At 38.3% G+C, this 72,089-nt stretch overlaps 1 protein-coding gene and 2 pseudogenes across 3 annotated transcripts; 2 read left to right on the top strand and 1 right to left on the bottom strand.

Annotated features, from left to right (window-relative positions):
- Positions 1 to 27,695: 27,695 nt before the first annotated feature.
- LOC143613222 (protein trichome birefringence-like 14) lies at positions 27,696 to 31,445 on the top strand. 2 transcript variants are annotated; one of them, XM_077086991.1, is made up of 6 exons: positions 27,696 to 27,774; positions 28,496 to 28,713; positions 29,559 to 29,789; positions 29,901 to 30,062; positions 30,143 to 30,338; positions 30,474 to 31,445. In XM_077086991.1, exons 2-6 carry the CDS (start codon positions 28,548 to 28,550, stop codon positions 31,294 to 31,296), a joined length of 1,578 nt encoding a protein of 525 aa, XP_076943106.1. In that variant the 5' UTR covers positions 27,696 to 27,774; positions 28,496 to 28,547; the 3' UTR covers positions 31,297 to 31,445. The 2 variants fall into 2 exon arrangements, with proteins under 2 accessions (XP_076943106.1, XP_076943107.1); XM_077086992.1 differs by having other exon boundaries at positions 27,725 to 27,778.
- A 356-nt stretch (positions 31,446 to 31,801) lies between these two features.
- On the top strand, positions 31,802 to 37,037 carry LOC143613218 (uncharacterized; annotated as a pseudogene). The gene is made up of 6 exons (XR_013150074.1): positions 31,802 to 32,081; positions 33,517 to 34,101; positions 34,169 to 34,288; positions 34,614 to 34,706; positions 34,804 to 35,240; positions 35,314 to 37,037. The product of XR_013150074.1 is annotated as an uncharacterized LOC143613218 (transcript).
- Positions 37,038 to 53,307: 16,270 nt separating this feature from the next.
- LOC143613217 (ethylene-responsive transcription factor ERF017 pseudogene) lies at positions 53,308 to 66,332 on the bottom strand (annotated as a pseudogene).
- Positions 66,333 to 72,089: the final 5,757 nt, after the last annotated feature.

Here is a 72,089-nt window from a genome sequence, read left to right as displayed (position 1 = left end):
CTACCTATTACCACCTGTCATCGTCAAAACTTTCTCTCTCATGCATCAACCACCATCATCACCTACATCAACCGCTCATTTTTCATAACACAAATATTTGTGTTCATATTTGTTAAAAAAATCAACATGTTCATGTTTGTTTATGCTCGTTCGTTAAAAAACTATAAAACCTACACATCTCAATTGAAATAGCCCAAACGTTAAAAAAATATAGTGAACGTAACAAACTAATATATGTGTATTAAATCAGCACAAAAACTAAATTAACAAATAAAACAAATCATTACTAAATATAAAAGAGCAAAACGATTAAAAACAAAATTTTAAATAAACCCCTAGACACGGGGACTCAAACCAATACTTCATATTCTGATCTATAATTTCGGTTTTTTTATAATTTCAGAATATTTTATTAACATTTTAACGTTAAAATCTCAAAGTTATATTTTAATTTATTATCATTCAAATTACATAATATTAGCTTGTTTGGCGACAGTTGCAGCAAAATATATATATAATGGGTGTGCGAGTTAATACACCGTTGATATCAAAAACCACACTGTGGCAAAATTAAAATTTCTATCAATTCAGTTTTGAACCTAATTAACTACTTCATTCATGCTTTTAGCAAATCATAAATCAATACACTTTATGAATTGTTATCTAAAATCAGACATCAACTCCAAAATGTTGACCAAGTTCATAAATAAATTCAATTGATCTGTTCATAAGATGAAATCAATGATCGATTGATGATTTTATGATGATTACGAGATTATAATAAGCGATTTAAGTGTCCATAATCTTGTGAACAAAGTATTTGTTTTGAACTTCTTAGCTTTTTCTTCTAACTTTTTTTTGTTATGAACTTCTTAGATATTTTTTTTCTGAACTTCGAAGATTTTTGTTCTAAACTTCTTACATTTTTTGTTCTGAACGTGTTAAGTTTTGATTATGAACGTTTCAGTTTTGTTAAGAACGTTTAAGCATAATATTTTGAACCCTAATCAGAGCTCAGTTGAATATATTAATCTGCAATTTCATAATCGACTAATGTCAATTCGATTGATTAAATCATCAATTTGAAGATCAAGCATTTAATTTCTTTTGTTGGTAACTACTTTAATAACTGATTTAATCGGGCAAAATTAATTACTCAAATTAGTATGTTTAGGTGGAAAATTGAAGAACAAACTGCAAATGCTTGTTTAATTGTAAAAAAATTGACCGATTGTGTTTTGAGGTCTTATTCGCAGGTAACAAACATTTATAGGGTTAAATCACTCAATTTAGTTTGATATCGACCTGCAAATTAGTTTGATATGAGTTGACGGTTGAATAATATTGATATGGATTGATGCTCGATGAACCTGTTGATGAATTAGATCGTATAATTAGATTTAGGTTATTTACCATTATGACACTGCCGACATTCTAAAAGCTCGCGTATCTAATGTACGATAACTGTTATTGTACAGTAATCCACCCCTAGCTATATAATCATTATTAGTGGTACATTTGCCTTTGTGAACACTTCTCTTCAATGAATGAAATACAATTTCTTATTTTTTATTTTTTATCTAGGTTTTTACATCCATTCATGGTGTTTTTTTTTAAAAAAAAATTTCAAATTGTGAGAGTCAAGCAGAAGAAGAAAGAATTAGAACAGCAGATAGCAAAACAGTCTGCATAGAAACTAAAGATGAAGACAGGTTTAGAAAGAAAGCAGCAGAAAAGGCAAAAGGAGAACTGTATGAAGCTGTTCTAAGTCAAAACTTTCAGCACGTAGTGGGCGTTTTAAACGGAAAACTGAAATATTGAGAGACACAATAACCATTAATTGCAACACTGCACTTCACATAGCGGTAGGTACTACCAAAAATAGAGAGTTCTTAGAAGAGATATTTAACTTGGCTACACAAGATAACCGGCCACTGGATATGCGAAACTCAGAAGGAAGCACCCTACTTCATGTTGCTGCTATTGTTGGCAACATTGAAGCTGCAAAGATCTTGGTTCGAATAAACCATGATTTGATGAATGCCATGGACAATGAGGGTCAAACGCCACTAGCCAGAGCTCTTACTAACATGCATACCAAAATGTATATGTATTTGTTTTACACACCGATGTTGGATATCTAGATATTGAGATGGGTAGGAGTACTCGTTGTGAGCTTCTTGTTAATATTATTTCTTCTAAAGATTACGGTACTAACCACTATCTTAATTAAATCGACAGTTATGAATTCTCAACTTTCTTTTATCATTTTCTTTTTTATAATATGTGCAGGTTCAGCATGGTCTTTATTCTATAACTATGATGGTGACTCCATGATGTATATTGACACTACTGTGTTGATGGCTATAGCACAGAATTTCCCAAGTAAACTCAACTTTTGGGAAAGAACCATCCATAAATGTACATGTATGCAAGTTGATTCTACTAGTTATTTATTTATTTTTACAATTTCTTTTTACATTTTCAACTCTCTACGAATGATGTTAGATGTAACTCGCATAAAATCATCTTCATGGATCTAGATCATAAGATGTTTTGATAATAGTATGCTCATTTAGTATCCTTAGACCTGAGATACATATTAGAACTTTCGTTTACCGAGGAATATTCTTTGATCATGTCAACCGCTGTCGCGTAACTGCCAGTCATAAAGGCATTGGTTGAGAGTATTCTGGAGTTCAGTGGGAGTTGTATGTAGTCAAGATGGGATTCTGTACTCTTACATTAAGATGTAACAGTTAGACATAATGGCGCCCTCGTTGATTCAAACTGGTAAAGTGTGAGGCCTCACCCAAACTAACTGTGTGTTTGATTGGACCACTTTGGTTCTATTTCGAGAACTACAATAATTGAACACTATATGAGATTGATATGATCCATGTCTCATCGTTCAATTAATGCCTTATACAGAAAGGATAGATGACAACGATTACTATACATTCATTATCTTGCAATAAGGTATTCCAAGATACTTTGGTTATGGATTTAAAAATGTCATGTTCGGTTGGGGACAGCTATGTGTAGCTAGAACGCCTCTTGCTATCTACGTTGTGATACTTGACCCAATTACGTCCAAGCGGGAGACTGTTGGATTTTATGGACGTTTCGAGTCAAGTCAACGTGACCGACCCGAACGTGACCCGGACAGAGTTACACCGGGGGTAACGAGATAAAGGCCTACTTAAAGGTTAATTAGGCCCGACACAACAAAAGATTAGGTGGACTGGATATTGATTAAATGGTTTTGTTTGTTATTTGGGCTTAAGCCCAAATTGGTTTAATTATTAAACCCTAAATTAGTTTACTATAAATATATAAGTATTATACTATTTATGGCAACCCAAAATTAATAACAAACAAACCCTAATAACCATCATATACTATTCCAGCCGCCGGCGCGTTTTTCCGGCCGCCGGAAAAACGTGACCAACTCCTGCAGCCATTATTAGTCTCACAGGAGCTCACCAATACGACCGGAACATCACCACAGCTCATCTTTAGCTGCATAAGCTGTTCCCGTCTCCTATTGCTGACCGCCGGAAAACCGCAAGCCGCCGCCGTCTTCTTTCTGTCGTCGCCGGAAAAACGCCGTGGTTCCAGGAAGGTCAATTAATTGTTACAAGCTGCTACAGTCGTCATCTTGGCTGTTACACCTTCTGCCGCCGCTACAATCATTCACCGGAGCTCCGCCACCGCTTGCCGCCGCCGCCGTCGGGCTTTCTGTGGGCTGTTGGTTGTGTTACATTATCTAGCTCATCTCGTTTTACCTCGGTGTCTTCCCGGTTCTTGTTAACCGAGGTATATCGATTACCTTATCTATGGTTGTTTACGTTTTATTGTTCGTACTCGTATAAAGGTTGTAATCGGATCCGGGTTCGGGTTTTGTTTCGGTTTATGGTTCGTTTAAAGTTCGGTTTTATTAGTTTTACATCCGCTGCGTTTTAATGACTCGTTCATATACTCGTTTATTAATAATGATTAATAACTAGCGAAACGACTTAAATAACTAAAACGGGTTTAAAAGATTTATCCGTTTTCGTTCCGGACCACCGTTGAAACCCAACAGTGGTATCGGAGCCGCGGTTACAACGTACGAGTCGATACCGGTTCGTTTCCGGATCTACATCTTAAACTTTAAATCGTTTAAAGTTTATAGATCTAGATTTATTTATTTATTTTTCGGGTGATTTTGGATTGGTCAAAGTTTTGTTTATATTATTTGACCAAGTCAAAACGACCGAAATTTCATTTGTTATGAATATGTAAATCCGGCCCCGGCCTATGTGATTGTTTGGTTGTGTTTGGTGTTTGAGCTTGTTTTGGCCATATGGTTGGTTCAAAAGTTGTAAAAAGGTTATTATTTAAATTTTGGTTTTCTTTTGGCCATTAAGATGGTTCAAATTTGTAATAGGACATATTATGTTAGTTTATAAATTTGTTAATAAGAAGATGCGAAGAAAACCGAGGACGAGCTCGAGGACTATTTTGGAGTTAGTGGGAGTTCGAGCAAGATGACCGGATGCACGAAGATGTCCATCCTTGTGGTTGTTTGTGTTGTGACCCCTTGACCCGATCGGTCTCCCTAATTGGCTCTAGCGAGACCGATCAACTTTTGGCCATAAAGGATTTACATATTTTTTGTTATTTGCTATTTGTGGTTGCTTGGTTTGATTATAATAGGATTATAATATCACCAACCTAATATCAAATAAATTGGAAAATAAACATTTTGTTAACCGATTTTGTTTTACAAATTAAAAGCGTTTTGATTTCCAAAACTAATAAGTTATCGTAACTTAAAATTGGTTAGTCGTGCCGCTACCAACTTAGTTTTAATAGGTTATTTAAAACTAAGTGTCCTGAGAGATGAAAGGGTTCATCTATTCGTCGCGGTAATAAATACAGTAAAATTTGACTTTTACTCTATTTGGTAATTTTAAAATTAATCCCAATTTAAAACCAGTAGTTTATGTCAATCCTACTACAAGTCACACTTGAGGCATACTGCGAAAATTCGAGTGTTTGGAGCCACAGCACCGCACTTGTTTTCTAGCCTATCCCTTCAAGGTGAAAGCGGTTCGTTGACACATCCGGCGCTTTCACACGTCACGGTACTAGGACAACTATTACTTTACTCTCCTGTTACGTGCTAAAGCTGTCTGGAGACTTAAAGTGGGCAAAGATGAGGCTAAACGTATCTATACATACAATCGTTGTCTCTATAGGCCTCATAATCGAGAGTTGTGCTCTATTCACAATTGACAATCGTTGTCAGTCCGCCTAACCACTTATTAATGTTGTGTGCTACAGCTGCCTTTAATAACTGGAAACCGGATTCTCATACTCCTAATTAATTAATGTTATTGGGTCGTTAATAATAGGACTACAACATCGAAAATAATAATTAAATTTACTTTTGCTTAATTAATCAGATGTCGTCAAACGAAATCTCTTCTTTCGCCCTTAAGACTATCCTTGAGAATGATAAACTAAAAGGTACCAACTTCATCGAATGGCACCGCAACTTAAGTCTTGTCCTAACCATGGCAAAGCGCCTGTATGTTCTCGATGGACCTGTTCCAAACGAGCCTGAAAACAACACAGCCGCTGCACGAAAAGCTCTTGACAAGCATAAGGATGACTCGGCTGAGGTCTCCTGTATTATGCTAGCCACCATGACTTTTGAGCTTGCTAAAGGCTTGGAAGACTTTGGTGCCTATGAGATGCTTGAACAACTCAAGGGCATGTTCCAGAAACAAGCCCGTCAAGAACGTTTCGACACCATGAAACAACTCATCAGTTGCAAGATGGCAGAGGGGTCTCCCGTCAGTGCTCATGTTCTTAAGATGAAGGGGCACATCGATCAGCTCAAGAAACTTGATTATCCCATGCCCGATGAGATGGCATCGGATTTCATTCTCAACTCTCTCCCCAACTCATACGACCAGTTCGTAATGAATTTCAACATGAATGGTTGGGTGAAGACAGTGCCGGAGCTTCATAACATGCTCAAGACGGCTGAGATGAACATTCCTTCAAGGACCAATCAAGTTTTGACCATTCGATCTGCTGGTGTCAAAAGGCCTAATCCCAAGAACCGGGGTTATAAAGGTAAAGGCAAGAAGAACGTTACCATTGCTGCCCCTCATGCCACCAATGCTAACAAAGGGGTTCCAAAGATACCACCGCCGCCCCCTGAGGAGCGCAAGTGCTACCGATGCAACCAAATGGGACACTGGATGCGAAACTGTCCCGAATACCTAGCTGAGATCAAGATAAAGAGAGTCAATAGTGAAGGCTCTTCTCAAGGTATTTCCATATACGTTATTAAAACTTTTCACTGTCTCTAGCAACACATGGGTATTTGATACCGGATGTGGTTTCCACATCGTGAATGTCTTGCAGGAGCCTGAGAAGTGGAGGAAACTGAATAAAGGCAACATAGAATTCATCATTGGAGATGAGAAGAAAGTACCAGTTCTGGCAACTGGAGTATTTCATTCTACTTGTCCATCTAGCCTAGTTTTTCTTTTGAATAATTATTTGTATGCTCCTGGTTGGACCAGCAACATCGTTTCAGTTTCTTTACTGTTTGAACAAGCTTTTAAGTGCGTTTTCAATGGCATGGCTATTTCTACTTACTTAAATGATATCTTTTATTTTGACGCTAAACCTTGAAATGATATATATGAGATTGATGTTCAAACTAATAATAACGTATATAATCTTTCAAAACGTATCAAATCTGTCATCAACGATACATTTCTGGCATTGCCGACTTGGCCACATAATCAAAGCAAGAGTCAAAGACTCCAATCCGAATGGATTATTGAATCCACAGGACCGGACTCTTTTGACGATTGTGAATCTTGATTAGCTGGCAACTCGCCAAAAACTCCTTCACTCATGAAAGAGAACGAGCAAGAGACATGTTAGGACTCATACATACTGATGTATGTGGACCTTTCAAAATCATGTCTAGAAACCATGAAAGATAGTTCGTTTCTTTTATCGACGATTATAGTCGATATGCTTATGTGTATCTTATGAAACACAAGCATGAAACTTTTGAAAGATTCAAAGAGTTTCAAAAACGAAGTGGAAAACCAACTTGGTAAAACCATTAAGATACTTCGATCAGATCGAGGTGGAGAGTATCTCAGCTTAGAGTTCTTCAATCATCTAAAATAGTGTGGAATTATTTCACAGCTCACTCCACCTCGCACACCCCAACATAATGGCGTGAGCGAGAGGAGAAATCGAACTTTGCTAAACATGGTTCGATCAATGATGTGTAGAACTAACTTGCCTCACTCCTTTTTGGAGTTTCGCCCTTATGACCGTTTCCCGCATTCGCCATATACTACTACCAAAGCGGTTATTACTTATTTCATCCTGATACAAATATGATCTCTATCAAGAGGAAAGGCCACTTCCTTGAGAAAGAATTTCTTAATCGAGGAACTGGAGATAACATTGTCAATCTTGAAGAAATTCAAGAACCACAATTAACCGGTGAGGAAGTTGGAATGTCTCATCAACAAGTTGTTGCTGACACATCAGACATGAACACAAGCGTTCGCAGAAGTACTAAGACTCTCGCACCCAATCCTAGATACTTATGGCATCTGGATGGTCCGTAAGTCTTATTAGTAGCCGAGTCTGGCGACGAAGCTACTAACTACATATCTGCAATCTTGGATCCGGAATCCGAGAAACGGCCATGAACGCCGAGATGCAATCTATTCTTAAAAATCAAGTCTAGAACTTGATTGAGCTACCCCCCGAAGGTCGGGCAATAGGGAGCAAGTGAATTTGAAGCAAGCATCTCGAAGCTGAAATCTTCACTTGATGAGAAAATCAAAGAGTTAGGTTTTATCAAAAGTGAAGATGAGCCTTGTGTTTACATAAAGGCTAGTGGGAGCACTGTATCATTCCTCATCTTGTATGTGGATGATATACTGATCATTGGAAACAACATTCCTATGCCTAAGAGAGTTAAGCACTGGTTGGAATCTTGTTTTGCAATGAAAGATCTTGGAAAAGACACATATATTCTGGGAATAGAAGATCTATCGAGATAGATCTAAGTGACTTCTAGGGCTAAGTCATAGTACATACATAAGTAAAAGTCATGACACGCTTCTCAATGGACAACTCTAAGATAAGAGCTGTTTCATTGCTAAAAGAACCGTTCTAGCAAATCGCAACCTCCGGCAACGGACATACAAGCAATTCCATATGCTTTTGCGATTGGCTCTGTCATGCGTGCTATATTATGAACTATACCTGACGTCTCGTAAGCGTGTTTGGAGGAATGGAAAAGAAGCTCACTGTAAGATGTTACACTGACGCTAACTTCCAGAATGACCGAGATGCTTCTCGTTCATAATCTGCTTGGATGAAGAAATTCATAGCCAAGCTCGATCTAATTCCAAGTTTAGGAAAAAGATCGACGTAATATGTGATAACACAGGTGTTATTGCTCAAGCCAAATAGCATAATTATCATCACATGGCCAAGCACATATTTAGTTCCACTATGTACGAGAAATAATGGAACAAGATGACAACGTAATAAGCAAAGTAGACACATATCAAAAACTAGCCGACTTGTTCTCTAAGCCGATGACTCCGGACGAGCATATAGATGCTATCGGGCTTAGACTTGCTAGTATTTTATTTTGATTTAGTATTTGGATGTATGAACGTTTAATCAGTTGTACTTCTCTGTTCACTTTTGATTTAATGGTTAAATGCAAACGTTGAATAATACAACTATGTTCATTTTAATACGTTTAATCCATGAATATTGTATTCTAAATTATCCGTAGTCGGTCAGACTCGTGGGAGCGATTCTGAATTAAGACTATTCTGACTTTGGACTCAAGAAGTTGACTTCCAAACTCACAGACCTCATTACGAATGATGTTAGATGTAACTCGCATAAAATCATCTTCATGGATCTAGATCATAAGATGTTTTGATAATAGTATGCTCATTTAGTATCCTTAGACCTGAGATACATATTAGAACTTTCGTTTACCGAGGAATATTCTTTGATCATGTCAACCGCTGTCGCGTAACTGCCAGTCATAAAGGCATTGGTTGGGAGTATTCTGGAGTTCAGTGGGAGTTGTATGTCGTCAAGATGGGATTCTGTACTCTTACATTTAGATGTAACAGTTAGACATAATGGCGCCCTCGTTGATTCAAACTGGTAAAGTGTGAGGCCTCACCCAAACTAACTGTGTGTTTGATTGGACCACTTTGGTTCTATATCGAGAACTACAATAATTGAACACTATATGAGATTGATATGATCCATGTCTCATCGTTCAATTAATGTCTTATACAGAAAGGATAGATGACAACGATTACTATACATTCATTATCTTGCAATAAGGTATTCCAAGATACTTTGGTTATGGATTTAAAAATGTCATGTTCGGTTGGGGACAGCTATGTGTAGCTAGCACGCCTCTTGCTATCTACGTTGTGATACTTGACCCAAATACTTCCAAGTGGGAGACTGTTGGATTTTATGGACGTTTCGGGTCAAGTCAACGTGACCGACCCGAACGTGACCGGGACAGAGTTACACCGGGGTAACGAGATAAAGGCCTACTTAAAAGTTAATTAGGCCCGACACAACAAAAGATTAGGTGGACTGGATATTGATTAAAAGGCTTTTTTTGTTATTTGGGCTTAAGCCCAAATTGGTTTAATTATTAAACCCTAAATTAATTTACTATAAATATATAAGTATTATACTATTTATGCCAACCAAAAATTAATAACAAACAAACCCTAATGTCCATCATATACTATTCCAGCCGCCGGCGCGTTTTTTCGGCCGCCGGAAAAACGTGACCAACTCCTGCAGCCATTATTAGTCTCACAGGAGCTCACCAATACGACCGGAACATCACCACAGCTCATCTTTAGCTGCATAAGCTGTTCCCGTCTCCTATTGCTGACCGCCGGAAAACTGCAAGCGGCCGCCGTCTTCTTTCTGCCGTCGCCGGAAAAACGCCGTGGTTCCAGGAAGGTCAATTAATTGTTACAAGCTGCTACAGTCGTCATCTTGGCTGTTACACCTTCTGCCGCCGCTACAATCATTCACCGGAGCTCCGCCACCGCTTGCCGCCGCCGCCGTCGGGCTTTCTGTGGGCTGTTGGTTGTGTTACATTATCTAGCTCATCTCATTTTACCTCGGTGTCTTCCCGGTTCTTGTTAACCGAGGTATATCGATTACCTTATCTATGGTTGTTTACGTTTTATTGTTCGTACTCGTATAAAGGTTGTAATCGGATCCGGGTTCGGGTTTTGTTTCGGTTTATGGTTCGTTTAAAGTTCGGTTTTATTAGTTTTACATCCGCTGCGTTTTAATGACTCGTTCATATACTCGTTTATTAATAATGATTAATAACTATCGAAACGACTTAAATAACTAAAACGGGTTTAAAAGATTTATCCGTTTTCGTTCCGGACCACCGTTGAAACCCAACAACTTTGCAAATACAACACGAACTACAATGGTTCAAGGTAGGATTTAAAGTTTAAATTAATATTATTCATGTATGTATGTAGCTTAGTCATGATATATAATATCTTACAGGAAGTTGAAAAATTTGTATGCCCTCTAAACCTTATGCAAAAAAATTGGTTTGGACTAACACCTCAAATGGTATTTACAAGAGAGCATAAGGAGTTGGTCACTGAGGGAGGAAAATGGATGAAAGATACCGCACAATCATACACAATTACAGCCGCGTTAATCATCACCATTGTGTATGCAGCAGCTATTACAGTGCCAGGGGGAAACATACAAGACAATGGGATCCCCGTGTTTACTAACAAAACTGCCTTTACAGTATTTGCAGTTGCGGATGCCATATCATTGTTCACATCTGTTACATCCTTGTTAATGTTTTTGTCAATCCTCACAGCGCGTTTTAATGAACAAGACTTTCTCTTCAAGTTGCCTACAAAGTTAATAATAGGTCTCACTGCCTTGTTCATCTCGACAGCGCGTTTTATCAGTATTATTTTAATTATTGCTTTGTTGGATGTGCAATTTGATTAAAACAACACTTTGATCGCATAAATTTCCACATCATTTTTGTTCTTCCCCCGGATTTCAGAAGTGCTTTTAAATTTTAATTGTCTACTAAAGGTAGTCTTCAGTTAAATGTTAGTAACAATAAAACATCACCAAGATTCAGAAGATCAGCACAACCTCTAGCAATAAATATACAATAAACCTACGTAATAGAAAACAAATTTAGTCAAAAACGCCGTTTTAACAAGTCAGTAATTTTTGTTATCACGTCTTCTTAGATCTCAAAAGAGGATTTCGTTAAATTATAGTTAATCGTGTACTTACGAGTTATGTCTATTCCTTATATTTACAAGTCAGATTACATGTTTTTCCTATCCGTAACGCACCATCATTTACTCATCCGGGTCAAGCCAATTAAAAAGTCTTCATGAGTTACTACAGCAAGAATAAGCAAGGATCTCAGGTGCAATTAGCCATTATAAATGTATAAGAAACTTCGTAGTCCTTGTTATGAAAAAACTATAACCATAATCAACCAGCAAGCCTTGTCCCTTGATACACTTCATTGATCTAAAATATATAACATCAATATATCAAAATATGAGGCTAGACTAGACAGTTTTGTGTAAGGTGACTAAGGTGGGAGTGGATTAAATGATGGTGGATATGTGCAACCCACAGAACATTGGCCGTCTGGAAAGTTAAATGGGAACTTTAATGGACAGTTTGATATCGGTAGGTGAAGTTGGCCAACATTAATCACTTTGCAGGCTTCATTAACCCGCGTATTAAATTATAAATGTTATATTGATGTCTCGTACATTGTACGTGTTCGTTTATGGTTTAGTAAATAATTATTATAATTGATTTGACTTATATATTAAAATAATCCTTGTTATTATTTTCTATTATCGAACTTTGCTCACCTCAAAAGACTGTACAAGTTTATGTGTTAGAAAAAAATTGGGCCCTAAAATCAAGGTTGTTACGGTCAGAAAACGGTGTTTGTGTGCCTTCGAGCTCCTCGGGCTTAGAATTTTCTAATGGTTAACCCCATTGAAGGATCGGGCCGACATATGTTGGCTTTGGAGTTTGGAGTACCGGGCCATCCTTATGCATCAACTAATGATCCCTTCGTTTCTAGCGGACGAGCCTTGCCCAGTTTGCCGCAAGGAGTTACTTGGATTTAAGTACATGCATGATTTGGTGAGGGATGTTTATGTGATGTTCTTAAACAAGCAGGGATTTATGCTAATAAAGAGACCCAAGTGAACTTTCTGACGGATCCATTTAAGGGAAGATCTACTTTATAACCAGTCGATATACTAATTTTTAGATGGATATGAGGGATACATGTGTGTAGTAAAAAAGGTTGTCAATGAGAAAAAAAGTTAGAAAATTTGGTAGCCATAGAATAAAAAATAAAAGTAAGATATATACTATCTATCAACTTCTTCTGTACATATATTCATCTAAAGTTGAAAATGAACTTTATTAACTGCCAACGAAAAGTTTTATTTAAATCAACAAAAATCGAGTTAGATTAACAAGAACATAATCCCGGCAACAAAACACAATTCGCTTAACCCCCATACATGTTTTAGTTGAGCTCACCTAGATCACAAATATACATTGCATCCGAAAATTAAAATTATGCTACCCACAATAATTAAGTTCGATTTTATTTAACCACTGATCTCTCTACCAAACTTTTTTAATATATATTTATTATTCACTTATTTAATGAAGTTGAATATGAACACATGAAAATTACATGTGTACATATAAAATATTAGGGGTGTGCAAATTAACCGTCATAACCATTAACTGAACCATAACCGATAAAACTGAACCGATTTTAACCGATAACCGACATAACCAGCGGGTCGGTTTAATGAATTTTTGAAAACCGCCAAATACGGGTCAATTTTGGTTAAAGATAATTTCAAACCCGCCAAAACCAAACTGCCACATTTACAATTTGGAGAAATTTAAAGAAGGTAATAAACTAATAACCAATGTTTTCAGACCCGGCCCGGACGTCGACCCGGACGTCTTACCGGGTCAAAGGTCGGACCGACCCGAGAGGGCGGACCGGTGTTTGACCCGGATGACGTCATATATAATATAAATAAATATTTATTTATATATAAAAAAATTACTAATTTTTATGAAGCTTCAACAGACATAATCCAAACCATACATCACAAAATTATATGCGAGTGAAGATGCATGTATTCATACGTCCATACTTATTAAAATAAGAAGGAAATTTGTATAAATGGTGTGGTGAACCACTGTAGTTTTGTTTGGTAAAATAGATGATTTTTAACCAAAAACTATTATATTATTATAATAGGTGGACTTCAAATAAGTAGTAAATTGGATTGAATTTTAACAAACTAACATTATTACATTATCTAAATACTACTATTTCCAATACATATCTTATCAAAAAATAACCCCTGCAACCTCTTTCACCTACCTTATCATAACCCACCATTTTTATCAACATTCAAATCAGCAACACAATCCATATGTGATTAACATTATTGAAGAAACACTAAGTGAACCCACAGACAGATTATAGATAATCTGGGGGTTAAGTAATGTTTCCCACGAGGATGAGGTCCAGCAGAGAAGGTTGTTCTTCTGGAGACCTGCAAAACAGACACCGTAAGCTCGTCACTGAGAAGGGGGGGGGTTCCTCCTTGTGACCACCCTCCGGCGTGAGAATCAGACTAGATTGCTCTGAATATAAGTGTATATTAAGATATTGCTAGATAAGATTGAGATATCAGATGATGTCCTTACCATTCCAAGGTGTTGGAGTATTTATAGCCGAAGGTAGGTTTCCTAAAAGGTACAGCCGGCTGAATAGTATTCCTGTTCCACCAACAGTGGACTACGCACAGGCTATGCTGGTTGGTGGGTAGGCTACGGCCAACAGTAAAGGTTGGCTGTATACTGTTCATTTACTGCCGGCTACGCACTGTTCCACCAACTGTAGGCTGCGCACGTCCCATCGTGAGGGTTGGTGAGTAGGCAGCGGCTAATAGTGACAAACAGTACTAGAGGGTGCTCCTCCTCGTATTGTTGTCGGTGAGCTGTCACCCTGTGATTGGTTCATGGGCTGCTCTGGTCAAATTGTCTGTTCCGCCCATACCTTAGTAGGTATAGTACGAAAGACCTTCCAGAAGCATACGGACTGGCTCATTTAGGCGGGAGTATTCCCGCCTTGCTCATTCCTTCATGTGACTACTGAAGTGGCTAATGCCTTGTGCGTGTAGCCTTGCTGTTAGTGCGGGTAGCCTTCCCTGATGGCTTGTATCCGCAGCTGCGGGAACAGGCGGGGTACTTCACCATTGGGAGGCTTTCCCTGCGGGTACAGCTGGCGTACTGCGCGTAAGGTTCTTTGAGCATGGTGGGTCCTGCTGGAGCAGTTGGTCATTGCGCAGACGTCCCTGTTCAAGGTGAATCTTGCGGGTCCAACTGGGCTCTGCTGGGACCTACCTCTTCAAGTCCCCCCAGTCCAATGTTCTTCTCATGAATTATTAATAAGTGAGGTGAACTTTTGGACTTAGCAAGGGGTTTTGAAAAGGGTTTAGTTTTTAGGTTTTCCGTGGTGATTCTTCCCGCGGTTTTCCTGATGTCACGCAGAAATTCCCGACTTTTCTGCTTGATCTTTGGGTGTGAAGCGGGTAGGTTTGTAACCTCCTCGCACGTCAGGAGCGTTGAGTCCCACTTGTGTGGATTCTCCATGGGTTCTTGGTAGTTTTCAACATAGTGATCAATTATGCTAAAACCACCAATTCCATCTAGGAGTTTCAAACAATATAGTTCTCGACGTTCCCGTCGTGCGGGGATGTTATTCCCGTTTTCGCAAGCATGGCCCAGAAGATCCTTCTTGGTTTGAATTCCCTGCAGAGTGCTAAGTATGTGAAGGGTTTTGCCTTGACACTGTACCCGCACTCGTCTTACGGTTACTTTACTTCCAAGGTATTCCTGGCGTCAATTCCCTGCGGGTGCTAAGTATGTGAAGGGTTTTGCCTTGACACTGTACCCGCACTCGTCTTACGGTTACTTTACTTCCAAGGTATTCCTGGTGTCAATTCCCTGCGGGTGCAAAGTATGTGAAGGGTTTTGCCTTGACACTGTACCCGCACTCGTCTTACGGTTACTTGGTTGCCAAGGTAAGGGGAATTTTCCCGCTTACTTTTGAATCTTTTTGAATTTTGAATTTTGAAATTCGAAGGGTTGGTGGAAGGATAAGAACAGTCCAAACCTCTGAAACGTCGTGCGACGGTTTCTTCTGACTGTGTCAGGACGTGCAGGAAGTTATGGTGACGTGACAGTACATGGTCATTCCAGACGCTTTTTCAGGCGCGTGGGCGCGATTTTTCGGGCGCGTGGCCGAGAAATTAATGGTATGCGTCCTGTCAACAGCTGTTGCCAGCTTGCTTTTTGCCACGTGTCATAGTTTCATTGCACCTTCGTTTTCTCTCTCTTCCGCATTAATTTCATCGCATTAATTGCGATTAGTATATAAAGGGGGAGAGGGTTCTTTGTAATCCACACTTTCACTCTTCTCTTCATCTTCTTTGCGATTTCCGGCGAATACTCACCTTTTCAGGCAAGCATTCTCCCGAAATCGTTTTCTTCTTCTTTTACAAGATGTCTCGTGATCTCGAATCTACAGCTGACGACAAGAGTACTGCTGGCGAGTGCCAGTGTGCTCTGCCTGGCGATCTGTATCGGTACGTCGTCAGGAAGTTCATGCTCGAGTCTCTCGAGCCTGAGTTTCCTGAACCCCACCAGACGGTGTACGATGCCCCCAGAGGCAAGATCGGGGTTTATGCTGCATTCTTTGTTTATGGGAATCTTAGGTTCCCATTGACAAAGTTTGTTTACCGTGTCCTTGAGAGGCACGGTGTTCATTTGACCGAGTTGCACCCCATGGCGATCGCCAAGATTCGCCACTTCGAGTGGGTGTGCCGGATTTTGGGCATTGAGCCCTATGTTGACCGCCTGATGACCTTCTACACTTGGAGGTGCATCCAGGGGTGGTACACGTTGATAACCCGGATCAAGGGTTTGAAGATTTGCGCAACCGAGCGCAGTCTTCGCGCGTGGAAGCGGGAGTTCTTCTACATCTCCGCTCGCGCCATCCCCCTTGCCATGAAATTCAAGAACGGGCAAGCCCTTCCTAGCCTTCACGCCTCCAACTACGAGGAGGCGGAATGGTTTTCGAAGATTTCCCGGGTCCAATCTCCGGTTTACCGGTTTGCGGAGTCCGGGATGGTGAAGCTGGGGATGAGCCGGGTGTGGAAGGAGGCTGATGCGCGAAAGATTCCGATCGTCCTCGAATACGGTTCGAACTCTGTTCCTTACGGTATGCTTTGTTTCTTTTTGTTGATTTTGAATTTCTTCTAACTTCTTTCCTGTTTATTTCAGAGGGGAACGACTTGCAGTCGCTCCTGAACCCGCTGGAGGCTGACGGTCCCGCACGGATGGGTACTCGCGCTCTAGATGAGAACGAGTTGCCCATCCTAGAACAAACGACAGATCGGTTCGTGGAGGTCTATCCGCTAGGCCATGAGATCCTTAGCGCCCGTCGGCCAGGTAAGGCGTTATTCGACCCTCGACCCCTCAATGTTGAAACCTCTGCTGGAATTCCTTTAATCGTATGCTCTGATGAGGAATCCGCAGATGGTCCTCCGTTGGTGCGGAAGAAGAAGGCTGCCGGCGGGAAGGGGAAGGAGAAGGCCTCCACTGCCGATCCAGCGCCTCGGTTTGATTCGGAGACCGAGAGCGAATAGGTGGCGGGGAATCCCGGTGGTGATAAGACCACCGCTCCGGAGGTTGCGACTGTCACCTCCGGAGAGCCAAAGAAGACGACGGTGACCGGCGCAAAGAGGCCGGCTCCATCGGGTTCGTCCCCGCCTCTCCGTACCTTTAGGCTCAAGAAAACCCGTAAGTACAAACTTCCTCTATCTTTATCTTCATAGCTTATCATTTAACACTTATCTTCTTTGTGCAGGCGTGGATGTTGACGCATTCCAGGGTGGAGCGCAGAGGAGTACCTCCCCGCCAATGACGGTAGGCCCGGTCAGCCTACCTGAGGCGACGACCCAGGCGCCTGCGCCTGCTTCCGCTGGTTCAGTTGCTCACTCCTTTGAGCCGACTGTTCCAGCTGAGAAGATGTCACCGCCGGCTGTGAGTGCTATTTTTACAGCATCTTTCACCGAGCCGGCGGTTACTATTGCTGCGGATTCCGCGGCGGCGACCGCGGCGGCTGCCACCATTCCCCCGCCATCGGCAACGACGGCCGATCCATCAGGTACGCATGGGGCTTCTCGCCAATCTCTGCCACCTTCCCATCTGCCTGACCTCTTGGATGGATTTCCCTTGGGTTCAGGTGATGGGTTCGGCGGCTATCGGCCTGTTATTGACCCTACAGGTGCGTAGGGTTCTTTTGGCCTATTTTATATATATATATATATATATATATATTTATATCATCTTTTCCTAACTGTTTTATGTTTTTTTGCAGTGTCGGATTCCAATGAAGTGTATGTTCCACGATGGAACATTCGCCGAGGAACAACCCTTCGCACCCCTGTGGAGTGCGTGGAGTGGGCTCTTCACGCTGCTCCTAGTGGTGCGTTGGGGGAAGCCATGGCTAGATACCAGGAGGGTAGGCTAAGCAATGAGCTTCGGGTTCTCCTGGCCCGGATGCAGCCGCGCGTCGAGCTGCTTTGTCGTGAAAACGACAAGTTGAAAGCAGCTCGCGTTAAAGAAGTAGCTCAGGCGCGGGCTGTCCGGGAGGAGAACCAAAAACTTACCGCAGTGGCTGCGGAGAAGGAGAAGGCCTTCAAGGCCCTCGAGGTTGAAGTTCAGGCCCGGCTCGAGGCCCGTTCCAAGGCTGCCCAAGCTGTTAATGAACAGCTTCGGCTGGCTAAGGAAATTGCAAGGAACGCAACCGAGAGGGCCACCAAGGCTGAAGCTGTTGCTGAGCTTCTACGCGTGGAGAATGAGGAGCTTAAAGCCAAATTAGAGGCTCTCCAGCAGGCTCATGATGCCTTGGCGATGGAAGACGCCAAAAAGCTCCAAGAAATCCTGGACCAGAGGGGGGTGCTTGACCATGCTGAGCGTAAGCTGAAGGGCGTCGAAGAGGCTGCGGCTAAAGAAGTGTTGCTTGCCAACCTCAACAAGAGTGAAGCCGATCGCGCCCGTAACGAAGCTCAAGCTGCCCTCCAAGAAGCCCTGGTTGCCAAGGAATGGCTTCTTCGAGAAGCGTTGTCTCAGGTAAGCTTTTCTTGTCTTTACGCTTTTCTTTGTAAATAGAAAAGGTTTTGACACTTGTATATTTTCTTTTGTAGGTTGTGCATCGGGTCTTTGCTGAGACCTCTTATGATGATGCTATGAGCGCAGCCCTCAACGCTTCTCACGAGGATGGGGAAAAGGTCGGCTTCCTGCTTGGTCTAGGGTTCGTTGAGAAAGGCATCCCGCCTTCCAACTTCCCTTTGTACAATGTTGATACTGAAGCTGTTTATGACCAAGCAGTGAACCAGTATGCCGCCTTCCCGCATCCTGTGGTGGAGAAGGTGAACGAAGTCGCTGCTGCTGATGATGGGCTAGCTATTCTTAAAGCCTTCCTTGAACCACCACGCTCTACTGATGGAGCGGGTCCAAGTGGAAGTGGTCCTGAAGCCTGATTCTGAAGATCCCTTTCCACCATTAGCGTAGATTTTTGCTTTTGTATAGCTATCTTTGTAATATTTGAATTTGATGAAATAAAGATTGTGTTTGTTCTTTGCCTTGTTTATTTTACGCATGTTTTGATCTAACTTAGTAATTTCTTTAGTACTTAGATAAGTTAACTTTTTAACGTAGTAAATTATAAGTTTGTTTTGCTTCCTCTTTCATGATTGTGCGGGTATGACCGTCACTTACACTTAGTAGGATGGCTTAACTTTACTTATATCTGACCTGCGTGGAAGTTTTCCTCATCTTTTCCTTTGAAATTTTCTAAGTGTTCAGAATAAGTTAACCTTTGAACGTGGTAGATGATAGGTTGAAGTTTTGCTTCCTTGTTCGTGATTGTGCGGGTAAGACCGTCACTTGCACTTACAAGGATGGCTAAACTTTACTTACATCTGACCTGCGTGTAGGTTTTCCTTATTTTTAGCGTTGTGTTTATGCGGGTTTTGCCGCCTTCCACACGTAACAACTTACTTCTTCCCCCATTTATGCGGTGAATACCGGCACCAGTGTGGGAAGTTCATAAGTATAAAGGTAAGGCTATCAACACATTGTGAAAGGAGAATCATTTCCATTAGAAGTGGCTCTAGGCCTTTTCTTTACAAGTTTGGAATTGATCTACATATAACATTTGCGTAATTGAGCTCCATTCCATGTTCTTGGGATGGGAGTGCCATCGAGCCTTTCGAGCCGGTATGCGCCCTTTCCCAGGACTTCTTTGATAATGTATGGCCCTTCCCAGACCGGGGCCAGCTTTCCTGGGCGTTCTTGGTTCGAAGCCTCGTTGTTACGCAGTATGTAGTCTCCTACATTGAAGTTGCAGAGTTTTACCCGCGTGTTGTAGTACTTTTGCATTTGTCACTTGTAGTTCTCTTCACGCACTGCGGCTAAGTCTCTGCGTTCCTCGGTTAGCATAAGATCCAACCGTCTTTCCGCATCATTGTCTTCTGGCTGAATCAAGACCCTTGGTGAGGGTAAACCAATTTCGACCGGGACCATGGCTTCCGTGCCATAAGTGAGGCTGAACGGGGTTTCTCCCGTACTGGCCTTCTTCAGCGTTCTGTTTGCCCAAAGGACGTGCGGAAGCTCGTCCACCCAGCCGGATCTGTGTTCCAAGAGTCTTTTCTTGATGCCTTCGACGATGCTCTTCTTTGCTCTTTCCACCTCACCATTACCTTGTGGGTGTGCCACTGAGGTAAAGGTGTGGGTGATTTGAAGTTCTTTCAGCCACAGTTGTAGCTTCTTGTCAGCAAAGTTGGTGCCGTTATCGCTCATCAAATTCTGTGGAAGTCCAAAACGACAAATAATAAATTCCCAAATAATTTTTTTGATATGTTTTGCGGTTGTTTGGGCTAAGGGTTTTGCTTCTATCCACTTGGTGAAGTAGTCGATGGCTACCACTAGGAACTGAACATTTCCTGCTGCTGTAGGAAATGGGCCTGTCACATCGATGGCCCACTTCTGGATTGGCCATGAAGAAGTGACTGGAACAAGTTCATTCTTCGGGCGGTGCGTGTTGGGTGCGTACAGCTGGCAAGACCTGCATTTTCTGATGTATGCCAGTGCATCCGTATGCATCCCCGGCCAAAAGTATCCCGCGTTGTTTAGCTTAGCTACAACAGCGCGGGGACCTGCGTGTACTCCACAGATGCCTTCGTGTACTTCTCTTAGGAGGTAGTCAGCATCTTGGTTGTCTACGCATCTTAAGAGTGGGCCAAGAAAGTTACGTCTGTAAAGGATGTCATCGTTGAGTTGATAATTCAGTGCTTTACAGCGTAGTTTTCTTGCCTGTGTTTTGGATTCTGGTAGTGTACCTGCCGCAAGGTATTTTATTATTGGTGTCATCCACGTTTCCGTGCCGGTTTGGATGACACAAATTTCCTTGTGCGGGACCGAAGGTGTCTCGAGGAGTTCAATGCGGATATCCTTTCCTAAGTGGGTGAAGGCTAATGATGCAAGCTTGCTTAACGCATCCGCAGATTTGTTTTCACTTCGTTTGACGTGTATGACTTTGCAGTCATTGAAATCGCGCATAAGGGATTTTACTTGTGCGAGGTACAGGGCCATTGTGTCGTTCACGGCCGTGTACGTCCCGTTGATTTGATTGGCTACTAACATGGAATCCACGTGGGCTTCCAAGTTTTTCACTCCCATCTTACGCGCAATTCTCAGCCCAGCCAAGAATGCCTCATACTCGGCTTCGTTATTCGTACTTGGAAAATCCAGTCGAATAGCGTAAGTGTATTCTTGGCCCGCTGGGTTGGTTAGTTTCAGCCCTGCGCCTGAACCCTCGTTATTGGCTGCCCCATCAGTGTAGAGTCGCCAGACATCATTGATGTCTTGTGCTGGAGAGGGTTGAGCCTCTTCCTGGCACTCTTTTTCCCGCGATGCAGGCACTTCTGCAATAAAGTCGGCCAGAACCTGGCCTTTTATGGCTGGTCTTGGCTTATACTTTATCGCATATTCTCCCAACTCAATTGCCCATTTGGCTAGGCGTCCCGATAACTCGGGTTTGCCTAGAACGTTTGCAAGTTTGAAGTTGGAGAGAATGGTGATTGGGTGACCCTGGAAATATCGTCTTAACCTGCGTGAAGCGTGTATAAGTGCTAAGACTAATTTTTCGAGGGTAGAGTACCGGGTTTCTACGTCTGTTAGGATACGGCTGACATAATAGATTGGCATCTGGATGCCTTTTCGCTCTACTAGCAGGACTGACACGGTTGCTCTATCTGTTGCGGAAAGGTATAGGATTAACTCCTCTCCCGCTTCTGGTGCTGTGAGTGTTGGGAGTTCGATCAAGCGTGACCGAATCTCCTGAAAAGCTGCTTCCGCTTCTGGTGTCCAGCGGAAGTGCGTTTTCTTTAAACAGTTTCTCAACGTTGACACGAAGGGAAACGACTTATCCGCGTGGTTTGCCAAAAAGCGATTAAGTGCCACTAGTCGTCCATTCAGTGTCTGAGCCTCTTTGATGGTAGTAGGTGATTCCATTTTGATAATGGCTTCGACCTTTTCAGGGTTCGCTCTGAAGCCATCTTTAGTGACGATGACCCCCAAGAACTTCCCTTCTTCCATTCCAAAGGCACATTTGCTCGGGTTGAGCTTCATGTTTATCTTCCTGAGCGTGTTGAAAGTCTCTTCGATGTCTTTCAACATCGCTTCTGGGTCAGGGCTTTTGATGACCAAGTCATCCATGTAGACTTCCAAGTTCCTCCCAATTTTGGGCATGAAACTGGTTGTCCATCAAGCGTTGGTATGTGGACCCGGCATTCTTAAGTCCGAATGGCATCATTTGGTAACAAAATGTGCCATCGGGCGTCCGAAAAGCGGTTTTGTCCTGATCATCAACGGCCATGTGTATTTGATGGTACCCCTTATACGCGTCCAGGAAGCATTTAAGGCGGAATGGTGCCAACGAGTCCACCTTAAGATCAATTTCGGGTAACGGATAACAATCTTTGGGGCATGCTTTGTTCAAGTCCTTGAAATCTATGCACATGCGCCATTGTTTGTTATTCTTCGGTACCATAACGGGATTTGCAACCCAAGTTTGATATCTACTAACGCGTACGATGCCTGCGTCAAGGAGTTCCTTGACTTGGGTTCTACACGCGTTAGTTTGTTCTGGCCCCATTACTCTGCGCTTTTGTACGATCGGCGTAACAGCCGGATCGCATTTGAGCTTATGCTCTGCCTTACTTCGGGGTACACCAGTCATGTCAGCTGGTGTCCACGCGAAGATGTCAGCGTTTTTTTGTAATAAGCGCTTGAGTAAGGTGCGTGTAGGATCAACAATTGTTGGGCCAATGGAGACGGCCTGGTCAGGGTACTTGCCGTTGAAGGCCCATCTTTCTGGTTCGGTGATGGTTGGTTTAGCCATCTTTGGTTTGGGTTTAGATGAGACAGATGCGATGCATACCTGGGGAATGCCGGTGATCATCGCTACACCCTCAGCTGTTGGCCATCCCATCATGCCGTGGACTGAGGATACCACGGCGTTGAATCTTGCCATCCCGTCTCTCCCGAAGAGAATGTCGTATGTGTGGTGTGGCTTCCTCATCACGACAAAGTCCACATCTTCTGTGCGGGAGTGTTTCCCATCCGTAAGAGTAACGGGGAAAGATAGGATACCCAGGGGGGTGTTTGTGCTGCCATCAAACCCTTCCATCGAGGCGCAGATCGTTTCCAGGCGTTCCTTGTCTTCGTCATCTAGCTTGTCGAAGAACTGCCTGTACATCACCGTTGACGAGGCGCCGTTGTCAGCAAGAGTGCGAGAAGTGATGTAGTGCCCCAGCTGGCTTTTGATGACGATAGGGCCTTCTTTGCTGGGTCCTCCTGGCACTCGCGGGAAGCGCACCTCAGCTTCCTTCCAAGCACATGGTTCTGGCGTTCGCCTTTTTCTTCCTCTGATGTTACCATGAACCATGTTGATGCTGATGTCCACGGGCTTTCGTCCGTTGCCTCGGTACCGGTTGTCGTTCCTTCCTCCCTTCTTGATTGATGCCACCAGGTGTGCCAGTCTTCCATCCTAGACGAATGCTTCAACAATATCCTTCAAGGATGTACACTCTTCTGTACCATGACCTTTTGTCCCGTGGAAGTCACAGGATTTGCTCTGATCCGCATTAGGTCGCTGTCGGATCATTGGAGGTTTTGGCCATGGTAGCTTTTCAGTGGCAAATATCTCCGTGACGCTTTTGGTGAGTGGCGTCCACCGGTGTTTTTGGCTTGAAGGGTGTGTGTGATTTCTTCCGCCAACAAGAGGGTGAGAGCTGGATGAGGTGTCAAAGTTTACCCTTGACTGCCAGATACCTAGCTTCCTCTTTTTGTTCTGCCGGGCGATCCGAACATTGTTCTCTCTTGTCCTCTGCGTGTAGAGGTGTGTACTCTGGGGAAGATCCCTTCCCAGTTGCTTATCCGTCTCGGCAAAGCGCTTGGCCGCCGTCATGATGGCATCCCATGTTGATGGCATGCCATCCTTACCCGTCAATGTGCGGATAAGCTCTGGGTATTCGGCGCCTTGGATGAAAGCGGCGCGAACCAGATCTTCACTTATGTTGCCGAGACTTAGCTTTTTGGAGTTGAAGCGGGTGATGAAGTCTAGTAAAGATTCATCCTCCTCTCTAACGCAGTTGAGGATCGTCCACTGTTCTTCAGTATATTTCCTCTGTTGGCTGAAGTGCTGGCTGAACTTGTTCTGAAAGTCCGCCCAGTCATATATGTGGTGGACCGGTAAACGATCGAACCATGCCCTGGCCGCTCCAACCAGAGTCATCTGGAACATATAACACCACGTAGGTTCCGTCCAGTTACTGACGGTTGCCCCCGCAATGAATCTGTTCAAGTGGTCGTCTGGGTCGGATAGACCATCATAAGTGCCAATGTTGGACATTTGTTTGGCACTTCTCGGGGCGATTGCTTCCGCAATGTCCCTTGCGAACTTTGACTTTCCTGCATTTGTAGCAGTTGGCCTAAAGGTTTTGGAGAAGTCACGCGGGTTTCTCTCCGCATTCGTTGGTTTAAAAGCTTCCCCAAAATTCCTTTTCGGCTGGGAGTCCGTTTCCTTACGCTTCCCTTTCGCCTTATGGCGAGGGTTTGCGTTGGTATCGGATTCTTCCATCTCGTCGTCTGAGTACTCGCCCTCGCTGTTCATATTGAGATGTTGGCGAGTACTGCCGAATTCGTCAGCCTGTTGAACTGAACGCAAGCGTTCATCCAATTCAGCTTGGAATTCTCTCTGACGTGCTTCGGCCCACGCCTTCACTTGATCCAGTGTTTGGCGAGGGACCCTCGTTCGTTTTTCCAACTGGGCATCGGTGAACCCCAGTGGAATATTTACTGCACTTGCCCCGGCTTGGGTAGTCGGGGTAGTGTTCGTAAGATTTGTATAACCGCCGGTGTTCCCCCCAGTTGCTGGGGTTGTGGTTACCGGGGTTTCTTGGTCGGTTACTGGCCTTAGGACCGGAGTAACGTTAACCATTTCTTCAGAAATTTTGAAAAAACTAAATTAGTTCTAGCTTTTATGCACGGATGGCGCCAATGAAGAAACACTAAGTGAACCCACGGACAGATTATAGATAATCTGGGGGTTAAGTAATGTTTCCCACGAGGATGAGGTTCAGCAGAGAAGGTTGTTCTTCTGGAGACCTGCAAAACAGACACCGTAAGCTCGTCACTGAGAAGGGGGGGGGGGTTCCTCCTTGTGACCACCCTCCGGCGTGAGAATCAGACTAGATTGCTCTGAATATAAGTGTATATTAAGAGATTGCTAGATAAGATTGAGATATCAGATGTTGTCCTTACCATTCCAAGGTGTTGGAGTATTTATAGCCGAAAGTAGGTTTCCTAGAAGGTACAGCCGGCTGAATAGTATTCCTGTTCCACCAACAGTGGACTACGCACAGGCCATGCTGGTTGGTGGGTAGGCTACGGCCAACAGTAAAGGTCGGCTGTATATTGTTTATTTACTGCCGGCTACGCACTGTTCCACCAACTGTAGGCTGCGCACGTCCCATCGTGAGGGTTGGTGAGTAGGCAGCGGCTAATAGTGACAAACAGTACTAGAGGGTGCTCCTCCTCGTATTGTTGTCGGTGAGCTGTCACCCTGTGATTGGTTCATGGGCTGCTCTGGTCAAATTGTCTGTTCCGCCCATACCTTAGTAGGTATAGTACGAAAGACCTTCCAGAAGCATACGGACTGGCTCATTTAGGCGGGAGTATTCCCGCCTTGCTCATTCCTTCATGTGACTACTGAAGTGGCTAATGCCTTGTGCGTGTAGCCTTGCTGTTAGTGCGGGTAGCCTTCCCTGATGGCTTGTATCCGCAGCTGCGGGAACAGGCGGGGTACTTCACCATTGGGAGGCTTTCCCTGCGGGTACAGCTGGCGTACTGCGCGTAAGGTTCTTTGAGCATGGTGGGTCCTGCTGGAGCAGTTGGTCATTGCGCAGACGTCCCTGTTCAAGGTGAGTCTTGCGGGTCCAACTGGGCTCTGCTGGGACCTACCTCTTCAATTATTCATCAACATTCAACATAGTTCAAAGGGTGCGGCTGCCCCATGCCATGAATATCTGCAGCTGCTGCACAATCAAAGTCAGGGAGCACCGTGAATTTCGAAGTTCAGATGAGATACGCGTTTAGATTTGTTAGGGTTTACACTTTAGAATGTATTATTTTGGACTCCCACCGAGTTTGATTTAGAAGAAAACAAAAAAAATCATTTTTGCCGGTTCACCCGGCGGGTCACCGGGTCCGGTCCGACCGTCGCCCGCAAAACCCGGCCGGGCAATTAGAAAACGGGCCAAATACCATGACCCGGACCGGTTTTAGTACCGGCCCGGTCAAAACCATGCTAATAACGCTTCATTTTTATAGTATATGATGTAATTTTACTAAAAGAGTTCATCTATTTATCGTTTGTTTGATGAATATATACTATTAATATTAAGAATTATATATTTTGTTGAACTATGTCATATCATATTTATTACTCTAGTACCAAAGCTTTATGCTTAATTATACGTTGGTTTGGTCACGGTTAACCGACCCATAACCGACTCTCTATAACCTTCAAAACCGATTAACCGAAACCGCTATAATGGATTGGTTATGGTTATCTATTAACCGCCATATTAATTATGGTTATGGGTTTGGCCTAAAACCGCTCCAAACCGACCCATGCACACCCCTATAAAATATGATAAGAAATAAATGGACATGAATATGGTCCTTCTCCTTTCCAATTTGATGTAGTTGTAAATAGCATTGGCTTTCTAATGGAGACTCAGGTTTGATCTTCACAGACAACATATCTGGAAAGACACGAGAGACTTAATAAAGAAAACCGAGATTTTTATAATCTCCGGTTCGAACCCGAGAGTGTCCGGGTTTTGCCATCAGTGGGCGTTCGGACAAGTGAGTTTTCCTCAGAGATAACCTGGAAGCGCTTAAGGGCTTCGTATGACTGAGTTAGACCAACAGGCGATATTCTTTTATCATTAGGTTACCTCGTACAAAATACCTAGACAATTCTTCATTTGTTAACCGTTAATAATAAATTGATATGAATGAGAGATAGACCTGATTATGAATGAAAGTCAAAAGAAATTGACATTGTTAGTATTACCATTACCATTACGTGTGTGTTTGTTTTTTCAAAGTCACATTAAACGAATGACATAATAATAATAATAATAATAATAATAATAATAATAATACTTTAACTCCCTTAAATCATGGTACACACGTTACACTTTTACCCTTATTAAGGGGGTGTTTGGCCTAGCTTTTTTAACAAAGCTTATAGCTTTTTTAGGTTTTTTCTACAAAATAAGCTTAACTTAGTGTTTGGTTTAGCTTTTTAAGCTTATGCTTATTAGCTTATATAAGCCCAATTGAAGAAGCTTATTAAAAGATGGTTTTTTTAGCTTATTTGATAGAAGATTATTTATTTAAGGGTGTAAATTACTCATTTATCCTCAAATGGTGGTGGATTAGTAATTATTACTCTTAACAAATTAAAGAATAGTGGATTTAACAACTTATTAAGACACATAATGAATTTGTAGAATACTTCGTATAAGCTAATCCAAACACTTAAAAGAAGCTTATCAAATAATAGAAAATAAGCTATAAGCAAATTTTTTATATAAGCATAAGCTTAAAAATAAAAGCTAGGCCAAACACCCCCTAAATCACTTTTTATTTCATAATAATAAAACAAAACCAATCTTTAAAATGCAAAAATAATAAATTATTAGACTATACAAATAAATGAAAACCCAAATCAAGATCTATATCTATACATACAATACAATACAGTTACAGTAAACTAATAATATTAGGGCTAAGCTAAGGTAAATTGGTTTGAGGAAGGAACAATTTGTATTGTATGTATTTCTCCAATTCAAAACCTCTGCCTTGCAATTGAAGGTTTGTAACTCCATTTCAATTATTTATTATCATATAAACAGTAACTGCGTATAGATTAGATCGATCGATTGATTACTGTATTATGTAATTTAGTGTTTTATACTTCAATTATTATTTACCCTGTTATAAGTTTCGGTTAGCTTAATTTCTCTTTAATTTGTAATTCTGTTACCTGTACCTGTACTTGTTTTTCATGTTTTGATATTGGTACCACCAATGTTGTGAAAATCGGGTCTAGGCGCCAATTAATTAATCGTTAATTACCGGGCTTCCGATGCGATTTCAAATAATCGGCCCCTGAAATCGGTAATCAGTCGACATCGGTGAAAAATGGGTAAAATTTAAGTCAAAATTGGCTAAAATGGGTCAACATTTTTGAAGTATTTGAAAAATTATACTTATTAATCCAATCTGATTTATAAGTATGAAAAATTATATATAAAATTTTGGAAATTTTTGTATATATGCATATAAGTTTCATAAGTTACATACGTAATTCCAATCTGGTTAATCCTGTTAAATCTTTATCTGTACCCTACAGCCCGACTAGCACCTCACTTTTGGTATTTTTGATGTTACCGGTACCGAACTGAAAATATCATTACGGTTCTCGGTATATGGTTTCACTCGTGTTTGGTATCGATATTTTTCGGTACTGTACCGATCTCATCCCTACTTTGATACGCAAAACTTTTTTTTAATCATGTTTAATGTTTTGCAGATTTGATCTGAACCACCTAATGTTATTGGCAAAGAACTAAAACTTGTGTGCGATGATGAAAGGAGGGGGAGGCTACTTCTATGAATGGAGAACGAAGCAGCTTTCTCTCTTGTTCATCTTTGTTGTTTGTACAACTTTTATTGTTTGGTCTTGGGGGAAAAACCCCTCTTTCACAACCTTTTTTCCGTCTCGTGGTCAAGTGTTGCAGCCTTTTCCAGGTTTGTGGTCATACGCATATCGCTTCATTCGGTTTTTCATTCGTTGATGGTATTAGGTTAAATTGTAGATAATGTTATTATGGTTATGATATTTGTAAGTTCACCATTATAAGTTTGTCTCCGTCATGTGTATTGAATAGTTTTAAGTAGGGGTGTAAATGAGCTGAGCCGAGCCGAGCCTGAGCTTGTTTCGGCCCGAGCTCGGTTCGTGAGTAGTTATTCAAGCTCGAGCTCAGCTTGTGAGTACCTTTTCAAGCTCGAGCTTGGATTTCGAGTTGCATTTTAAAGCTCGAGCTCAGATTGTGAGTAATATTTTAGCTGGAGCTCGGCTCGGACTCGACTTGTTTATTATTTATTATTTATCTTACTTATATTTATAATTTTTTTGTATATATTTTAGTTATAATTTTTATATATATTATTTACTTATTTTTATCATAATATTATATATAAAAATAATTTCAAAATTATATATTAATATATTACATAAAAGTTATACTAAAAATTGGCTCGTTTAGGCTTGTGAGCCGGCTTGAGCTCGTTTATTAAACAAGCCTATTTTTAAACTTGAGCTCGAGCTCGTTTAAGCTTAGCTCCATTCGAGCTATTAGTAGGCCGATCTTGAGTAGCTCACGAGCAGCTTGGCTCGTTTGCAGCCCTAGTCTTAAAGAGTTTAGAGTTTCATTCGAGATTTTAGCGAGCCTCTCTCGTGCACCCACCCCATGTGTTAAGACTTGAGATTTTCTTTTGTAGATAAAAACAACTTTGTAATGTATGCATTGCCATGAGTTTCAAAACATTTCTTTTAATATTAGTTAATTCTACTCTATAATGATTGATGCCAGCTGAAGAAGTAAAAATGAAGGAAGTTACCCAATCAAAAGATGATTTAAGAGAAGCTGATGAAGTTGTAAATACGATATCTCCAGTAAGTTCAATAAACGACACACCCTCTTTAAAGACTCAAGGGGATGGAGTTGTGAATATAGCTTCACCATTAAGTTCCGTAAAGGCACCTTCTTTGGACGGTGAAGGAGATAATAAACATTCGAACACTGATCTCGAAAAGCACCATGGTAAACCTTTCTCTCTTATCTACTCAACATCTTTTTTGAAGAATAAATATAATGACAATAAACATCCTGTATGTTATATGTTTTATGCTTAATCCCATCATATTGTTGCAGAAAATACCATGGAAATTGTTAAAAAATCTGTTTCTGGTGACGGATCTGAAACATACCGGGACTCAAAACCGCCAAAACAACAGTTAGTTAAACCAGTTACGCCCAAGAAAAAAGATCCGGCTTTGGGAGTTGGTGTGTTAATGTCAAATGTGGAAAACAAATGTGCGTTTTGTTTTCTTTGGTGTGACAGTTTATTATCTTTAGATAACAGTTTGTGATCCGTTCTGTTGTCTGTATTGCAGCCTGCAACTTTGGTAAAGGAAAATGGGTGAAAGATGGAACTCGGCCTTTGTATTCAGGATTTGGTTGTAAACAGTGGTTGTCAGCAATGTGGGCTTGTCGTTTAACACAACGAACCGATTTTGCATACGAGAAGTTAAGATGGCAGCCAAAAGACTGTCAAATGGATAACTTTTCAGGGCCTAAATTCCTTAAAAGGTTCGGTAGTGTAAAACTGTAAATGTTAAAATATTTTGTTGTGTTTTAAAAAGTTACCATTTTTTAGACTGCCAAATGGATAATTTAAATATCTGGTCAGGTTTTAACAATTTACTGTTCTTTGATGTACTCCAGAATGCAAGATAAAACATTGGCGTTTATTGGTGATTCATTGGGCCGTCAGCAGTTCCAGTCATTAATGTGCATGATCACAGGCGGTGAAGAGAGGCAAGATGTTCAAGATGTCGGAAAAGAATACGGTTTAGTGAAAGCCCGTGGGTCGGTTCGGCCCGACGGTTGGGCGTACCGGTTCCCAGTTACCAACACTACAATCCTTTATTATTGGTCTGCTAGTCTTTGTAAGTTGGACCCGATTGACCCGAAAAACAAAACCACCTATTTCGCCATGCATTTGGACCGCCCGCCAGCTTTTTTGCAACGTTATATCAGTCGGTTCAGTGTAGTGGTTCTTAACACGGGCCATCACTGGAACCGAGGGAAGCTTAATCAAAACCGATGGATTATGTATGTGGGAGGAAAACCTAACACCGATAGGAAGATAGCAGATATAGCGCATGCTAAGAACTTAACGATTCATAGTATTGTGAAGTGGGTGAATGGTCAATTACCAAAATACCCTTGGTTGAAGGCGTTTTACCGGTCTATTTCACCTAGGCATTTTTTTAACGGGGATTGGAACAGTGGAGGTACATGTGATAGTACTAGCCCTGGAGCATTAGAAGTATTGAAAAACGAGTCTAGTGATTCTATGGCGTCGGGGGCAGTGAAGGGAACAAACGTGACGCTTTTAGATATAACAGCGTTGTCGGAAGTAAGAGAGGAAGGACATATATCACGGTACAGCATCCGAGCCACTCCAGGTATGCAAGATTGTTTGCATTGGTGCTTACCTGGCGTTCCGGACACATGGAATGAGCTCCTTTTTGCACAAATATGAATATCTAGAAGCTTGCCTTGTTATCGTATGTTTAGCTTATTGTTTTTTATACTAGAATGTTTTGAGATGCGTAGCATTAAACGATATATTTGTTAAATGAGTTATATAATGTAACACTTGCGATATACAAATTTGGTTTCCTTAATGATTGGTGTACATATATATTACAGATTGGTTTTGAGTTGCTGGTTATATTAAAAATAAATAATCTAATGTAACGCGTATAGCTTAGTTACAACTAAGATGGATGGACGGCTTCTGAAACAAAAAAGATGCCTTTGTGGAATAATCCATCTGTCATACTTTGTTAGCATCAAAAGGTTATGATCAATTGAGATGATGATGATGCCTTATATAATCTTGATTCTTGCATCATCTAGTTTGAATATATTAAACAAATTTAGATGGCAGGCTCAAGCTCTTCTAGTTCTGGCGAAGAATACCCGTACCCGACACATGTTTGTGCCCCAAACAATTTGTTACGGTGAAGCTGAGTGGTCGGGACATGTATGATGTGTGGGAAACACAGATGCTACGTCTCTTAGAGAGTCATGATATGCTTGGTTTCATTAATGAAAGCCCGCCTGCAGAAAACAGTGTTTCGGGGAAGGAAAAAGTTGGTGATTACGTGTTGTGGAGAAGATCGGATGCACTCGTAAAAGGTTGGATTCTCGGTTCTCTCTCTCTACAAACGCTTGTCAAGACAAAGGAGTATTTCACCGCGAAAGACTTGTGGGATAGATTGCGGACTATCTATGGTCATCATGTTCAGCAAGCAGCTACAGGTGAGTGCATTCTCTCTAATTACTTGAAATTTGTATGGAATTTTTTTGTTTTATGGCAAATCTATTACAAAACTATATGTGGAGATTTTTTCCGTTTTATATCCCTAATCTCTAGTCTATAAATATGAGACAGTTGCATATTCTCTATATGTGGAGATTTTTTCCGTTTTATATCCCTAATCTCTAGTCTATAAATATGAGACAGTTGCATATTCCCCCCTTGCTAGCTTTTTATATGCATATTTACCCAACCCATAAATTCAATTATGCGTTTCTCCTTCCCTAGCTTCTTAATTGCATACTTACCCAACCAATAAATTCAATTGCATATTTTTCACTCCTTAATAAAAAAAATTGCAAATTTGATCTATTATATTTAAAATGTTAAATTATATAATGATTATTTTACCCTTTATTAAACTAAAACGTTAAAAATTGCTTATTTACCCATTTTAACTAGTTCTTTTTTTGTGTTTTTACCTATGTCTTGCGTTTTTTTGTTTTTATTTATTTTTTGCGTTTCACTTAGTTTTATTATTATTATTATTATTATTTTATTATTTTTAATTTTTTTTTGCGTTTTATTTGTGTTAGTGTCTTTTTTTCCCCTGCCTGTCATGAACTTTTAAAGTAACAAAAATCCTAAATATTAACTTTGACATATGCATTTTCATTTCGATGAATGTCACTCTTATTATTTATGATGGATGTTACTCTAAAATCTCATGATAAACGGAAAAAAATAATGAAAAAACAAAAAAAAAAGTATTAATGTAAAAAAAAAATGCCAAAAAAAAGAAAGAAAAAAAGGTATTTAAATAAAAACAAATAACAAACGTAAGTGAAACACAAAATAAAAAAGTTAGTTATAACACAACACATGGATAAAATCACAAAAAGAAAAAAAAACTGGCTAGTTAAAATGGGTAAATATGTACTTTTTAATGTTTTAGTTGATGTAAGGGTAAAATAATAGATTTAAGTCAAAAAGACCTTCGGGCAGAAACGGTATGCGTAAGTGTATAATGAACATAATAAGCATTCGGAGCCAACATGTGTTTAGGAAAGGGTAGGGACCGATGAGTGTTTCAATGAAGAGTAGGAGTAGGGACCGATGAGTGTTTCAATGAAGAGTAGGAGTAGGGACCTGACAAGCGTTCTAAGGAACCTAAAGTTTTTAAATAAATAATAATTGAGATAATGCTTTATATGACTATCTTTTATGTGAAGTTCAACTGGTATGGCCAATAGTTCAGCGGGTAGAAGAACTATAACTTTGTTTTCTGTAGGATCGGTTTTCCATTCAAAAGGGGGTTACGAAGCAGCTTGTTCCCGCTTACGTGCCTTTGTGGATCCTTTTATTTAGTAAAAATGATTATGTGATTTTGTTGTGGAATATATATTGGATGTGCTTTACATATTCCTAACAACGCAGATTTAAAAGAAGAAAGAATAACCCAAACCCAAGAAGCAGTATTTGACGATACAAAATTGGACGACCACAAAGAAGAGGATAGAGAAGAAGCCGATGAAAGAGCAAAGGTTCACCATAGTTTGCATGTAGCTGCTCTAAGTCAAAGATTTGAAACGGTTCATTCCATTTTGAGGGATGGGAAAGTTAGCGTGACTGACAAAATCGCCATTAATGGCAACACTGTACTCCACCTAGTCGTTGGTATTACCAAGGAGAAGGATATTTTAGAAAAAATGTTAGAAATGGCTCCAGAAGGAAGTGCGTTACTCGGTATGCAAAATTTAGAAGGAAGCACACTGCTTCATGTTGCTGCTATTGTTGGCAACACTCAGGCTGCTAAGATTTTGGTTCAAAAAAACCAAGATTTGTTGTATGCTAAGGACAACGAGGGTCAAACGCCACTAGCCAGGGCTTTTTCAAATATGCATACTGACACATATCTTTATTTGTTGGACCCCACCCCCACCAGTACCCCTGACATAGAGATGGCTAATTGTATCACTGGTGATGAGCTTCTGGTTAATGTTATTTCTTCTAAAGATTACGGTATGTAAAAACTGACCGCACTTTCAACATTTTTACATTCTCTTTATTTGCTCTTGATTTTCTGCAGATTCAGCATTGGTTTTGATGACTAAGCATCACCGTGGTTTTCACAGCGACGCCGTGCTGATGGCTATAGCTCAAAACTTCCCATGCAAAATCAACATTTGGGAAAGAGCCGTCAATAGATGTGTGTTGCTAGTTTTTTGACCTTTTCTCGTTTTTAACATTTTATCTAATACGCCAATTTTCTGTCTTGAAGTGTTTAGGGGTCCAGAAGATCTGTTTGACGTGACGCTCTTTGTAATTTGGTTTGCCTCATTTGTTTTTTCCATTGTATTTTACCATAAAATGAAGGCATTTATGAATCGGTGGCTACGTGGATACTTTTATGGAGTAGCTGGTAGGTCAAAAGCGGATATTTTACCGTTGTTCTGTTTAAAAAGATCGATAAAAGTCATCCTTTTAACTAGTTGGTTATACACTCCACAGTTCTAACATGTTATCTTACACAGCATTGTTGATTATTGCTATTCTTTTCAACCATATCATGAGGATATTAAGTAAGATTATTATTAAGCCTCTTCAGCGTATCACTATGCTATTACGTAAGACTTACCATCTCTATGTTATCAAATATGAATAAAAAAATTGTCTCTTTTGCTTTAGTTAAGATCATACTATAATTCTTCTGTCCCTGTGCAGTACTGCGTATAAAGTTCGTTAAAGAGGGAGCTCAAGTGCACAATGACGCTACAGAGCTATTAAAAGCAGTATGCAATTTGGTAAAGCGTTCCATATATGCTGGATCCTACACTGACTATTACAAAAACTCGATTCTTGAAGCCACAAGAAATAATGCATCCGAGGTTGTAGTAACGATCGTGTCTTATTTCCCAGATGCCATTTGGAGCGCCAATGAAGATGGTCACAACATTATTCAATACGCTGTGTTAAATCGTTCAGAAAAGGTTTACAACGTGCTATATCAAATGAGCAAACACAAAAATATTTATAGGACAATTAAAGATCCTTTAGGGAACAACCTCTTGCATTTGGCTGGGCGGTTGGCACCTCTTGACAAACTTAACCGTACATCAGGTGCAGCTCTGCAAGTACAACGCGAACTTCAATGGTTTAAGGTAGCAAAATTATGGATAAAATCATAGTCATTGATAAAAGCAGCATAATCAACAAAATAGTGTAATCTTGCAGGAAGTTGAAGGATTTGTATGCCCTCTAAACATCATACAAAAGAACTCTTTCGGTGAAACACCTCAAATGGTATTTACAAGAGAGCATAAAGAGTTGGTGATTGAAGGAGAGAAATGGATGAAGGCGACTGCCTAGTCGTACACAATCACAACTGCATTAATCACCACCATCGTGTTTGCAGCGGCTGTTACAGTGCCAGGAGGAAGCAATCAGGACACAGGCTTCCCAGTTTTTACCAACGACCATGCCTTCACAATATTTGCAGTCTCGGACGCCGTATCATTATTCACATCCGTTACATCCTTGTTAATGTTTTTGTCAATCCTCACGACACGTTTTGCTGAGGAAGATTTTCTGTTCAAGTTGCCTACAAAGTTGATAATTGGTCTCGCCACCTTGTTCATCTCAACAACAGCCATGCTCGTAGCTTACGGTGCAGCCTTATTCCTTGTGTTTGGTCAAGACAAATCATGGATTCTAGCTTCAATAGTTGCATTGACTTGGCTGCCCTTTACTTATTTTGTGACCTTGCAGTTTCCACTAATTGCAGACCTGGTGCGTTCCACATATGGTCATAGTATTTTTGGTAAGAAAAGTAACGACCCTTTCTATTAACTAGACGTGACAAGAGTCGAGTGGAGGAGTAATTCTTATAGGAGGACCCATATATAGCTCGTTTTAAAAGTGAAACATGATGTGTTAGTTAATGTGACCCGGTCTTCGTTGGGAACTAGGCAAGGCAACAAGTGTGAGAGTATTACATTTATTTTGCATTATGGAGTTAATGGGCATCATGGAACTTGGAACCTTTGCTTTTCTTTTTCTGTTAAAGCATTTCAGTTTTTATTTCTTTATTTAAGCAATTTTAAATTTAGCGCTATATATTCATTGTAATAGTTTTATTTGAAGCAGAATAAAATCCCAGAGAATTGCTCCAATACGAACTATATATATTCAGTTCTTGTTCTTCGATTTTATCCAACATTTGGTATCAGAGCAAGGTTCGAAATCCAGTCTTGATCGTTACATGCCAAAATACCCTCGTTTCAATACCGTGTCTGTTGTCTCCAATACCTTAGCCCCAAATGAAATCAGTTTCGTATCTCACCAAATCCAGACATTAACCTTGACGAACTACACGACCTGGGCGATCACGATCAGAATGGAAGCGTAACGGACGCTCAAGGGTTGTAGGATTCCATCGAACCACCAAACGGAGCGGTGGAGGTGGAAGATGAGAAGATGAACAAGATAGCTCGCAGATTCATCTTTCAAGCGATCCCAGAAGATGTTTTAATTCAAGTGGTAAAGAAGAAAACAACGAAGGATGTTTGGGAATCGCTGAAAAATACGGTAGGTTGATGCCAAACATGTGTAGAAGGCACACTTAAAACTCCCTCAAAATTGAGTTCGAGGCACTCATGATGAAAGATGGCGAGCCGGTGTGAAGCCATACGAAAGAACAAAAATACAAATAAATAGTGTTTAGAAACGCAACTCAATAAAGTTATTGACAGGCTTTGGCTTTGTATCGTTCCAGCTTGTTATGACTAATTAAGTTATTGCTCAACCTTTGTTGAACAATTCTGTTGTCAAATTTGACGTGGCAATTAGAGTCAAGTGGAAGAGGAGTAATTCTTATAGGACCCATTGCTTGTTTAGCAAGTCTAGACGATAAAGGTGCTCAATGCGGCCCACATTTGAGAACGGTGAAGAGAATGTTGGATAATTGAATTTTTAGAGAAAAATGGGGTTCAGTGTTTCGCTCATCAATTATATGCTTAATTTCAGTTTAACATATATATAGTAATATCTTGGTAGTGTTTGACTCCAGTTAAATAATTCCACTTTTCGTGTAATTTTGCGGCCCTAAAATAGTAGCGTCGGTCATCATCGATCCATAGATGAAAGTTATTTTTCTAGCATTATAACCCAAAAATAATGAAACAAATGAAAAAGATGCACGCTTTCTACACAAGTGCATGTTATATCATATTGTCATGTCAGGAATATTATATTGTTATAGATATGGGGGCATGCCAAGAATATTATATTGCTTAGTGATGAAACATTCCCTGGTGTTGTGAAACATGACCCATGCAGGGTTCGTAGCTTCTATATATACATGCATATATATATCAACTTAAATATATGATACTTGAAGTCATGAGTTCAATCATGTCCACCAAATATCCATTTCCATCACATGTCTCTGTCTAGAGCTTTGTTACCGTGAAGCTGAGTGATAGGGGCATGTTCGATTTATGGAAAACGCAGATGCTATATCTCGTAGAGAGCCATGATATGCTTGATTTCATCAATGTCGGAATCAGTGGTTCAATGGATGATGATGATTACAAGCTGTGGAAAAGATCGGATGCACTTGTTCGTGGCTGGATTCTTGGTTCCCTATCTGAACAAGCGGCCATAAAAGTCTTGAGGCATCTTAAATTCGAACTTGAGCCACAAACGGATTTTACAGCCAAAGAAATATGGGATCGAGTAGAAGTTGTGTATGGTCAAAAAACAGGTATACATATATTTACTTATGTTCTTGTTACTCGCATTCCTACATATGTATTACTACCAATTAACAATCGCTTTGTATTATTTGTTCGCTAGATAGTTATCATAAAACACGCAAGGAGAAAAAAAACGAAATGATTTGATTGTTAAGAGTTATTACTTCAAATCTTATTCAGGTCATGGATCAGTTTATTTGTTGTTTTTTATTCTTAATTAAAAATGGTAGCTTTTATCGGTACTTTAGTTTGGAGTCGTTTGTATTTGCTTGGCTAGTATGTGTACTGGACGACATGTAGGGGCGATAGGGGGCGATTTTCGATTGGCGATTTTCGTGGTGGGGGGGGGGATGAATTCTTGTCGCCCGGCTTCAATTTGGTTTTATTATTATTATAATTGTTTGTATATATATATATATATCCACCACTTGCTGACTGGGCACCACATGATGCAAAACGTCCAATTTTGTAGCTCATCCACTACACATAGCCTGATGGCATTTATTATTCTCCTATTGCTCTTGATCCATCATTGATCGGGTTTTGAAATTATTACTCTAGTTATACAAAACATTTACTCCACTTAAAAACTTTTCATTCTTATTGGCTCTGTTTAAATTGTATTAAGACAAACAGGACTAATTAAGTGTTGAAGATGTTTTAAGCCAATTTTCTATTTTTTGTGATTAAATCAGACCAAGAAGTAAAAGAAAGCAGAGGAGGTGCAGCAGTCACAGATCTAAATACGAGGATGAAGGAAGCGAACGAGAGATCAAAGAATGAGCAACAACTGTATCTTGCCGCTGAGTCTGGAAGCCTAAAAGATTTGCAAAGTGTTTTAAACAAAACAAATATTAGAATCACTGACGGTATCAGCATCAACAGCAACACTGTTCTCCACATAGCAACTGCCCACAGGGATGGTGGCTTTCTGAAGAGCATGTTACCAGATAATATTCGGCTAATGGACGTACGGAATTCAGATGGAAGCACACTGCTTCATGTTGCTGCTTCACTTGGGAATACAGACACTGCTAGGATACTTGTGAATAGAAGCCGCGAGCTGATGTTTGCAAAGGATAATGAAGGTTGCACGCCACTTGACATAGCTCTTTCCAAACCTTGGAATAAGGAAACGTGTCTCTATATGTGGGAACACGCAATGCCAGACATAGAACAAGATACCGAATTTCTAGCTGACGAGCATTTGGTTAATGCTATTTCTCATGAATATTTTGGTAAGTGATTATATTTGTACATTTAAATATATGTTTAGAAGATCACCATGGCCACTTATCAAATTATATATATTGATTTTCAGACTTAGCGCACACGTTTATACAAAGATACAATTCGTTGAAGAGTGCTGCTGTGTTGATGGCAATAGCTCAACAGTGTCTGTCTGATTTCAGTGTCTACCAAACGTACATATATGAATGTTAGTACAAATTACATTTATATTTTAGGTTTCTTTATTATATATACGATATCTTGATTATTCACGCAAATATGTATTGTTCGTCTTCCAAGTGTGGAGCAGACCGATTTTGGATTTCGTAAACAGACATGCTTTAGATATCAAGAAGGATCAAGATGGCTGTTTGAAGTCACTAAGATTGGTCCTCAAAGTGGGTATGTCATGATCAGTACAACTAATTTAGTTTTTGTTTTTGCAGTTCTTATTAGTAGAAAGTTAAATATACAAAAACATTCTATGGATCATGAATAAGAGAAAATAAGAAAAATTATATGCTAAGTTAAATGAAATATTTGAGAAGCAAACGTGAAAAAGAAATATAAAAAAAGTTATATTTTCAGCTAGCGTAACACACGTTTTCAATTTTCAATATTGTTTCTACATCCACCACTGCGTAACCTAATGATGTGGTGAAAAGAAGAACAAGGGGTTAAACCCTAAAACAATTTGTATTGATCCAGACTGTTTTGATTTGTTTACATTGGACACACACATCCACACATAAACCCAACCGACACAACGTTTAGACAGGCACCAATTAGATTAGGAGATAATTGTAATATGGTTTGGAGACATTAATTGCTAATTAACAACTTTCCCAACAATCATGGATAATACTCAGTGCATCCCTTAAGATGTAAACATCTGATTCATTCAGACTTCAGACTGTTTGGTTACAAACAGAAAAACATCTGAATGGTTAAAATTATGTTTGAATCATTCAGACTTGTTGTTGTTGCTGAATGGGACAGAGGTTCATTCAGACCTGACTCATTCAGATCTGAATGAACCAAACAGCCCCTAACTATGTTCATAATACATGACACTAAAGCATACTATTAACTAATTACATAAAGTGCTGGTAAAAAAATAACTAATTACATAAACTACCAATAACTTTCATTCAAACATGTAATACACATTTAAGGCCAACATAATATGGCATTATTGCCGTTTGATACCTTACGATTCTTGCATTCTGCTTATTTTTGAAGCATAAATTAAACAAGAACTAAGCATTGTTGTAAATGAACTGAACTAGCTAGTCATCATTCATCAATTTTAACAATAAGATCATATCAGTGTTGACTGGTATTTGTTCTTTGGCTTAGAGCTGCCATGATAATTAATATCTTAGAAAAGGAAAATGCAAAAAATGTAACTAGAACTATAACTGTCCAAAACATGCATGAGAGAATCTCAATTAATAACAACCAACAAGTAACAAGTAATAACAAATAATAGCAAGCAAATTCTCTAGCTTTTCCGTTGATGTATCGTTGTAGTGCAACATAAATGATGTAAAGTAAGAAACTATATGCGTGTACAACATATAGTTACGCACCTTTTTTAGTAATCACGTTAATCATAACATGTTTTTTTTCTTCTTTTTTATCTTATGTAGTTACAGCGTACCTGTTTAAAATGCTTGTTATGACTGGGATGAAGCTATCAGGTGATATGAATTAACTATTTAAGAATTAAAATCATGTAACCAACATGCCATATTCATGTGAAACTATTTATGTCTATATATGTGTTGAAGTATTCAAGCATTTCAAAAAGAAAATGGAAAGACGACGGGTTGCCATACAACTGTTACTGTTTGTGGTTTGATCAAATTTTCAAATGATGCAAGCTCTTACCCAGATTTTTATACTGAGCCACTTCTTGAGGCTATAAGGCGAGATGCAAGCGATGTTGTAGAGAAAATTGTGTATTGGTTTCCCGGAACGGCTATGATCGTGGATAAAGATGGGAACAACATTAGCCAAGCTGCTTTTAAGAACCGTTCATTGAAGGTTATTGCTCTAATCGTTAACCGATTAATGGCTAAGCATACAAGTCTCTCTCAGTCTTCAAAGATGACCACTGTGAGAATAATTTTCTGCATTTTGCTGCAAGATTAGCGCCTTCCAATAAACTCGATCTTCTATCATGTCCCCCTTTCCAATTGCAACGCGAGTTATTATGGTTTATGGTACGTAAACACTCACGATGCCTATATTTCAATATTTTAGTCGGAAACTAAATGATGAAACTAATTAGTGATCCTATCCTGCTAAAGGTAGCACTGCATATTGCGCCTCAAGGACGCATGAAGAAAAACTATTTTGGAGAAACGCCTGAAATGGTATTTACAAAGGAGCATAAGGAGTTGGTGACTGAGAGTGGAAAATGGATGAAGAGTATTGCAAACTCCTATGCACTTACAGCTACATTAATAATCACAGTCGTGTTTGCCGCGGCAATTCAAGTACCAGGAGGAAACAGCGAAGAAAATAACGGAGTCCCAAATTTCATCCGCAAACCTGCATTCATTTTATTTGAAGCATCAATTGCTATGTCCATGGTAACAGGATCTTTATCTTTGTTATTGTTTTTGTCAATCCTGACTTCTCGTAAGACGGAACAAGACTTCGTCATCCATTTACCTCTAGCTTTGGTAATCGGTCTGGTGAGCTTGTTCGTGTCAGCCACATCCACTATGATGGCCTTCGGGGCGGCGTTGTACCTTATGTTTGGGAGCAAGCATCACAACTGGATTCTTGGTTTGATAGTCCCATTGATAGGCCTACCCGTCTGTTTTTTTCTATAGTTTCTACTTTCCACTCCTCTCGGACTTCATGCATTCCACATATCTTTTTTTTGTATTTTATGGCTTCCGTCGTTTCAGATTGTTGGGTCGGATCTTCATTTGAGTAATGTGATCATTATGTAAGAGTCTTAATTAAACCACCTATATGTATGTATGAATGGGATATATTGTCTTTCGATTAATAGAAGTTCAAATAAATGATTGCTCCTTACATACCACCAAGAGATATCGTTGCTTTTTTATATTAGGGGATATTATACACACACAGTCTGTCATCTAATCCCACACCTCTCAAACAACAGACATGATATTAGTCAAAACAGTTGTCTTGACAAATAACTTTTATACTTTGACTCCAACTTTTAGAATAGTAGTTGAAATGTTTGTCTAATATCCGTCTTGACCAATACTTTTCAAAGTTTGACCCACCTAATTTCAAATTGGTTCGTCGTGAGATTGCCGTTGTGATTGCCTACTTTAAAAAGGTTGGTGGACGGTTATTTAAATGCGTGAATATAAATTAGATGTGGAGGTACACTTAGAATGACCAAACCAATACAAACCCACACAGACGGCTATTACCATAGTGGTATTGTAAAAGTCACTGAATAAACTGTCAACAAGTAAGGCGATCGGAGGATTCTTAATGCATATATTTAAGAAATAAAAGCATAGACAAACATATATTATGAGCTTAAAACATGTTGGTGGTTTGTAGTGAGATGCAAAGGTGCCTTAAAAAGACTTTATGAAGAATTTTAGATCTAGAGCAACTTAGTTGGAAATTTGTGTTAGTACTGTAATCTTGCATAAGTGCAGAGACCTAGTTGTCGTACTTATAAACCTATGGGTCATTGAGTTAGTTTTCTCATATTCTTGTCTAACAAGGAATTATATGGTTATAAATAGGGTGTATTTGTAATTAACTAATCCAAAAAATCAATAATACATTCAAGGTTTAGACTTGAAATTTGATTATCCTTTAATAGAAAGTAATTTTTCTCAAGAAACCAAACCGGCTCTGCACATGATTACCAAGGAGGAGGATATTATATTTTTAAAAGAAGATCGAGCTCATCCTCCAACTCTATGTGATAGAAGTACATGGATCCTTGATGATGAGGCTGAAAATAGTCACCAAACTATCATTACTATGACAAAATTTAGTGACCAATCTGATTAATTTGTGACACAATCTAAGCAATCAGCGACACAAAGGACTTATAACTAGCAGTTTGTGACATATCAACATTTTAGCGTTGTGATGGGTTCAACAGGCCAGAATAAGGTCCAGAGGAGTTCCGAAGATGATTCCTTGTGAAATAGTTTCATTTTGTAGTTGAAGGGATGCTCTGTTTGTCAAATAAAGAGACAAGTTTGAATATTGAGAACTTATTGCGAGCTCAAGTTAAGGTAGTATACGTAAACATAGATCTTCAAAGGGCCTACATTCTCTCAAAGGCGTTACCAAGACTAAAAATGATCGAGATAAGATATCTTCTCGGTATTGCAAGATTAGGAAATGATTGTTAGTGTAATCTTGCGTAAGTGCATGTACCTACTTATCGTACTTATAAACCTAGGGTTTTTTGAGTTAGGTTTCTCCTATTCTTGTCTAACAAGCAAATTTGTATGGTTATAAATAGGGTTTATTGTAATCAAGTAATCAAAACAATCAATAATACAATGTATCAAGGTTTAGACTTGAAATTTGATTGTCTTTTAATCATGAACATCAATATATATATATATATATATATATATGGGATGGATCATGCGAGAAGTGATATTAGAGCGAGAAGTGCGAGAAGTGGATCCCATTGATTACACAAATCAATGGTTTAAAAATACAAAATGGCATTTTTGTAATTAAGTCGATGATTTGGTCAGATGTTTTATGCTTGAAAGGACAAAATCGTCAAAATAGTGTAGGCTTATAATATGTAACGTCTGGAAACCCTTGTATCACTCCTAAACGACTCCGATCAATCCTCGTGATGAAATATGTTTCTGCATATGAATTTGATACACCAAATTGACGACTTTAAATAGGGTGATTCTGTTTGCTAGTGTATAACAAGCAATCAATCATCGCCGCTAGTGATTGGGTTGTTGTAAACCATAAATTTGGGTTTTTTATATGCTATAGAGGCCGAACCCTACACAAGGAATCAAGGTATGTTGGATAATTTGTGGTGTTTGTTTGAATCAAACTAACATATAACTAAAAGGATGCATACATTCATATATTTTTTAGATGTGGTTCTTCAGCACGTTGCCCTACTCCCAATTAGTTGGTTAATTTTAAATTTATCAGTCGAGAGTTATAGTTTTGAAAATACATCTAATTATGTGTGTAATATATGTTGTGGATGCCTAATTCTTGAAGAACATGCATGTTATGTAAGATCAATAATTAATGTTATTGTATCCGTAGGAGGTCATGTTATGTTTCTTTTCATAGTTTATACATCATGTTGTATTGCATACTTAGGATTAATTGATGGTTAGACCAAGTGTAAGGTCCTATTCCTGTGTAGGGTGTATGCTAGAGTTCTGTTTGATTATACAATAAGTATTACTACGTTCTCTAGTTATTAATGGATATATTAAGCCATTTATTTAGTATAAAATTTTGAATTATGTTGGCCGGGTCGTACTCACGAATGGAATCATTCACAATGTCAACTAGTAAGTTTGATCTTAATCTACCTATAAGTGTAGGAGACTTTTAGGTGATGTATATGATATGCTAGTAGACTATGTATGATATGTGTAGGGTATGCAAATAGTGTAAGGATGCTTTATGTTGATGTGTATGATATGTTAGTAGATGATGTAGGCTGGTATGCTGAAATGCAAAGTGTATATGATTTCCATGTAGGGCGTTGGTGATAATGTGCAGGATACACATATTGTGTAAGTAAACTTTTAGTTGATGTGTATGATATGTTAGTAGGCTGTGTAGGGTAATACGTTGAAAAGTGAACTGCATATGATTTATGTGTAGGGTGTTGGTGATAATGTGTAGGTTATACATATTGTGTACGTAAGGAGACCTTTTTTTGACGTGTATGATACGTTAGTATACTGTGTGTAGGCTGCTATGGTAAACAGTGAAGTGTATATAAAATCTGCGCAGGCCGGTATGTTGCTATTGATGGATTATACTATGTTATTTTCTTGTATTCTCTGTTTTTTTATGATTTATTCAATACAAGCAGTTTGTTATGGTGCACGGTAGATGGGTTTTGTTGATTATGATGTCAGATGGTAGCATTATACACACGATGCATGCTTTGGTAATGTTGTTTGTGTGTATGGTTAATAGGTGGTTGATATTTGTAGATATCAGATGATTAATTGGGAAAGAAATGTTAAAAAAAACTTACTAACTATACAATATCCTTTAGGTCAATATTTAGATGCTTAGTTACTATAGTAATTGTTAGGTGTAGGATTTAAATTCTGTATACATGGTATATCGAATAGTGATATGTAAGGATTATTTGTAAATTGTGTAGGTTGTGTAGGTGTTAATTTGAATATACATTATGTATGTGTAGGTTGTGAAAGGTGTATCGGCAAATTGTGTAACCTGTGTAGGTATTAATTTGAGACCATATTATGCTATGCGTAGGTTATTTAGGAGTTAAGTTGCATATGTGTAGGGATGTTAATGGCTATACATGGATATATTAATTGTATTGCATATGTGTAACGTGATTAATTGTATGGTTAGTGTAATGATTTTGTCTACAATAGACACAATAGATACATGATTAATTAAAGGCGACCATTTTATTCTGGAGACGTTTGCTTCTTAAAAGTGCTTATGGCTTTTTGGAGAGGCAAAATATCCAAAATGCCCCTCCAAAAGCACCTAAAAGCTCCAAAAAAGCTCCAAATTGGAGCTTTTAGGTGCTTTTGGAGGGGCATTTTGGATATTTTGCCTCTCCAAAAAGCAACAAGCACTTTTAAGAAGCAATCCCAAACATGTCGTGTCTCACTTATTCATCTTCTCTTCCTATGCCTTTATTCAGTATCTTTGTGTTCAATATATACGTATAATATTCAGATCCTGAAAAGCAAAACAAAATATCCCAATGAGTACAACAGCATACAAGAATAAAAACTTCAAGAACAGAAATAAGTATGATAATAATTAGTACGTACTGTTCGTATTCAACGTTCACTCTCCCAAGAGCAGGGCGGGCAATCGTTGCAAAAGCCTCCTGCGAAAGTTCAAGTGCATTCGCGTTGCAGGTCTCGCAACGATCTACAATGGTAACATCAACCGTCTTTCCCGTGCATGTATCACGAATCTCTTTGTTTGTTCCACTAATGCAACGAACTCGGTACTTCCATCCACAAGCTCTTCCATATTCGAACAGGGCGCCATGCGCTTTTGCAACATTACACCTTGATCTTTTGAACCGAAACATTTTAATGCTAGAAACAGCCAACTATAAGAAGCTCAAATTAACTAGGCCACTAGGGTATTGTTAAAGTAATTTATTTACTTTGTGTAGATTATGTAATTCTTGTATATGGATGTATCATTCTAGTAACATCAACTTTTACAGTATTACTAGGTTTGCACTTGATACGGTACCATCCACATTAACCCGACCCATGACCCGGTGCCAAACTGGAGCACAAGTTTATAGCAACATGTCCCACGTTTCCCTTAACTGATTTGCGTCTCTTGATTTAGTTGGCACGTTTCCTTTTCTTTAGAGTAGTGGATTAGTTAGTTATTTTATTTTCATGCATTGTATGTAGCCTATAAAAGGCCATTAAACTTTATTAATGAGGGAAGAAAACTATGAAGTAAAAAACGTTTTGTTCTTTCTCTTATTTCTTTGGAGTTTGATCCACTCTACGGATTCACTATCTTGGGAGATTAGCCATCTCGAATCGGCTTCTATCAGTACTCGTCGCGATGTGATGCTGTATATTAATGTGTATTCGGTTATTAATACCAAGTTACCGACACAAAATTGAATACGATTCATCTGTCAAAGCAGAATAAAACTGGGACACTCATATATATAGCTTATGAAAAGAAATTAATATATTAAAAAATACAGCTTATGATCGACGCGGCATGGAATCAGTTGGTATCAGTTAGTTTCATTACGGTGCTAGCACTCAACTCAAAAATTAAATTAGTAAACGCCAGAATACTCGTATAGCTTATGATACAAAGAAACAACATATATTAAACAACGTTTATTCGGTTGGAAAATCTTGGGTGTTGTAACAGTGAGTCGACACAAATTGAATCGGTTTCAATTACGTATTCGTTACGATTGAAGAAGTATTAAAAAGTTACATAAAAATAAAGGAAAAGGCTGACATGGACCAACGGCGGTCTTGCGACAACCAACCCACAAACAATTATATTTATATGAAAAACTTATTAATACCAGAATGATACATCTAATATAAAACAGTTACATAATATACACAAAGTTATTATTTTAGGGTATGTTTGGGTTAAGTATGAAAATATCGTATTAACTTATTAGGTTTTTCAAAAGTTATTTTGAAAAGTTAGACTTTATGGGTTTTTGAAAAACAATGTTTTAACTCTTTTAAAAGGCTAAAATAATAAGAACTTTTGTGTTTGTCTAACACCTTTTTAGCTTATTGGCTTTTGAAAAAACCAATAAGTCAATAAGTTATTTTCAAACTCAATCCAAACATGCTCTTACTTTAATAGGTATGGTTTCAGTAACGGCAAGAACCTGACAAATAAGAAATTACACTTACGAGCGTAAGGTGGGCTGTATAGGGTCGCTTGACCAGATATGGCAACGGAGGTGAGACATGCCACCATGGCAATCAGAGTTAGAGCTTTGGTCACCATACCCATCATTGATATGCAAAACAGTACTGTGGGAGATGTACATAAAAGCTTTCCTTATATAGATGGAGATGCTTGGAGAAGTTGGAGGTTGACAAGATGTACCGGTTCTTGAATTAAATGAACTGCAAATGGTTATCAGGTTAAAGAATCAAATTCTAAGAATAGAATGACTAGCAAACTCTTCTACCAGAAATAGTAGGGTTTGAGCAGAATAATCGATTTGAGTTTTTAGTTTAAAAATTCAAATTGTGGGAGGGACGGTTAATAAAAGATGTCGTTCTCTCACCTTTTATTAGGTTAAATTTTGATTGTTAAAATTGATTAAGTGCTGTTGAGAGTTATGTTATTGATACTAGCGTAAGTGCCCGCGCGGTCCGCGGGTTCGCACAAATTATCCCCTCGTATTGATATATAGAGTTTGGTGTGGTGTATAATGGGTTATCAATGTGAATGCAACGCGCTACAGCGTGTGCATATGGTGTGTTGGATGTTTTTTTCTGCAGGTTTTACATCGTGTTTGAGAAAACATGGGTACCCGCGCGATGCAACGGGGTGCGCGCGTAACCCGACATTGAACACATAATAAGTGTTGGTACATGCGTCACTTGATGACGGTGCACACGTAACCCAAAATTGTATGTGCAACTCATGTAAATAAGCTAGTACGCGTGTAACGGGAGATTATACACGTATAACCAACACCGGAATGCACGTTACCAACATTAAACATGCTTAACCAACACCGCACCCGTAATTCACGTTGATCTAGTGTGGGGCGTTGGGTTGAGCACTTTCCAAGATTGAGTTACGTGGTGCTTTCCAAGATTGAGTTACATGGTGCTGCACACGTTTATCTGCCCCGGTATATGTAAACAATGGCATCCGCATAACCAGTTCAAAATCAATAAGCAAAGGTTAAATATATAGTAATTTCAAATATATAATTTTTTAAGGTAACCCATTTTGGCTTGAATCCCGTTATGACCCGAAACCGTTCTAACCTGAAACTTGTTCTAATTTGACTCCTTTCGACTCAAACCCGTACCAACCCGACCCGAACCAAATTTACCCTTTTTTCGGCTTTTTCCAACCCTAATCCAGTTTTACACATCCCGAGCTTCCCCAACTTGACATGTTGCCAGTTATAATAGGTAACATGTTAATATTTTAAACTAAAAAAGTATATCAATATGATACCTAAATTAAATAGAATAAAATGATCGTTTTTATGACGTAGTTGGTTTTGTATTAGGAGGTATATGTATAACTATTCTTTAAATTTACATAAAATGAGTGAAGTTGAGGGACATGTCAAGTACGTATGTTATGATATTTTACTATGTTTGATTTTGATTTTCTCTAGTACTAACAAATTCTGTTTATATGTAACCAACTTTAAAGGTTCTTATAAAACCAAATCACAAAACCTAATTTGGTCTTCCTAGCAAAATATTTAGTTTATAGTTGGTAATTTGTATGCATCATACTTGAATTTCATTTAGCAATAACATAATCGGTTTCAAAACTTCATTAAGATGCCTTTAGAAAGAATGCTGATATCATTACAGTTAACTGGACAATAATCAACATTACTTTATAATATTTAAAGGCTAGGTTTTATTAGATATAATAAAGCTTTGAGAGAAAACAACCAAAATGAGCAAAAGTAAATCAAAGTCCCACATTGGCTAAGTGGAGAACACAAACTAAGAGGGCTGCATATTTAAAAGACGGGATGTGAAGAGATAAGGGCAAACCTTTCTCGGCCTTCAGACTAAGATCAAGTGTAGCAACATGTAATACATAGACCATCGGCTCACTCCTTCAGAATTGCTTGTTGTTGGGGGTATTTGAGCAAGCCTTGGTGTTGCACTACTACTAATTGGCTTGGCGCACCCGTCCAATTCATAGTTGAATACTTTAATGTATATCGCTTAAATATAATATGTAATTTTATAGCTTTTGTCTAAATGTTTCTTACCATTTTATACAAACTCCATTAAAATTATGGCAATTCTCACTTTTTTTATAAAGCGTGTGAGAGATTTTACCAATTGATAACTCAATACAACTAACTATCGCCGTCGCTGCCACAATCACTGTCAGTAGCTGCCAGCTTCTGCCTCTGCTGATGTTTCGCAACCTTATAATCAACCACTTCACGAAACCAAACCGGATCAAGAACACAATTTTCGCTTCCATAAACAACAACTTGTAAACTCGCCATAAGTTTAACAACTTTTTGCAGTTGCTTCTTTAATTATATCATCAGTACAACCCTTGAACTCAATCTGTTTCATATAGATTTACCATATTTTCCACTCAAACAAAATGACATATCATTAACAACATACAAAAGAGAAAGTAAATATATAAACAAATAAAATGAAATAAACAAATGCATCGTATTCCTTTTACCGAATACAATGTTTCTGTTTTATGGTAACCAATCCTACAAATATATGAATATGTCCACTGTTCCAAAAAAATATTTGTCCCCTTTCTCATCTACATCTACATATATTAGATACGTATATATCTACATTTAATGACAAATACAAAACAATGACAAAAATTACCAACAAACTGTGTACGCGAGCATCGTGATCGATTTTTTTTTCTTTTTTAACACGAAAAACAATTTCTACCTTTCGATGGTATTAGAATTAGGTGATGACACTCGAGTCTTTATTGGTTTCAGCTTTAATCCCATGCTTTCAGGAGAGAGTAGCTCTAGGGTGATGCATAATGGGCTTAACATGCTTCTCGATTTGCCAGTAGACGAGCTCGGTCTATAAAGCCCATACCCCATTAGTAAATATTCTATGGGTATTAACATTCCATGTGGTTGCTCTTCAGTCACCATTGATCCACAAACTTGTACTTGTAAAAGTCAAAATCGGTGTTTTAAAGTTTAAAAACAAAATTTTGATACAAACTTTTAACCTATTAGAATTTAGAGCCATTAGGTTTGACAGAAATCAAATTTTTGCATCAATATATCATTCGCACCAACCTTGAAAGTAGAAACAAGCAGGTTTGACTTTAAAAGTCAAAGCACTTCATAGTGGTTAAAAAATAGACTTTAGATAACATAAACTTTGAATTGTTTCATGTATGAATTTATTGAGTTATAAATATTTGATACAAACTAAACATTGTCACATTAAATTTTTAACTTCACGTCAAGGCTGTCAAAGTCAAACCTACCACTTTCAAAATTCAGAATTAAAACAAAATCCTTGTGCCTTTTAACCACCATTTCTTCTTATAGAGTGCTACTTATGTGATATAATAAGGATATCGATCTTCATTACTAAAACTAACAAGCTCACATCACAATAGAGTGCCCTTTAGACCATTACATAAAATTATACAACATGCATAAAATATCATGTAGAACTCTAAGAAAATGGTTCTTACACTAAACCCTACCATTGTCTCATGCTTTATAATAATAATATAATATAATAATGATAATAGTATAGTATAGATGTATGGATAGATTATATAGATATTTAGGTATTTTTTATCATCTATATTTAATAATAACTATCACTATCATTATCATCATTAAGAATGCCTTATTATATGAACTTAATGTAATATAATTAATTACTTGTGCATTCTATGTAGTTAATGTAATTATTATTAAATATTAGCTAAAAGACAATAAATCTTTTGTATCTCCAAAGGACGGAAGAGTGATTTCACAACGACCAAAGCTTCATCAAGTTATACCAAATGCTTTAGGAATGGATTCAAGTGTTAGCAAATTACTTTTTATATCCAATTATGAAATGTCGGTTTTGTCCTTGTCATGTAATTGTGAAATTACCTTGGTTGCCCATCACTCTTTCTTTATATATAATATAGATATAGATGAGAGCATTCACATTTAATACATAAAAAAATACGAGTGAAGTTTTTATAATATGGAGTTTTTCAGGTGTTGTAAGTGAAAGAGAAAGAATGACGCTGATTTTTATATATATTTGAAATGTTACTGTTCACATCATCTAATATTTTAATATATTTTGAAAGTGATTGTGATGAAGAAAAAATAAATGGTAATGATAAAAGTATAAAAAATATTATTTAATTTGAAATTGGAGAGAAAATGTACTGATTTTTAATGTAAATATGGATTTGGAGATTAGGGATGAGCTTTTTTTCCTAAATATCTGTACCCGTACATGTTCAGTTTCCGTACTTGTACCCGTACATGTACGTGTCTATTGGGTACGGGTATGGGTACGCAAATTTACTGATTATAGGTACGGGTACTTTCGGGTGCAGGTACGCGTACAAGTACGGTATTACTGTTATTATTACTTGTACCATTTACTTATTATTTTGTCTACAATATCAAGTATCCTACCTCACAATCAAAGTTTGGTTACTTGATTATCCTTGTGTAATTTTTTACCAAAAAAAAATTGTTCAAGCATTTAATATGGTGGAACTAGTTTATATATTTAATGATGTGTCATTTGAAATGACAGATACGATAAAAAGTTGTTATATATATCAAATCAAAGATGTACTTAATTATCGCGAGTGGCATTCAGAATCTGCCATTACAAATAGTGCCTGGTATTTTTAACGTAGTTTCGCATTTCAAATGGCAGAACACTAAAGAAAGTTTCATATCACTAGACAATTGATGATAACATACATAACATTTTTAAGATCCATCAGATCAAATGGCTGATCACTTAGAGATCCAAAACAAAATATCACTCTCCTAACTGAAACCATTTGTGCTCTTCTTTTCTTCCTATTTAGAAAGAAAATAGAAAGAATAAAAAAGTAGAAGAAAAAGAAGAGTTTAAATGATTTCAAGGAGAGGGAATAAAAGTTTTGGCTTCTTGACGATCCGCCATCTGAAATGACATATCCTAAGAAGTATCCAGATGTTGTCAGCAATTGTTTGGTGAATTAGAAGTTTCAAACGTGTCCTGCCATTCCAAAAAACGGAACTGGTTTGATATGCTAGAATTCGCCAGTTAAAATGATATATTGAATCTTAACTCAAGCATGTAAAACATGCTTTGGTTTGATATACATGCTTTTTGACATCGGATATGTCATTGCAAATGACGGATCCTAGCATATTCAATCAGAATCAATCGTTTGGAATGACGACACACGTTCGAATCCTCAAAATCACTGGACAATCACTTATAGGATCTATACACTTCATAGGATCCATTATTTCAAATAACAGATCGTTTAGAAACCAAAAGCTTTTATTATCTCTCCCAAAAACATTTAAACCCTTTTCTTTTCTTGCTATTTTTTTTTTTGTATTTTGAAAAACAAAATCTGATTTCTAGCTCTTCAAAATAGAGTTATGTCATTGCGTTGCTGAATAAGGAACACAAGGCAACAATCATATATCTATACTTATAACGACTCAATCTCGCTCTATCCATCTCAAAATGTTTATGACCTACCCATGCAAATGCACATACAAAAAGCACCTGCTGCATTCTTATGTTATATACATATAAATATTTTAAAAACTCCACAGGAAGGATGGATCCTCTGAGCAAACCCCTTGATCATAAACCTCTTCCCCGTAATCAACCAATGGCGGCTGAAGCGGCATGAAATAGTCATCAAACCCTGGAAATATCCCATAATCTGGAATGTGGTTTACATGATCACCAGCATCCATGGGAAACGAGGACGGAGATGACACAACATCCGTGGAGGTGGAAGCGTGTTGATTATCCGAAACTTCGGGGTCTTGATCATGCAACTCGTGTGCTGATGAGGATGAAAGAATGTAGGAGTTTGCGAAGCGAGCAGCGGCAGCTTGTATCTCAGAAGGGTGAAGGTCAGTGCCTCCAGGAATGTTTGGAGGTTGATGTGGGAAGTTGAAGTTGGCATTGTTTCCTCTTAGACAAAAGAGGGCGGCATCGAAAGCTCGGGCGGCTTTTTCGGGTGAATCGTAGGAGCCTAACCAGATTCTTTCGCGGCTGTTGGGTAGCCGGATTTCCGACACCCATTTTCCCCATTTCCTCTTTCGATGCCAGGTGGCATATTGAAACAACACAAATTCGATTTGTGTTTAGGGTTACGCGGTGACATCATTACTAAAGAACCACCACTTTTGTTTTTACTAAATAAATTCTCACTCTAGTAGTCAATTTCAGACTTCACATCCAAGTACTCTAAGTACCATCCCAACCTCAAAAGCATTATTTTTCAACAAGAGACCGTTAAAAGTCTCTTTACCATGCTACATTAGACAAGGTGTTGTGGGCGATAATTTACGCGACTTATGGGCAACGTGGGCGAGAACGCCGCCCTCGGTGATAAGAGTAATGACATGTATTTGTCGTCTTCTGTGTTTTTGGGTTTAATATTATTATATTAAGTATGTGTGTGTAATATATATATATATATACACACACATACATATACATATATATGCTATAAGACTACAAAACCACTACAACCTAAATGAAAATTGTTCTCTGCTGACGTGGCATCACATATCAAAAATCGTTCTAATTTGTAGTCCTCCACTACACATAGCCTTACTTTTATCGTTTGTGTTAAAACCCCAGTATAAATACCTTTGTAAGTTAGGAGTCACCTATATCTACGTCTTTAATTAAAAGAGGATTACCATAACATGTCATGGATTGTTTTGAGATACATGTAAAATCTAGATTTTATTTAAACTAAAATTATTATTATTGTTATTATATTATTATTGTTATTGTTATAACTGAGATCTTACCTATAACTATAAGACGGGACAAATGATAAAAATGTCTTCATCTACAGGGCATATAAGTGGCTTAGCTGAAAATATAAAATATGTTAGTATAAAATACTAAATGTGAGACGAAATCAAAATAAAGATAACGAGTGAAAGTCATTTTCGTAATGAATCATTTCATAATTTTAAATATTCTAAAGAATGATAATTATACTTTATATATACATTTATTAACCTTGATGTGCATAAGAGTTTGTACATGGTGCTATGTGAATATTTTAGATTTTTTTATTCTTTTTTCATTTTTTTTAACTTGTAACCTTATACTTTTCATCTATCACTTTTAATCCTTACATTTTTCATTTCATACAATTATGTCACAAAACATTTTTCATTTCTAACCCCTACACTTTTCTCGTTTAATGACCCCGTCACAACGCACTAGTCCTAAGTTGAATTAGTTAACATTTTCTACATTTTACATTTCGGTCTAATTTTTTATGTTAACGCGTCGTAAGGAATGGGTGTGGTTAAGCAATCATTCGGATTAACAATCCCGCCGTGAAACGCGCGGGTCCAACACCACCTTCAACAAGCGGTTCAATAAAGGTTTTAATGTTACTTTCTTATTCGTTTACTAGTTTAGTAAGTAGCAATTACTTTTTTATTCAGAAAACCTTTTTGTGTTATATATAAATAATTTCTTGATATGTTATTTGAAGATCGTTACTTAAACTCAAGTCATTTTTACTTTCTGATATATTGATATAGAAAATTTTTATTGGTGTATGGTAAAGAATATAAAAAATTGTTGTTACGGCCAAGTGAAAACTTTTTGTTTCGTCACTATAATAAAACCCCAATTTAAAAGTAAAAGTTATGTCATTGGTAATAGACGTGAAGATCAATGAAAACTTAATAACAAGTAAAATGATATTAACTATTTTATAACAATCAATCAAACAAACTTTATTATTTTAATAAAATTATTGTTATAACCAAACTAAGAAGATTCACGGTGCGTTGTGCTAGGTTAATGTTATTGACAGCCGCACTCTTACAATTTATCAAATCGTGTATTGCGTTTGATAATCAAGGTGAATTCGATTGGTGTTGGATTACGTAACCATTAATACTAACCCACCCCCCCCCCCCCTCCCCCCAAAAAAATAATAAGTTAATAAATAAAAAAAAAATAACTTTGTTAAGCAAAAATACAACAAATTAACATAACAAAACACGCGCTGCGATTACGAACCGATGACACTTCGGTTGGTATCTGGTTATGAAGCCCAAAATAAAGCAAACCATACATTCGTCAACACCCAACTACAACAATTAACATATTTAAAATATAAAAAAAAATGTGGCGAAGACAAAAAACACGCATGTTGCACTTAAGAAATTATACGAATAGGTTGCGACCACGAACTGACACGAATTTGGCCGGATTCATTTGACGGTCACAACGATAAAATAAAAGCCCATATTTTATTAAAAACGAGAGACAAATTGAAAGAAAATAAAAAGGCTGATCAACCACATGAGGTCACGTAGACCAATCACGTGGTTGCCCCGCCAAACTTCTTAAATATTACTACATCCGTCCCATTAAAAGTGTCATGATTTGAAAAAGACAAAGTATAAGGTAAATTAAATAATTGCATTTTTTTTGCTTAACTAGATAACAATAATACCATTAGAAAATTGGGTCCATCAATATTATTTATTAATGCTAGTTGTGTGTGTTTAAGGGTAAACATGGAAATTGGCTAATTAATTTTGAAAGTGGACATTTGTAGTTGGATAAATAAAAAAGAAAAATGGACACTTTTAATGTGACGGATGGAGTATTATATATAATAATTAAGAAGTTTGACGATTCAACAACGTGATTAGTCCACATGGCCTCACGTGGTTGGTCGACTTTTTTATTTGTTTTTAATTTGTTTTTCGAATTTATATTTACGTCGGTTCGCCGTAGTAAATACGGTTTTTTTTACCGTTGATATCATCAAATGATTTCGGCCAATTCGCGTCAGCTCGCAGTCGCAACCTAAGGTTTTTCTCCGTGAGTTTTTTTTTCTTCCATCGACTTTGGACGAATTCGCGTCAGATAATGGCCACAACGCGTGTTTTTTTTTGTTTTCGTCACGATCTACTTTATGTAATATGTTAATTTGTTGTATTTGGAGTTGGACGAATTAACGTATTACTTTAAATTCGGTGTCGTAACCTGATACCAATGGAACTAGTGTCAGTTCACCACCATAACACATGGTTTTCTGTGTACGATTTGGTGCCGAAAATGTCGATTTTGAATGAATTCACGTTAGTTTGCAAACATAGCGCGCAGGGCTTTTTTTCACTTTTTTTTGTCCCTCAATTCCAGAATCAATGAATTCGTATCAGTTTGCAACTGCAACATGCGTGTTTTTTTTGTTCACCGCAATTTTTTTGTATTTTAAATATATTAAATTGTTGTATTTGGGCGTGGATATGGTTTGCTTTATTTTTTGCCCCATAACCTGATGCCAACCGAAGTGTCATTGGTTCGTAATCCCAACGCATGTGTTTGTTATCTTAATTTGTTGAATTTTTGTGTAAACAAAGTTTTTTTTGGGAAAGGGTTGGGGGTATTACTGGTTTCGTAACCCACCATCGATCGAATTCACCTCGACTCGAAGACGCACTACATGATTTGATAAGGTGTACGAGTACGATTGTCAATAACATCAACCTGGCACAATGCGCTGAGAATCTTCCTATTTATATATAATTAGACCATCCATAATCGAGCATTGATAGCGGCGTTTTGGGCCAAAATATCGGGGACACAACCCCCCCCCCCCCCCCCGCGCACGCGTTTTGGTGTTTTTTGTAACCAGCGTTTTGTACGTAACGTTGGTATGGCACGAATTTTGAAACATTCTACAATTTGACCGTTGAAACCAACTGCTATCACTACGTGAATATCGACCTTTGGCCACACATGTGGTCTGGGAGATTTGCCACACTTCAGCTTAAATGTGTGGCTAAAAGGTCTTTGACCATGTTGGAAAACCTTCCAGAATGTTTTGGCCACGCATATTATTCTTCACGTGACCATTGTATACCTAGTCAAGTACTTTTCGCCACACTTTGAACAAAACTGTGACAAAAACTAGCCACTTTATAAAAACGTGTGGCGAAATGTGACCTACAGTCATAGTTTGTTTGATCTTTAATACATGTGACCAAAAACACATGCATTAGCCACAAACTGTGACATTTAACTAGCCACATGTTTTGAAAGTGTGGCCAAATTTGACAAACGGCTACTGTTTTGATAAGAGATGTGTCTAAAAGGTAAAAGATATAGCCACTTATATTACGTTGTGTGACCTAATGTCACATTTTCTAGCCACATTTTTAATAAAGTGGCGAAAATTGACGAACAACCATTGTGTTTATTAGTTATGTGGCTAAAACGATTAACATATATGGCCACTTACACGACGTCGTGTGACCAAAGAGTAGTTTACTTTTATTTTTCATAAGTTTTTTATTGTCACGGAAACACATACTATTTGTGGCTATAAGTAATAAATGGTCACACTAAGATATTTTTAAGTGTGTCTAAATGGAATTAATGGCCACTTATACTAGGTTGTGTGACCAAAGAGTATCTTAGTTTTGCTTTTTATAAGTTTTTTATTGTCACGGATACACTTTTATGTGTGGCTATAAGCAATTAATTGTCACACTTATAGGATGTTTTAGTGTGTCCAAATATTATTAATGGCCACGTATTCTAGGTTGTGTGACCAAAGAGTATCTTAGTTTTGTTTTTTATAAGTTTTTTATTGTCACGGATACACTTTTATGTGTGGCTATAAGTTAGACATTGTCACAGTTAAAAGATGTTTTAGTGTGTCCAAATATTATTAATGGCCACGTATTCTAGGTTGTGTGACTAAAGAGTATCTTAGTTTTGTTTTTTATAAGTTCTTTATTGTCACGGATATTGTTATTATGTGTGGCTATAAGTTATAAATTGTCACAGTTAAAGGATGTATTAGTGTGTCCACCTATTTTAGGTTGTGTGACTAAAGAGTATCTTAGTTTTGTTTATATAAGTTTTTTATTGTCACGGATATAGTTATTATGTGTTGCTATAAGTTATAAATTGTCACACTTAAAGGATGTTTTAGTGTGTCCAAATGTAATTAATGGCCACTTATTTGAGGTTGTGTGACCAAAGAATATCTTAGTTTTATTTTTTGTAAGTTTTTTATTGTCACGGATACACTCATTATGTGTGGCTATAAGTTATAAATGGTAACACAATAATATTTTAAGCGTGTCCAATCGTCATTAATGGCCACACGTTGATTTGACGACTGCGACGTCATCATTGTCTTTACAGTTTCTTGTGCCGCCAAATTCAAATTGTCAGGGAGATGTACCGGCGGTTTCCGATGGTGATAAATACCAGTCACAATCACAATCACAATCACTATCTCAATCACAATCCGATTATAATTTCCGATTATAATTTCCGATCACAATGGCTGCAGCATGGGGAGAACGTGAACAGGGTGCTCAAGCCCCCAACTACTACGACAACCCCACATTTTTCACCATATGGTTCCACTTTTATTCGGCGCCTTCCGGAGGAACCAACCTGTGAGGTATATTGACAATGTCGACCCTCAAACCTTCTCGTACCGACAACTTAACCGAATGGTTAGGTGGCTTGGGTACACCACGATTGATTATTTCAGCGCTCAAATGGTAGTGCCGGGTATAGAGGTGGCGTACATCGACTTGGAAGACTTGCCGCACTTCGGGATGGTGTCCGCTTATGTGAGATTCCATAAGAAGGTGAACCTTCGCCTCCGTAGGCTTAAGGACTCCACCTACACCTCGGATGGCATGTGGGAGAGGATCATGCCCTCTCATACTGCAGACAGCTCCGATGAAGATTCGGATGAAGATTCGGAGATTCCAGACTCCGATGTAGAGTCCGAATTGGAATCGGATGCTAGGAGTTAGCTAGTTTATGTAATTTGTTTTCTATATATTAATGTACATATTATTGTTATTATATTTTGGTATTATGTTATGTGAATTTTGTTATAATTATTAACTGTTATATCTAACGAAAAAACATAAGTAAAAACGTTAAACCATAAACTCGTTGCAAGTCAGCGCGAAGTTAATCTGTATCAAGTTACGACATCGAAACTAAATAAAAGAAATAAACCCGTCAATGTCAATACAACAAATTATCATATGTAGAATCAAAAAAACCGACACGTTACCAACACAAATTCGTAAACATAAATTAGTAAGCCAAATAATATATTTGTTGCGTTTTTAAGCGTAGTTTATGTTGATTTTTTATAAATAACTTTAAAATAGAAGTTAGTGTGAGTGAATAACAAAATAGACCAACTAATATATTTGTAGCGTATCTAGTAAGATAAACTAGTTTTTTTTATTTTAATTAACTTGAATGTAGGCTATTATTACATAAATATATTTCAAAGATTTTCTGACAAGTATTAAAAAAGCGTATATAGCGTGTGATGCACATTTTGACAGGTAGTAATAGTATGCAGCTATACACTCGACAACCAACTATTATTACATAAATATAACAGCAGAGACTTTAATGACTGCAATAAAACTGGTGACTGAAATTTATTACACTTTTATATATGTTATGTGAATTCCAAACTTGGCCAAGCAAAAAATATCTAAGGTTTCCACAGATCTTAAACTTCCCAAAGATGTTAGATTTTGATAAAATCCTTTCCAAAACTCAATGCCATCACCAAATCTTAAATCTAAGGTTACTGGTGATGGCATTGAGTTTGGAAAGGATTTTTCAAAACTGAATTTTATTTGTTCAAAGGCTTCTTCAAAGTCTGGAGGGTACAATTTTGGTATGCAGGTTAGTGAAAAGAAGGGCATAATGGTTTTTTTTTTATATAAAATGAGTTGATAATGTTTTGCAGGAAACCAGCTGTTGAAAAGTATGTTGAAACATAACCAAATAGCGGTTGTGCAAGAAACAAAGCCATCAGACGAGAAATGATGCATTTTTGGGCTTCCTTTGTATTAATGTAACTTTGATATAGCACGAGTCAGTTATGAATGTAATGACTTTATTGATCTTACTATGGCACACTACAAGTCAACTGTGACTTTTATCAATGTAACATTATGTATGTTTGAACTTGACACCAATTGACCAAAATAGCCAGAAGATGAAATGAATTCAACAAACCGGCCTGTACGTATAAGTAGTAATAGTATTAAAAACAACCAATATTTCTTTAGTTTGAATTAATAAGTACAAAGTAAAGAAGGAAGATATCATGTATCACAACTATATTAAAACATTATTTACATCTAACTAGCCGAACGAACACAACTGCTGGGTCGACAACCCCGACATCGGCGTCAATCTCCATTACGAATAGTTGTAGTCTTATTCCCGGGCCGCCAGTAATCATCCGGGGACTCATTACGAAGCAGTTGATTTGGTTGTACAAGTGGCAATGTATTACCCTCATGAGGGAAAGTTACCGTACTAAAATCCTCATTGACCTCGTCATACGAATGCCTATAATTCTGGGGTGGAGTCATGAGGACAACATGCTTTTTTCTATCCAGCTGATCTTGAACATAAAACACCTGGTGTACTTGAGAGGCCAATATGAACGGATCATCCTTGTGGCCAAACTTGTTTAGGTCGACCGACGTGTAACCAAGAATATCATGTTTGACATGTTTACGGTCAACCCATTGGCACATAAAGACCGGAATTCTTTTAGTATGATAATCTAGGACTCATATCTCTTGCAAAACCCCAAAATAAAAGTTTTGTCCATATGTCACCACGTCTTTTTTGATGTGCATGTCATCCGCCTCTACACCAACCACGCTATTCTGGTAAACTCTACCATCATGAGATTTTGTACGAAATTCAAAACCGTTGATGTCGTACGAGTCGTATTTGTAAACGTTGTGGTGTGCTCCATGTGCAATCCACTTTACGGTTTCCGATACAGAACCTGGGGAGCTCGCTAGCTCTCTTTCAACCTGAATTTCATTACAAGGATTAGATTCTTCACCTACATTGCAGAAAGTATAAAAGAATTTTAAAAATTAGAGAAGACTTAATAAATTGATCTACCTTGTCGCGTAACCAGTCACCAAACTTTAAAGTATGCTCCTTCTCCAGCAATGCTTGTCGTTTACCAGGCATTTGTTTTTTCAAAGAGGTCTTGTGTTGTCTGCAAGTAAGAGTATAATATATTGAGAATTAATATATATATATATATGTATATATATATATATATATATAAATTTTGGGTGCGTTTGCTTAGCGTTTTAGGTTTTTAGCTTTGTTTTTTACCTTTGAACGTCTCGCGTAACTACCGTACGTTAAGGCATAGCGTACAGTATCTGCACCCTATATATATATATATAATTTAGAGTATATATGTTAGTTATACTTACTCAATATACGGCGCCATTTCAGGCGTATTCTGCAGCACATAGAAATGTGCTCTCTTGATAATATCAGGAGAAACTTCAACTGATTTAACGCCTGTCACAGGAACTGTCTCCCAATCATCATCATGCTTATCATGTGGAATACCAACAGTACTCTTGATGTTTTTTTGGTATTCGCTCATAAACTCGATTGTTTCTTCCGCAATGTTCTCCTCAGCAATGCACCCTTTTGGATAAGTTTTGTTTCGCACATGCCCTTTGATAACCTTCATACACCTTTCAAAGGGATACATCCAACGAAAGCATGGTGGCCCACATAATTTTATCTCTCTAACAAGGTGCACGGTTAAGTGAACCATGACATCAAAAAATGATGGCGGAAAGTACTTCTCCAGCAGGCACAGTGTAACTATTTGCTCTTCCTGCATCTTATCAAGCTCTTCTACAATGATTTCTTTGCTACAAATTGACTTGAAAAAAAACAAAGCCTAATTATAGCATTTCTCATTGGTTCTGGCATGATGGACCGTATTGCAAGGGGCAGAAACTGTTGCATAAACATGTGATAATCATGTGATTTAAGGCCTTGCAGCTTCCTTTCTTTAAGATTCACCAAACTAGAGAAGTTAGAACAATACCCTAGTGGAGCCTTCAGTTTATACAGTGTTTCAAGAAACATGTCTTTTTCTTGCGCTGATAATGTGAAGCACGCTACAGGCAGTTCTGTATTGTTGCCTTTTGCTTTCGGGTGCAACTCCTTTTTAATCCCTAAAAACTCCAAATCCTTTCTAGCTGCCAATCCATCTTTTGTCCTACCGGGAATGTTCAGCAACGTCCCGACAATACTTTCTGCCACATTCTTTTCAACATGCATCAAATCAATACAATGTTGGACAGGTAAATACTTCCAATAGCTGAGCCGTTGGTACCATATGTTGAACTTCTTCCAATAGCTATCCCTTTTCCTCTTACTCCCAATTCAGATCCCTTTCCCCATTCATTGTTAATGTTTTTGACCTCGTCGTATATCTCTTCTCCTGTCATAAGCTCTTTAGCGGTTCTCATCTCCTCTTTTCCGTTGAACGTCTTTGTTTGTTTTCTGAAAGGGTGGTCATGTGATAAATACCTTCTGTGGTCAACATAACTCTGCTTCTTTGTGTGATAAAGTCGAACACACTGAGTGTCGCCCCGACACACCACACAACCTTTGAATCCACTGTAAGGGCAACCACATAGTGTACCAAGAGCAGGGTAATCATTAATCGTCCATAACACAACTGCACGTAGTGTAAACATTTCTTGTTTATATGCATCATATGTTGGCTCCCCGACCTCAAATAAATATGCTAGATCGTCAATTAAAGGCTATAAAAACACATCAATATTGTTTCCTGGCACTCCGGATATTAATAAGGAAAGCATGATGAATTTTCTTTTCATACACATCCAAGGTGGAAGGTTGTAAATGACTGCTAAAACAGGCCAGACACTGTGGTTTCTGTTGCCTCTATGTACGTCGACCCCGTCAGTGCAAATCCCTAGACGGAGATTTCTTGGATCGCTTCCGATGGTATCGGAGTACCTGTCATCTATGGCTTTCCATCCTGGTGAATCTGATGGGTGGCGTAAAACACCGGGTTTATTGATACTCGTGGCGTGCCATGTTAAATTCTCTGCTGTGGTCTTTGATTGAAAGAGGTGCTTGAATCGTGGAATAATGGGAAAGTACCACAGTACCTTAGCGGGCGTGTTTATGTAAGTTTTGTTAGTCTTCTCTTCCACCTTGACTTGTTACAAACTGGACATGCTTCCAAATCCTTGTAATCCTTATAGTAAATAATGCATTCATTGATACACACATGTATCTTTTCGTATCCTGAGCCCATTGCCTTCATCATCCTTTTGCCCTCATACATTTTATTTACCATTTCGTTATCTGCAGGTAGCATCTTTTTCAACAATTTCAGAAGTTCATCAACGAACTTATGAGATACCCCGTGCTTGCTCTTCAAGTTGAGTAGTTGTACTAATGCAGACAACTTGGTGAAGTCAAGAAATCCTTTATATAGGGGCTTCTCAGCGTCAACAAGTAGTTGTAGAAACTGTTGATACTTCTTGTCGCCTTTGAAATTGTCTTTTGTAGCATTTACCATTTCTACAGTTTCACAGGCATCTGTTGGAATGTTGGTGTCAACATTATCATAATTAGTTGGAATGTTGGTGTCGACAAACCCAATATTATTAACATAATTAGTTGGAATGTTGGTGTCGGCTTCTCCATGTTTTATCCAAGTAGTATAAATCTTATCAATTCCAAACCTGTACAGGTGAAGTTCTACCTCATCTACACTAAGAGATACGTGGTTCACACACTTAACACATGGACATGAAACAGAAATTGGTGGTGATGTCTCCTCTCAATTACGAACTGCAAAATGTATAAATGCTTCAACACCATCTCTATATGCTTTACTACACCTATCGCCTACTGACATCCACAACTTATCCATCTTCCAAGAATTTTTTTATTAACTGTGTCATCAACGATATATATATATATATACTAATTAACGCCAATAAATGTAACTGACTAAAAGCAAAAATATTTGGTACTCACCTGAGATTAATGAAGCTGCTTGGTAGGATTGAGATTGATGAGAGTTCAATAAATACACTAGTAGATCATTTATTAGGGTTTGGTGAGATTGTGAGATTTTATTTGGTCAATACTAATTGATTTGTGAATCTTCCAGAAGATAACTTAATTTTTTTATTGGCTGGTAAAAATGAAAATTTTAAACTTCTAAATTTTGTTATATAAATATTAGAAGAGGTTCTATTACGTTCTCAGGGTGTAGCTCAAACGGTTGAGGCGCTTGTGATTAAACATAGATTGCACATATCGCGGGTTCGAAACTCAGGAGGGACATATTTTTATTGATTTTTGATAATAACCTCTTTTTATTGAAATATTATTATAACCTCCTTTTAATGAAGTAAACTACGGAAACACTCAAACTAAACTACTCATTAAGCCTTTAATTGCGTTCAAAAACATAAAAATACATCATAATAGCTGGTCTAAAATCATAACAAAGTTTCTTAGATTTTAATTACAAAACTAATTAAAAGCCCTAAAAACAACAAAAAGCAAATAAAATACAATAACTTCACTTTTTTTTCTGATTCAATCCTTGAAGCTACACTCCTTGCAAGTTGATCCTCTAATGACTTATTTGCCCTTATCAAGATAGGAATTATGTTTGTACATATTGTGCACATATCAGATCTTGTGGACGAAGCACAATCAGACCGTATAAGGAAATCACATTTTTTGCCCTAAAAGTTGAAAAAAATATAGGGTCTATGGTCAACAATTGTAACCTGAGATGAATTCCAACTTTATTTGCAATTTCACTAACCTGAGATGCACAATTGTAGAACCTCCGACCTGGATTTTTGGTGGTGCTTGATGTTCTTTGAATGGCTTCAACTCCACAAAAACAATAAACCTGAGATCGATTGCTTCTGTTACTGGATGTGGTGGTCCTCGATGAGTTTTCTTCCATGGTGAACAACGAGTTTTTATTGAAAACAAAACTAGATATATAAGTATATATATAGAAAGGAGTTGTTGTACTTGTACACATGCTTTTTATTACCGTTTAAGGATATATTTATATGTCTTTTGTACAGTAGCGCGTTGCAAGCGTAACAGACTCCTTCGAACAATTATATTACATATTTTAACCTAATTGATTACACAGATTTTTAACAAAGAAAGATGAGAACCATTAATCCATATTAACCATTCATCAAAAGATGCATCACAAAAAGTACCCTTAATTACAATACATAAAACATGTTAAGAAAGCATTTTAAGATAATATATATTTACCATTCATCAAAAGATTCCATACAAAAAGTACCATTAATTACAATACATCACAAAAAAAACCAAGCACAGCAAAGGTAACATCACCATCACTCCGCCTTGTCCACAGACTCCGCCCCATCTCCTTAACAATCATGTTGGTTGACACAGTAGTTATGGTGTCAACCAGGGTCTCACACACTGAGTCGTAGCACTCAGACTGTTGTTCCTGATACTCAGCAACCATGGATCGAAACTCAATGTCGTCTACCCACAACAGTTCGTTGAAGGTGGTTGTTTTTTCCAAAGCAAGTCTTGACCTGATCGCTTCCAGTGTCTTCAATAGAGCATCGTCTCTTTCTTTCTGAAAGTCCATCATTTTTTTCACGACGGCCTTCACGGTTGTCTGGGAAGAATTCATTTTTACAGGAGTGGAAGGTGTTAGTGTGATTGAATAACAAAACTTAATGTAGTTAAGTTAGATTTATAGTAAGATATAGTAAGATCTAGTAAGATATAGATTAACTTAAATGTAGGCTATCATTACCATAATATTTTTCGCGGCATTTTTGACAGGTGACTTTAATTGTGATCAATTACTTCTGACAGGTGATATAAATGCAATTAATCTCTAGATTAAACAAAAACACATAAGACAAATTGTTGCGTTTCCCAAGCGCGGGACACCCTTTTGTTATTTTATTACAGTTACTGTTCGTCTGTGAGCATTTTGGTTATATATATCTACACCCCATTTGTGAAACTCATATACCCACATAATTTTAAATTATTATTTTTAGTTAATAATGGATTTCTCGTCATCATCATCATCATCAGAATCCAGATACAAGGCTGCCATCAGGAGGCGAATTGAGGCTCAAATCGAGATAGATAAAGCTTGTCGGGACACTCTTACTGAAGAATTTCTAAAGACTAGCAGCAGCTTGGATGCCAGGGATCTCATTACAAAAGTTCTTACTCGGATGCCCGCTAGTTGTATCCGAGATCTTGCTGTTTTGTTTATGGTTGATGTAGGAAAGAGGGAGCTTGACGAGTTAACACTTTTGGGCAAGGAAAGTCTTGAACTGAATTGCTCAATGGAATTGAAGTTGAATTTTCTTATGTCACTCAGAGATTAGTATGTGATGGTGTTTCATGGTGTGTTTTTGTGTTTGTCACTCAGAGATTAATAAAATTTGTATGTTCGTGATGGTGTGTTTGTATGTGTGTTTTGGTAATAATAAAATTTGTTGGTTATGCGTTAAAACATTGATTCAACATGTAACTATTATCTTAAAGTAGTAATGTATATAGCATAACATAACAAGTATCTTAAAGTACATAGCTGTCAGTTTTGAAATCATTCAAATTAGTTGTTGCCTTTTCTTAAGTTCATCAATCAACTCTTCTTCGGTTAAACGAGGTTCGTCATTTTCATGGAATAGCAGTGCATTCTTGATAAGAGTATTTCGGTGTTGGTTTGTATCCGAGAGGAGGATTTTGCACAAATACTTGAACCTCAACCCTCTTAGCTGTCTTTGTTGTTCAGGGCCTTCCGTTTGGAGATTACACCGCCAAGGTCTCTTCCCATAATATTTCTCCATGTGTCTCATAGCAAAAATACCACAATCTATTCCATTACTTTTTGTTTTCCATCTCATCTTCAATCTATTGATTGTTGCTACTTGGATTTGCTGAGTAATGGGGTGTTTGATTGTTTCAAGATACATGCAAAAGACGTTTCTCTACACAAAATAGAAAGCAATTTAAGTATTTTGACAATTATTATAACAGGTATGTATGTTTTTTGGGTCAAAGGTATATATGTTTACCAGTATATCAGGAGTCTTTCCGTATCTTTCTTCAAAATTCTCTCTAATTGCTTTTGATTGGTCTTCTAAGCTTTTAAACTTTGCATCAGCTGGTATTTCTTGGTTTGCACTGTTGTCAAGTAAGTCTATCACTCATGTTTGAAGATTGAAGGCAACCACAACGAAATGATCGGACCGTATAATTGGCACAAGCACTATATCAACCTCCTTGAGTGATAGAATTCCAGTCCTTGCCATTTCTCTTTCGAGGTTGTCTGTAAACAAATCCAGTGTTTCTTTGTATGTGAAACCCTTTGACTCAGAATAATGGTCACTTGTCTGTATAATAATTAAAATGCAGATGATTATAGCGTTTAGTCTGCATTTTCTAATAGTAGAAACAAAATTGATCAATTTGTACCAGCAAATTGCTTGAAGCAAAGAATCTGAACGGTGGTGCTGCAGATTTTTTCTTTTCCTCATAGTTCATTAATTCACTGAATGCATCCATTGCATTGGCTCGGATATAAATGCTAGGAGAGAAGCTTTCAAAGAGTACCTTGAAGTTTTCTGTGTGAGTGGTCTTGTACACCTCATCCCAAATGTTTCCAAGACAAAAAAATATATACTCTGAAAGTATTTCTTCATCTTCCGTGACACTAGCGTATGCATCAACCTCTCTCAGAAGATATGGAGAGTTCAGGCTATCACTTGTTGACAATCCGGTGTCAACTGTTAAACATAAAACAACTCACATTAAATTTTATTGAAAATAATTGTAACTATAAGTAAATACCTTATTTGCCCTTTTAGTTTTTATTTATAATTACATACCCTCTTTTGCCCACGCAACCACTGTATTAACAACTTCATCAACATCTTCGCACGAGACATTGTTTTCTTGACCTGCATCATTTTTTACGACAGCCAAAGATGTAATATGATCAACTATACGACAACCAAAGATTATAATTAAGCTGGTATATAATTAAGCTGGTACATATATGATATACCTTTCTTAGCAGCCACTGGACCACCAACACCAACATCTGAATCAACTGCATCACACAGATGTAATAAGTTTAAAAGAACAACATAAGTGTTTTAAGAGAGTTTTAACTATACTAATAATTAATTAATTTAACCCAAATACCTTTTAGAGCAGCCACTGAACCACCAACATCTGAATCTTGTGTTTCAGGGACCACATTAGATGTTGTGAATCTGTTTTCCCATTCACAACATCTAGCAAATATATTCTCATTCGATGGATGTCTATCCTTTCCTTGACAGACCAACTCGTTGATCTCGGAGCAAATCTTATCAAATTTCTTCGACTTGTTATCCATTGCCTTATTCCAAGACTGTAAAAAGAGAATATAGTTTGGGTTAATTTAAAAACATTTTCAATTTATCCCAGCCAGTTGTAATAGAGTTAAATAATAGTCAACAAGCACGATAGGTATTTGCAAACTTAAAGGTGAATAATCGCTTACATTAACATCCAAATCTAGTTCAGCAGTTTGATCGGCATTTTCTGTTTCAGATGCACTTTGACCATCTGTTTTTTAATTACATATAATGTTGTATTACATATAATGCATGTAGAGATAAGAGATATGAGAGTTTTTTACAAGAAAATAACAAGTTTAATACCATGTTCTTGTTTCTCCTCAGCTGCAGTGGTTTCTTCAACTCCAGGCTTAACGGCAGCACTAACTGTCACAGCAGCAGTATCAGCAACAGCAGCATCAGCAGTCTCATCAAGTCCCTTCCCGGCAGCACTAACGGTCACAACAGCAGGAGCAGCAGCAGCCGCATCAATCCCTTTCCCGTCATGACTACACGTCACAGCAACAGCAGCAGCATCTTCTTCTAAGGGAACGCCATTATTCTCCAAGTATTTTCCATCTTATTAAGAGTAGTTGTTGTTATGTAGTTGACTGCAGGCGTTGTGACGGGAGTCCCAAATGGACCATATTTTTTCTGGTATTCATGCGTGTAAAGCATCACAAGGAAGGTGATCGGACCGTTGTATTGAACGTCGATACCTCTCCATTTTTCCTTTGTCGTTTTCAAGTTTTCAATAACATAGCTGCACCAGTCCATATTTGGAATGTCGGAGGTTTTATCAATTGCGGCGATGAATCGTTGATTGACTGTTGTTGATTTTGTCACAAATCCTATACGGGTGTTGACCAACACAAGGAAATTAATCTTAAACAGGTCACCAACTCCTTGATCCGCGGCCAGTTTGTCTTTCACATTCTTTACACTTATTCTTGCACCTGTCGGGAATTGAGATTTGAACAAATCTGTAGTAACATCTTCCCCCAATCTTGGTCTATTCTTGCCTAAAACAGGAATCTTACCCATTGGTATCCCCAACACTTCATGTACTTTTTGTGGTGTTATCTTAATAACACCGCTCCCAATGTTCAATTCATTTAAACGGTTATTATAGTTCATGAGCAACCAATATCCCAAAGTTGTTGGAGTTTGGGATACTTGAAGTCTTAACATTGACCCGAAACCCATTTCTTCTACACAAGTTTTTTGGGCACTGGTCATTGCCTTCACTGCCTCAACAATATGAATAGGTGCACACCTATTCATCAACCTTTGGTGTACAAATTCAACAAAAGGTTGTCACCTCTCGGCTGGCTTCTTTTCTTTAACGGCTCTTTTTTTCGGACGCTGAAAGTCCGGGCCGGAGGTGCTGGGTTCCACCTGTTTCTGCTTTGACAACAACCTGTTGATTTTTGTTTCAAGGTCTGAAGCAGAGTCTGCTTCCACAACATGTTTTGTTTTCCCCACCGGAGCAACTTTTTTAGTCTTCCTTTTATCAGTCTTATTTTTTTCTTTAACGGCTCTCTTTTTCGGACGCTGAAAGTCCGGCAAGAGGTGCTGGGTTCCACATATTTCCGCTTTGACAACAACCTGTCGATTTTTGTTTCAAGGTCTGAAGTAGAGTCTGCTTCCATATCATGTTTTGTTTTCCCCACCGGAGCAACTTTATCAGTCTTGGTTTTTTCAACAACTGAATCACATACATAAAATAAAACACGGGGGTAGGGGATAACAACACGAATCACAAGGAAACATAAAACTCTTATCAAACATCACAATGATAAATTCTCCATACCAAAGCCATAACACGCTAATCATACACTTATAATATTATACATACATTTAAAAAAACAAGGATATGTATTACAACAACAACAACAACATGCTTATCAAACGTATTAATACATAATAAGATTCAAACAAATGCTTACATTTAAAGAATAACTAAACCTAAAACGCTAAAAAAATCATAAAGTAATACCTGTTCCATCTTCATTTTGAGACCTATCGTGCTTTTGCTTCGTCCTTGGTTCCGTTCCAGAAGTAGATGAGTTAGGGTTCTGAGAAATCGTGCTTGTACTTGTGCTTCACCGTAGAAATCGTCGACGGTTTTTAGGAATTTTGACTTAAGAGGATAGTTATTTGACTTTTTGAAAAGAAGGCGCGTGATTTTAAATTTTAATCGTACGGTAGTTATTTGACCCTTTTAAAAGAAGGCGCGTGCAAGGTGGTCATGATGGTGGTGGCGGAGGTGCGGTGGTGGGTGGTGAGGTGGGCAGTGGGTGGTGGTGGCGGAGGTCGGTGGTGGTGGGGGTGGTGGTGGTGGTGGTGGGTGGTGGTGGTGGGTAGTGGGTGGTGGTGGTGGTGGTGGATGGGTATAAATAAATGTATATATTCTTATATATAATATTAGTGGGTGGTGGGTGGTGGTGGTGGTGGGTAGTGGGTGGTGGTGGTGGATGGGTATAAATAAATGTATATATACTTATATATAATATTAGTGGGTGGTGATGGTGTGGTGGGTGGTTGTACGTGGTGGGTGGTGATGGAGTGTGGTTAGTGGTGGGTGCTGGGGATCGTTTTGGTGAATGTGGACGGTGGTGTGTAGTATGATTGCGGATATGTAATACATGAGACAATGACGGTGATATCCCGTATGATGACCATGATGATTGGCCCAATTATGACGAGACGATGCTAATATAACTACCTGGGTTGGTGGTGGTTATCATATTGATGCTGCTAACCTATATATACGGTTTACTTACGCCAACCCATACGATGGCGACTGTAGCTCGTACGACGAGCATGACGTCTATGATGATGATCACACATATATATGATGAGGACCAATTATATGTACCTATATGACAATACGGCACACAGCCCCCCCCCCCCCCCCCCACTCACAACACATATATGTTGATGATAATGGTGACACCAATGTTTAATGACATGTAACCCGTATGATCGACGACGACCATGATAACGTATACGATGGTCATACTGATGGTAGC

This window comes from Bidens hawaiensis, unplaced genomic scaffold, assembly GCF_021521415.1.
Source record: "Bidens hawaiensis isolate Kalapana, Puna unplaced genomic scaffold, B.hawaiensis_p1.1 tig00036827_1, whole genome shotgun sequence".
Lineage (NCBI taxonomy): Eukaryota > Viridiplantae > Streptophyta > Magnoliopsida > Asterales > Asteraceae > Bidens > Bidens hawaiensis.
Note: the sequence above shows the minus strand (reverse complement) of the source record. Positions and strands in the feature narration are given on the sequence as shown.

What these genes read in the sequence shown, in the direction of transcription:
- LOC143613222 (XM_077086991.1), top strand. Translation starts at nt 28,548, where the DNA reads ATGATGAAAGGAGGGGGAGGCTACTTCTATGAATGGAGAACGAAGCAG. An exon ending in AGTGTTGCAGCCTTTTCCAG is followed by an intron (nt 28,714 to 29,558) that starts GTTTGTGGTCAT and finishes GATTGATGCCAG; the next exon opens with CTGAAGAAGTAAAAATGAAG. An exon ending in GTCAAATGTGGAAAACAAAT is followed by an intron (nt 30,063 to 30,142) that starts GTGCGTTTTGTT and finishes TCTGTATTGCAG; the next exon opens with CCTGCAACTTTGGTAAAGGA.